Source organism: Myodes glareolus, chromosome 18, assembly GCF_982192425.1.
Source record: "Myodes glareolus chromosome 18, mMyoGla1.1, whole genome shotgun sequence".
Lineage (NCBI taxonomy): Eukaryota > Metazoa > Chordata > Mammalia > Rodentia > Cricetidae > Myodes > Myodes glareolus.
In genome coordinates, this window is record NC_142043.1 from 20,152,824 (window position 1) to 20,224,027 (window position 71,204).

At 42.4% G+C, this 71,204-nt stretch overlaps 1 protein-coding gene, 1 long non-coding RNA gene and 1 pseudogene across 2 annotated transcripts; 2 read left to right on the forward strand and 1 right to left on the reverse strand.

Annotated features, from left to right (window-relative positions):
• Positions 1–12,550: 12,550 nt before the first annotated feature.
• On the reverse strand, positions 12,551–27,010 carry LOC146890733 (uncharacterized). The gene is made up of 4 exons (XR_015735438.1): positions 26,895–27,010; positions 22,103–22,168; positions 19,974–20,079; positions 12,551–17,862 (listed from the first exon to the last, which is right to left on the reverse strand). It is a non-coding gene; the product is annotated as an uncharacterized LOC146890733 (long non-coding RNA).
• Positions 27,011–29,842: 2,832 nt separating this feature from the next.
• Positions 29,843–30,805, forward strand: LOC148119096 (protein tyrosine phosphatase type IVA 2 pseudogene; annotated as a pseudogene).
• Positions 30,806–36,809: 6,004 nt separating this feature from the next.
• Positions 36,810–58,905, forward strand: LOC146890735 (glutathione S-transferase alpha-3-like). Its single transcript, XM_087898022.1, has 7 exons — positions 36,810–36,951; positions 40,666–40,772; positions 45,551–45,602; positions 47,029–47,161; positions 48,645–48,786; positions 56,654–56,785; positions 58,572–58,905. Exons 2-7 carry the CDS (start codon positions 40,686–40,688, stop codon positions 58,689–58,691), a joined length of 666 nt encoding a protein of 221 aa, XP_087754148.1. The 5' UTR covers positions 36,810–36,951; positions 40,666–40,685; the 3' UTR covers positions 58,692–58,905.
• The last annotated feature ends 12,299 nt before the right edge of the window (positions 58,906–71,204 follow it).

Consider the following 71,204-nt stretch of genomic DNA (forward strand, 5'->3'; position numbering starts at 1 on the left):
GTCCCTTGATGTGCAGTTCTTCTCCTTCTTTGATCCCTATTATTCTTAGATTTGGTTTTTTATTGTGTCCCAGATTTCTTGAATGTTTTGTTATGAGAATTTATTGGATTTGCTGTTTTCTTTGATCAGAGCATTTATTTTCTCTATGGTATCTTCAGACTCTGAGATTCGTTCTTCCATCTCTTGTATCATATTGGTTATGCTTGATTCTGTAGTCTCTGTTCGTTTACCTAGATTTTCCATATCCAGCCGGCCTTCGTTTTGTGTTTTCTTCATTGACTCCATTTCAGTTTTCAATTCTTGAACTGTTTCCATTACCTGTTTGATTGTTTTCTCTTGGTTTCCCAGTGTATCATTCATGGATTTACTCATTTCTTCGAACTTTTTGTTATATTTCTCATCCATTTCTTTACTCATTTCTTCAATCTTCTTGTTGTACTTCTCATCCAGTTCTTTAAGGGAGTTATTCATATCCTGTTTAAGGGACTCTATTGCTTTCATAATGGCATTTTTTCCGCTTCTTCTGAATTAAGAGGTTCAAGACCTTCTATTATAGGGTCATTGGTATCTGGTGTTTTCATGTTGTTTTTTAGATTGTTGGAGGAGTTCTTGCCTTGGCGTCTGCCCATCTCTTCCTTCAAATGCTCTCTATTGAATCTTCTGGTACCAGGTCAGGTTCCCTTGTTGGGCAGGGACTTCACTGACAGAATGTCTACCTTTCCTCGGGCAGCCTATTGAAACACAGGCACTCCCTCCTGCCGGGTTGCACTCACAGCCCAGGCCCAGCGTGCAAGGGAGCTGCTCTGGGGAGATCTTGTGGCCCCAGAGGGAAGGGGGGAAGAGAGGAAGGTGTGCCTGGATAAAGACTGGGACAGGATTCGGGAGAGCTCTGCAGGGAGGAGCCTCCTCTGCCTGGTGACCAGAAAGTTGAGGGGGGTGGGGAAAGTCTTAATTCCTCCTAGCCAAAGCCCTCGGGCCAGTAGCAAACTCACCCCTCCTCCAATGGATGACTGCTAGAAGATCACTCTCTCTTGCTGGCCAGGAGTGTGGCTGAGCTGAGACAGAGCTTACCTGTCCTCAGGCAGGCTCTCAAAGCAAAGGAACTGCCCCTGCCAGCCTGAGCCCACAGCCTAGGCCCAGCATGCAAGGGAGCAGCTCTGGGGAGATCTTGTGGCCCCAGAGGGGAGGGGGAAGAGAGGAAGGTGTACCTGGATAAAGGCTGGGACAGGATTCGGGAGAGCTCTGCAGGGAGGACCCGCCTCTGCCTGGTGACCAGAAAGTCAAGGGGGGCGGGGAAAGTCTGAATTCCTCCTAGCCAAAGCCCTCGGGACAGGAGAAAACTCACCCCTCCTCCAATGGATGACTGCTAGAAGATCACTCTCTCTTGCTGGCCAGGAGTGTGGCTGAGCTGAGACAGAGCTTACCTGTCCTCAGGCAGGCTCTCAAAGCAAAGGAACTGCCCCTGCCAGCCTGAGCCCACAGCCTAGGCCCAGCATGCAAGGGAGCAGCTCTGGGGAGATCTTGTGGCCCCAGAGGGGAGGGGGAAGAGAGGAAGGTGTACCTGGATAAAGGCTGGGACAGGATTCGGGAGAGCTCTGCAGGGAGGACCCGCCTCTGCCTGGTGACCAGAAAGTCAAGGGGGGCGGGGAAAGTCTGAATTCCTCCTAGCCAAAGCCCTCGGGACAGGAGCAAACTCACCCCTCCTCCAATGGATGTCTGCTAGAAGATCACTGTCTCTTGCTGGCCAGGAGTGTGGCTGAGCTGAGACAGAGCTTGCCTGTCCTCAGGCAGGCTCTCAAAGCACCGGAGCTGCCCCTGCCGGCCTGAGCCCACAGTCCAAGTCCAGCGTGCAAGGGAGCAGCTCTGGGGAGATCTTGTGGCCCTAGAGGGGAGGGGGGAAGAGCTCATGGCATTATTTTTAAAAAGAACAAAATTTGGTGCCGCGGACTTGAGAGATTCACCCGCCAAGGGCCGGTCCCGGCTTCACATATAGTCCGGGACTCTGAGCTCCAACTTTCGGGACTGAATCGGAACCGGAACCGAGGTCTCAACACCGATCCACCTGTTACAAACAACGCTGCCTTCAATCGGTGAGTCGCTCCTCGTTCTGCTACAGATGTTTGCTTTCCTTTGCTGGAATCGTGTTTGGACGACCCCGGGGGATGGTCCGCCTGCGTTAGCACTACATCCCGTGCTGTGCATTCGACATTCATCTGGGGACCGGGTCCTCAGTTTCTTTATCTTTTTTTTCATTTTCACTTCTTTTCTTTACTTTTTCTCTCCTCTCGTCGTACCGCTGCTTCTGAGTGACCCTGGCCTCTGGTTTATCCAGCTAGGCCCATAACTCCCCACCCGTGACTTGAGGATGCTCATTCTCATGGTCCTAGGCACTCGTTCATTGTGCGGGTTTTCACGATTCAGACTCTGGATAGTAATTGTCCATGGCAGACAGTCGCTGGCTTTTCCATCCCAGCCGTGACCTGGTGCAGTTTTTTTTTTCGGTTCCAGAGTTTTGCTCCACACTTTTGCTCCACTCTGCGACTTATGGTTCGGCATGGCAGCTCAACAACAAACTGTAACTTTTCCCTTTCAACATGTGGCCGCCGCCATGTTCATTGGGGTCAGATGACTTTATCGCTAGATTCACTGAGAGCCAGATCACGCGATCAGGCCCTCCCACTGTTATGTATGTCCCGCTTTTCCCTCCCCCTCCTCAGTGTTCACTGAAATCCTCTCCTTAGCTGTGATTACAGGTGTTTTGCATACTGACATGCTTTCTGATAGGGCCCATCAGAGAGCATGCATTCTGCCTAATTCCTGTTCAATCTTTCTCTGTGTATAATGATTGTTCATTTCATCTCGTTTCAGACTACAAAATCATAAACTGGTATGTACTTTTAAGCTGTTTTCTACCATTGTCAGTTCTGCCACTAATCTTAATGTTACAAACAGTTTTTTTTCTTTCTGTCTGTCTTTTTACAAATATGGATCTTACCTGTTAAGACTCAATACAGTCAAACTCAAACCCAATCTTCCAAACAAATTCTATACTGCAGCTATACCTAATAATCAGCCCTCAACTGCTCAGAGATCTGGGGAATGCGATATTTAAATGTTTAATTATTTAAAAAAACTTTTCATAACAAAAAGAGACAGGTTGGCTTCTAGCAAGCACTCTGTTTCCTCCGAGAAGACAGATGACCAACGTCCATCTGCAGTTTGCTTCGATTGCCAAGCACTGACCATTGGGCAAAAAAAAAAAAAACTGCCTATCACCTAAACTGGAGACCTCCAAACATGGACAAAATCACAGAAATCTACAGTCTAGCTGCCCAGGGTCAAGGTAGGCCTGTCTTCCTAAAGATTTCCTAGTCCACAGGGTCTTCAAAAGCCTGGCAGGCTCTACATTAAACAACAAAGGTCAAATGCAACCTTCAGTGACCAGGGAGGACCAAAGAGTAGCTCTAGATGCCTACCAAGTAAGTTCTCTGTCATTTTTTTTATCAGTAACTCAAGTAAAATCTTATCCTTCTCAAAGATCTCTGACAGTCTGATAGCTAAGAGGTTTTGCCAGATTGTCTCACCAAATAAAAATACTTTTCATTATAATTTCTGTTTTTTACAAACCCAAGGAGTTCTTAATAAACTTCTGTTTTTCTTATAAGTTGCAGGGAGCCAAATTAAAGAACCCATCATAAACAGGTCAGATACAAACCCCTCAATTCCCTGGTCCTAAAATTTTTTTTCTCAATTTAACTTTGTCCTCTGTTCTGCCAATACCCTAACCAGGTCCAAGGGACACCAGACATTTCCATGCCACAGACACCTGTCAGGAACAGAGACCAGCTATGCCAGGATGTGACCAGCACCCAGCTTCTCTCGGATCTCCCTCACCCCCACACCCCCCAAAGATGACGCCCACAAATCAGCCAGAAGCAGTCTTGAGAATTCGCCGCCCCAATTCCTTCAACCTGTAATGTCTAACCTTCTACTTTTTATTATAAAAAGGATCCGGGAATGTTAGTCTCCTGCTGTCACTTTAAGAACTAACCACGCCCACCCCAGCCACTTTGGACCTCCCCCGCAGCCATCTTCTCTCTCGTGTGTGTGTGTGTGTGTGTGTGTGTGTGTGTGTATATGTATATATATATATGTTTGTATGTCTTTGTTCTCTCTATGTTTGTCTATGTTTCCCTTTCTCTAAGTAATAAATGTCTAGCTTTATGTATAGTCTTATGTCCATTTACTCTGCCGTCCACAGCATCCAGTCGCCTAACTCTGCCGCTCGCCCGGGGACCCTGACTCCCCCAGCCGCATGGCGCTGCCACCCTGGAGATCTTGTGGGGATCCACAGCTACTAGCAGCTGCTCCGCGAGCTGCCCGGGACATCCCATCATCATGGTATTATTTTTAAAAAAGAACAATAGTGGCGATGTAAGGAAAAGGGACTCCAGACCCGAGGTCATGAGCAGTGACCAGGTGGATGGGACTTTGCAGCCTTCCATGTCTTTGCTAATGTCCTCTGAGTGAGTGAGTGAGTGAGTGAGTGAGTGAGTGAGTGATGGGTGTGCCAGTGAAGACAGAGTGTTCACCTGAATGCTTCCCAGGACCCAAGAACACTGGGGATGACAGGAGTCTTATGGTCACTGTCACTATTTGAAGCAATGGAAGCTCTCCCATTCTCCCTGGGATCAGAGAAATCACTAACCACGGATAAGACACTAACTGGTGTCTCTGCGCCCTCCCTAAAAGCCAGACCCCTGTCTGAGCTCTTGGTCATCCTACACCTGTGATCCTCACGGTGCCTTTAGATCCTCATGCCCATCAGCTACAGCTGCAGACTCGGAACCCGAGTGGAGAGACGGACTGCAAGGGGGAAGGCTTGGATTCGAACCCACATAGTCCAGCTCCAGAGTCCAGGCTCATCACAGTGCATACTATAGTCGGTTTTAAAATCATAATTTGCTCATTCTGTGTTGTGTTTCTGGAGATTCTGAGAGAAACATATTCAAATTTACAACCGGCATGATCTGGAAACAGTGGATACTCCCCAGCCCAGGGAATTGGGGGACACTGATATTCCCCAGCCCAGAGGATAGGGGGATGCTGAATAACTCTCCAGCCTGGGGGGATAGGGGGACACTGCACCTTCCCAGGCTGTGGTCTGGGGAGGGGACACTGATAACCTGGTGACAGAAACAGTCGTGAAAGCTTTACCTCCTTCCAGCCTTCACTGTTGGTGTCAGGATGGCGCCCTCCATGTTGATGGTGATCTGATTCTTCCAGGCAGAGAACTACCAGGTCTGATCACCACCAAAGCCTGCCAGAGTCACTGCCGAGGGAGCTGAGGAGCAGAGGGAGAGCCTGTCCTTCCTCCTGCATTGGGCGTCCAGAGCAGATGTGTTGCTCCTGACCCCAGAACAGCTCCAGATGGATAGACCTTTTGGGCCGAGTGCAGAAATGCTCAGAGCCCTAAACCAATCCCCACCTACCTTCACAGGCTTCTGTCTCCAGCTCAAGCTCCCAGCAGGGGAATCAAGCAGACAGGGTTCTCCTGGCCTCATGCTGGGGAGGACTAATGGGTCTCTGCCAAGTCAATATAGAAGTCTTCTACCAAGGCTTGGCAGACCAAGCAGACTCTAAACCTCTCTCTCTTCCCATTTTCTAATCCCTCTAGTGCTGGGATTAGAGGCATGGCTCCCTAGTCCTGGGATTAAAGGTGTAGGCCACCACCACCTGGTTTGTTTCCACATTGATTTTGTGTACTCCAGAGTAGCCTTGAATTTACAGAGATCCATCTGCCTCTGTCTCCCAAATTTTGGGATCAAAGGTGTGTCATCTTACCTGACCTCTAGTGGCTTTAACTTTGCCTCTGGTCTTCAGGAAAGATTTATTTATCAAAATACAAATAATATACCACTCAGCGCTGTGTTAAAGGGAAGTCTGGGGATTGTGTTACCTTTTATTAATATCAAAATTCATGCATAATGATTACAAGATAAAATGAAGATTCTGGGCCATGTCACCAGTTGCTCTACAATCTCGTTTCCAAAAGGTGATGGCTAAGCTCCAAGCCATGGGTAGCTGCCAGCTCAACCACCTTCCAAGAAAGCCTGACCCCTTGCTTCCAGTTCTTAGAGACGACCATGCCCATTGGGCCAAGCTGCCACAATATAATTGGCTATGGAATCAAATTCCCACAACACTGTCTCACAGTTCTGGTAACAACCACAATGTACAGTAGCACTGGAGTTGCCTTTGCCATTCCTTTCTGGTAGCAGAGGACCCAATGCACCGGGAAGCACACAGTGTTGCAGTCTGCAGGGCTTGAAGACAACAAGGGAGGTGCCTTTTGGGAATGAGGTTGCAGAGCAGCAGTGGAGAACTGGGTGTCTGGGTTCTGTCTTCCCCTGTGGGGTGGCCATTCTCTCACTCACGGAGGAGCCTCTGGTTCCCCTCCCACAGTGTTTCCAAGGATCTTAGAGCCATCTCTCTGCCACTGATCACCCCAGTAGGGTATGGGACGTGGTTCCTGGAAGACCAGGTGGGCTAGTATTCGGCGGTGACAAACAGCAACAAACACAGAGGCAGTTTGAATCTGAGTGTATTTTGCAGCTCACAAGCAGGGCTTCTATACAAGAAAAACATGTATTACAATTCTAAAAGATGTGTCCAGTGAAGTAGTCACAAAGAATAATCATCATAATCATCTAGCACAAGAAAACACAAAATCAATCAGGTATTACATTTCATAACTGTTAGTTAAAAAATCAATTATGAATGGAACAGATAACATCATAATCCCTAAACAAAACAATATACAAAAAAATCACTTATAGTTAACGGAAAACTTTTAGAAGTGAGTTTAAAAAATCTTTAAGGGCACTTGATTATAACTCCTAGATCCTGATCAAGTTAATAAATTTCCATGAGTACTCCTTATCTAACATCTAGCTTCTGTCTTATAAAAATCCTCAATGTTCAATTTAAAACTATACTTAAACAATTCTTTCTATACCACAATGTCAGAGCCAAAATCATCTGCACAGCCATACAAATTCATATATTATTGGAGGATATTCTACCAAAGTACTATTTTGTAATTATGTAAATGATTATGAAGCAAAGCATTGAATCTCTCAGTGAAGAGGTCATGGCCAGTGACCCCTTTTCAAAGGGTTTCTTCTTATCCAATTTTTCCACTTAAAATCTTGACCCAGGCTATCAGGAACATCTCGTAAATATAGAAAAGGAATAGAAGATAAAGCAGACAAATGCCATGAGAACTACGGCTCAATATTTTTCTCCAGCTAGAGGGTTCCACAACAAATTCCAGGAGACCTCCTCCCTTTGGAGTCTAAAGGCTCAGTCTGAGGAACGTGTCACACAGACAGACTCTCCTGGGGTTGGTGTGGCATCCCTTCATACCACACAGGCCTCTGTTCTGCTCCCCCTAGAGCTTGTTCTGGGTGCTCACCTGCAGGTGTTGCCCCCTCCAGTCACTGTGGTGTGTATTCTCTGTGCTGTAGATCTAGCTACAGGGACAGGAGACTAGTATCGGTGTGCTGGGTGAATTCTCTCCTTTGCCCTGCTCTCACATCCCACAGCGGTCTCCATTCTTGTGCTCCACACACAGAGAGAGTATCTCTAAATTTTTTATAAGGCTTTTGGGACTCTATTCCTCCTATTGGGTTCCCTTGTCCACTCTTGATATGGGGGCTTTTGCCTTGGTTATTGTTTCTAATTTTGTCCTGTTTGGCTGTCATCTCTTAGAGGCCTGCTCTTTTCTGAAGAAGCAGAGGGAGAGTGGACCTGGGGGAGAAGGGGGGATCTGTGGGGGAGCAAAGAGGAGTGGAGGGAGGGAAAACTGTGGGTGGGATGGATTGTATGAGAGAAGAATCTATTTTCAGTTAAGAGAGAGAGAGAGGTGGATTGTTGAAATAGAACTTCTTGCTTGCTTCCACACCTCTACTAATCAGACACACACACACACACACACACACACACACACACACACACACACATGCACACTGCATGCTGTAGCACTTTGTTCTACAGAAACACCTAAAAGTTGAAACCACTGACCTCTCAGAGAGGCTCCCTGCTAGCATGCTTTCTTCAAAGTAATGTTTAAAACTAGTTCGGAACTAAAGAGGGACCATGATGCTAGGAGAGATCATCTAGGGACAAGGACTCTAGCAATGATGGCCAAGCAGTGGGCGCAATTTCATTCTTCTCAGACAAAGCATGTCTCCATGGAATTCCTGGTTTCTGAGGGAAAGAGAGGTCCTATACCAACAGGAGGCAGGTTTATTTAGTATGATACCTGTGCTACAACTTAGAGGGTAAAACCTGGATTTCAGGCTACTTGAAGGGGTCACTCTTTCTCTGGTGAAACATGATGGAATAGACTGTGACAGCAGTGAGTCTGCATTGGCTTTGGCCAACATGGGCATGGAGGGGATGGGGAGCAACCAGCTCTGCTAAGGTTATGTTTATTGACTACCATTCTGTTGTGATATAAACATGGCATCTTAAGAAAGAGTGGGCATACCTGTCTGTCTTAGTTTGGAGGAATTATCCTCCATGGGGTTGGGTCAGAGGTAAGGAAGCTAGCTAGAATTCTGAAGGCAAATGCAAAAGATTGAGATGTCACAAACTCAAACTCAAGCAGGAAGGAGGAGAAGACACGAAGACTAGAATCTAGGTAATTCTAACTCAGGCAACACGGCGAGCACTAACTCTCATGTATCTCAAGCAGAGGGCATGTATAGTCAGGTCTACAGGTTCATGCCTGTGATCCTTGTCCATTGGGGCTGTGGAGGATTGCTGCAACCCTGAGGTCTACACAGTGAACTTGAGGCCAGCTGAACTACAGAGTAAGACTCTGTCAAGGACAAGAGGGGAGGAGAAGAATTTAAAGAAAGTGGAGGGAGAGGAGAAGTTAGAGAGGGAGAGGAAGCAAAAGAGAAAGACACTACAGGTATGAAAGAGAATCCGCAAAGTGAACAGAAGCAAACACTAAATGCATTGGTCCATAAATGGTTGAGGTAATTGAAGCTGCTGGGCTAAACACTGGGCCTGGCTCCTGGAATCCAGATTAAGATGGGGAAGACTGATTACATGAGCAAAATCGTCAAGATCACTATGGGGAAACACACAGAGACAGCTTACCTGAGCTAGTGGGAACTCTTTGATACTGGACTGACAGATGGGAAAACTGCATAGGACCACACTAGGCCCTCTGAAAATGGGTGACAGTTCTGTGACTTGAGCACAGTGGGACCAGGATTTATCCCCATTGCATGAACTTGCTTTTTGGAGCCCATTTCTTATAGAGGAAACCTTTCCCAATCTCAGTACAGGGGAGGCTTTGTCCTGCCTCAACTTGAAATGCCAGGCTTTGTTCATTCCCCATGGCAGGCCTGACCATTTTGAGGAGTGGATGGGGGGCTGAATGAAGAAATGGTGGGGGGTTGCAGGAGGAACTGCGGTTGTTATGTAAAATGGAAAAACCTTTTGACATAAAAATTTGTATTTAAATGAAATTGAGAGAGAACACAACCACAAAACACCGTGGTTTTGTCCAGGCATGATTGGCCCAGGGAAAGTGACATCACAGGGAGTCATTGTGAGGTCAGCTAGAGACCAGTCATGTAAGGTGCTACATGGCGCTGGGTTTTGTCCTTGTAGCTCAGAGGAGGAGCTGGTTGCTGGATGAAGGTTTGGACTCAGTTATTTCTCATAGACTTGGACATTCCAAGGTGAGTGGATCCTAAACAAGGGAGTTTCCCTTGTTCTCTGTTTGCCTTTCAATGTTTGACACTTATTTATTAATTCTGTTTGATAAAATTGTATTTTGTTTTAAAATGTGGCTACTATTTCTATCCTTTCAATCACTGAGATTTTCTTTTTTTATCCAATATTATTTGTCATTCTAAGATGTGCTCTGTTTTTTTTTCTTTTTTTTAAAAAAGAAATCTGTGCCTGTTTGTAGGCACACAGTGAGGAATTTACTGAACTGTGCTATAAGATTCTCCAGCCATGAGTCACCTCCCTGCCCATGCCATGTGACCTGTGTTTGTATTAACAAGAAAGAGTGAGCACATTTGTCTCCCTTAGTTTTGGAGGGATAAGAGCCTTTTGGCGTACGTCAGAGTCATGGAATCTCGCTGGATTCCTGAAAGCAAATGCAGTAGATTGAGATAAGACCAACTGAAACTCAAGCAAGAAGCAGGAGAGGACATAAAGTCTGTCCTGAGTCATCAAGGATAGTCCCACTAATGGAGTTTTGTCACTAAGGATCCAGCATATAAAAGTTCCAAACTGGATCATCAACTGACTTGTGTGTCCATGTGTTCAACTGCTGCATTTGTATGAGACATTTCTAATTCAAATGACCACAGTGAGATTGTAAAATGTATGTTAGACGTGCTGAGAACTGGGGTTCTAGTTTGGGAATCTGTGGAACACATAGATGTGTGGAGCTGGAGGAACTGTGGACTTTGGTATAGACATCTTCTATTGAGTGTCAGCAGCCACCTAGTACCAGTTCTATTGGAAACAAGATGCTCCCCAACCATGGTTCAGCATATCTTGAAAGCACAGACACAGGCACACACACACACACACACACACACACACACACACACACACACACACACACGCAAACCCTTCCTATCTGGAGTTGATTTGGTGCCAGCCATTAGAAAAATACTCAGGGCACTGGTTGTGGTACAGAACCTGGTCTAACCACTGTCCGTAATGATAAGCCATGATTGGGCGAGTCCTTGGGGTGACATCACAAGAAGGCATTATGAAGTGTGCTAACAACTACTCTGTTTCAGGTACTGCCTGCATTAGGCTCCTGTCCTTGTATCTCAGAGTGGCTGTCAGTAGTCTACAGAACAGTGTACTCAATATTGGCTCTGACAGACTATGAATCTCTGATCTACTGGACTCTGCTACAGTGAGTTCCTTTCCAGTTCATTGGCTTTAGTTCAAGGGTTCAGTTTTGTCTTTCATGTTTATATTTATGCTATTAGTTTACATCCTAGGTTTAATTTGTGAATGTCTTATCTATTTCTTCAATATTACCTAACTTCCTATTTGAAAAAATTCATTTAGCCTTCATTCATCTACTATGGTTTCAATTTTTTTCAGGTAGAACACGTGTTGCTGTAAACTACCCATAGCAACTTCATTATAACATTCTATCCATGCCTAGCCAGCATTTTGGTCAAACTCTCCTACTTTATTCATTGCTCCACTCCATCTCTGTGACTAATACTCTTTCTTTCTTAAAGGCTCAGCTCTCTTCTTCCTCAAATTCACAGCAGAAGAAAATACCATGTTTCTCTTTGCAGAATTTGTTTCTCTTAGATGAGAGTTTCTCTACTTGCAGCTACTTCCACAGAGCAGAACAGTTTAGTGGCCACTGTGTCTGAGTATGGGCTCCTCCTGTGAATCTCAAGAGATGCTTTTACACTCTTGTTCAGTGTCTTTATGTAAATTATCCTCTGAATGATTCATGTATATCTTGGGTTATAAAGGCATCCTTAAGTTGTTTGGGATATCTCAGAAATTGTGACAGACAATTCATACCTAAAAATTTCCATCCTAAAACTCTATCGTTTTTTTCCTCTAGCTTCGTGTGTCCCTAAATTTCCAAGGAAATACAGAGAATGTAAGGTGAACATCATGGCCAGTCACCGGGAAGAGGACATCCTCGAGAAGGATTTTAAAATCCTAACATCTGTAGGTTGTGGTTCATTTAAGGAGGTGATGCTTGCCAAACACCTTCCCACATATACACAGGTGGCTATCAAGGCATTTCAGAAAGCACATCATACTGTGGCAGACATCAGATCTGAAGTAACCATCCATAAATCTTTTCAACACTAACATCATTCAGTTCTTCCATACCAATAACACACTTAATAGCACGTATGTGGTTATGGAATACCTTGAAGGAGACATGGAGAAGTTCATCAGGGAGAAGGCTGTTTAAAGGAGGACAAGGCTAAGCTGATATTCAGTCATTTGTCATCTGCTGTGCACTTCCTGCACCAAAGAAGGATCACACACTGTGACATCAAGTTAGAGAATATCCTGCTGGATGAACTTGGCCAAGTCAAACTTTACGATTTTGGGTTTGACACTCAGCTTTTGGAGGGCCAGATGCTGCAGAATCTCTGGAGCTCCTTGCCATATTGGGCCCCAGAGATCCTAACAAGGAAATCATACGACGGTATGGCAGATGACATGTGGAGCTTGGGCGTTGTTCTCTATACCATGGTGACCGGACACTTCCCCTATGAAAAATCCACCACTGAAATTATGTTCTGTCTTATCACCACCACCGTGTGCCCCATTCCAAATCATCTTACTAAACCTTGTTATTTCATCTTGGCAAGATTGCTCACGGTTTATATCTGGTTCAGGCTTCCATCATGAAGGCTTGTCAAATGACCATGGCTCGGCCATATTGAGGAACACATAACACCTGAAAAGGAAATCCTCCCCAAGGTCGTGAAGGTGATGTGTAACATTGGCTACACCTGCAAACAGGTTGTAGCATCCCTAAAACATCAGCAGTCAAAACTTAACACCAACCGTAAACATCATAAAGTTCAAACTGAGCTCTGGGGAGAGCAGTCTGCAAAATATCATCCCTGCAGATGCTAGTAGCCTCCCTGACACCATGAAGAGGAGACATAGCGGTTTGGCTCTGCTGATCATATGCAGAAGCAATGCAAGGCTTCAAATATACAGCTGCCCAGAGGCGATGCACTACTCAGGTAACAGGGTTCCAGGAAGAGTGTCATTGACTGTCAACACCATCAACCCTGCTACAGGGGACAATGCATTCTAAGTGAATTCAGTGGATAGCCAGTCTGGAAACAAAGTTCCAGAGGAAGATTCAATGATCACCAACAGCATCAAGCCTACTACAGGGGACAACACATTCAACATGAATTCACTGGATAGACTCTCTGCTAAAAAAATTTCAGAAGATTCATTGGCCTCCAACACCATCAACCACGCTACAGGGTACAATGCATTCAATGTGAATTCAGTGGATAGCCTGTCTGATAACAAAGTCCAAGAAGATTCATTGACGTCCAACACCATCAACCCACTACAGGGAACAATGCATTCAACGTGAATTCAGTGGATAGCCTCTCTGATAATTTCTTCACCCCTGAGCCACCTCTGAATGGGAAATGCATAGAGTTTGTGAACTCAGCCTTCACTGAAGAGGAAAAATGCACAGATTAAGACATGCCCAAGGAGCAGCCCCAGGTTGTACCCACAGCCTCTGGAACCAGGCCATATGGGGCTGGAAGCTGATGAAGAAGTGAATTTCCTGTGCACTCAGAGCATTGTGCTGCTGCCTGCCCACCCCACGTGGGCAAACGGAAGTGGCCTAGGAGAATTCCAGCCCTGGTAATGAGTGCCTGCTGCACGAGGGAGCCAGGACAGAAGCTCAGATGGCTGTGGCCCTGCAACCCAGGGCAACAGGTCCCTGTGTCCATACTCCAGCTCCAGGTTCTGAGTGCCGGTCCATTTCTCCCTTAGCTTACTGCTTCCCAGGCACTACTTGCCAGATCCAGAGCTGGACAGAAGGCACATCTGTCCACTGAGCCTCTAGCTCCCCATCTTTGGTTGTGCTGTTAGGACCAGTACCTACAGTGCCTGAAACACATTCCTAGACAACCTGCAATGACAAGAATGCATAACTCATGCCTCATCATCTTGGCCACTCCATCCTCTCCAACTTAATTTGAGACTGTCTTCTGGACAGAACTGCAAGAATGCTTTTAATCCATCCATGTTGTCAGTGTTCCGGCAATTTCAATCCAACCTCCTTGGATTATTTTGCCCAGTCACAAAAGGATTCACAAATTTCATCTGACTGTATTTAACATTGTTCTACTCTAGTGTGGCAAGAGCACCTTCCATATAGGGTTCAGCTTTCTTAGTCATAGAAGTCTCCCCATAGAAAAGAATTCCAGGTGCCCACTCTGTGTTCACTCTGGACCTGATAAGAACCTACTCACAATGTGTGGGGAACATGCATCCCTTTATATTTGTCTGCAAAAGAAAAATGTCTGAGACACTAAGAACAGCACTCCCTGTGCCACATGTCCCCATGAAGAATGTGGACATTCCTTCTGAGCATTGGAAAGGAGTTCCACGTCCTTGGATCTCATTGAATGTGAACAAAGTGTGCAGTTTAGTTTTTATTTATCTCTAAGAAACTGTTTTCATTAGTATACCTTAGAAATACTCAAGTGAGTTCAATGTAAATAGAGAAAGTAGAGCATATATGATTTCCCCCTCTGTTGATAATTTTTCATTTAATTATTAGACACTCATTTGTAGCTTTGAAAGCTTTACACAGACAAATTTAATGAATATCTCAAAAAGAGAGAAGCTCCTGGTTCAGACCTGCAAGAGAAACTTCGGCCAGCCTCCCCAAGCCTCAGTTACCCTGCCAAAATGAACCAACATGAGCATGCATGGCAGGAACTTCCCCCTGAGCCAACCTAAGGGCTGCTGCTATATCCAGAGACTTCTGACAGAGAGAAACCTGACCAGAGATGCCAATGAATGAAGGAAAGTACAACAGAGTTGGCCACCTGAGTCAATGGAACCCTTTGATGGGATATGAGAGCCCTGGCCATACCCTTAGTAAAGGAGTTGGCCTTTGGTAGTCACCTGACGTCCAGAGTCTATGTGCCTGACCCCAGGCCTTCTTGCTCCCTCCCACAAGAGGTGTCCCTGCAGGGTCACCACCAACACAGGTTGATCGTGGCTCAATTTTCCTTCAAATTTTCTCCCTCCTTCTTTTCCCCTTCCTCTATATTTTCTTTTGTGACCTCTGTTCACAGGAGGCTCTCAGGAGCTCACCATCTCAGACATGTCCTGGTTCAGTAAGAGCCCAGGAAACATCAGCTCAATGTGTCCTCCCAGACCACCTATGAGAAGAGGATATTTAGTCCCAGTCAACCTTACAATAAGTCTTATTACTGAGTATCTTCAGCTCCAATTATCCAGATTAGTTACGTGGCTACTGTTGAGCCAATCACTGTATTCTAGGTAATGTGATGCTCTGAATGGCCTGGCTTGAGTCATATGACCATGCAGGCTGAAGATGAAATTAATTTCTTTAGAACCAGAGACATTGAGAGTTAAGGCAAAGCAATGGACAGGAAAAGAAGGGCAGTTAACAGATGTGGGTGTAGGCCAGCCTCCTACTTAAGATGGAAGCATTCACAGGACACCAGTCACAGGGACAGAGGGCCAATTAAATTGGCATGCTGTTCACACCAACTCCACTGGGAGACTGACCCAAACCTTTCTGCCCAGAGAACACTTAAAATTTCTTTCTTCTTTTTTAGGATTTTAATTTCACATGTATGGAGTTCACAGAATAAATAATCGTCAATTCTCTCCTGCCATGTGTGACCCAGGCCTTAACTTTGGCAGCAACAATACATACTTGAGGAGACTAGAGGCTCTGCCATGTGCTTGTAGCTCTGCCATGAGCAGGAGAGTTTCAATTTAGGCCACAGTTATCTCAGTTTTCTTTTCTAGCTACCCGAGAGGTGTCCTTTGTGACCACACATGGTTTAAGAACTACCCGTACTTTTCATTTGATAAAATCTCTGGTAGAAATTGGAGGTTTATGAAATCAGAACTGTGATGAAAATAAAAGGAATAAATTTCAATGGGCCAGGATGACTATGCTAAAACACACAACATCAATGAAGATACACTTAATGAACTCATCTCCCAAGAAAAGGAAAAAAATGGCATCAGCCATTCCTGAGCTCAGTTGAGGATGGAATAAAAAGCAATCCAGATAAATCAAACCATTAGGCAATCAAACATGAAAGACATCTTTGTTCAACCATGGCCTAAATTTTAGTCTCTAATTGTGAGGCTCCTGGGGGCAGCAGAATAATATAGTCTTCATCTTCGGGTGGCAGAATGGATGGACACCACAACACTGCTGATCCGGGACTCTGTGAAACAGGTTCTACTGCCTTTGAGACTGGATCTACAGCTAAAGGTGTCTCGAGTGTCTGCAGTATTTCACCAGTAAGAGTATTGGGGATGTGACTACCAGATATCTGACTTTATTGGTTGAAAGAAGGGGGTGTGGAGGAATTGTTTTTCTTCATAACAAAATTCTAAAAGAAACACCTGATATCCGTAATCTGCAGCTCATAATTTTGTCTCTTTCTTCTAAGTTTATAAGATGGCTACTTCAATAGCAGATTCTATCACCAACTTGCTTTCTGCTTCTATGAAAGCTTGTAGACCTGCGTGCAAGTCCCCAAAATGAACGAAATGTCAGAATCTTTGGTTTGCGCATCTCTGATCCCAGGACTCCTACAGCAAGATGGGAGGTAGAAACAGGACAGTCACAGCAGATCACAGACCACTAGCCTGTATATACAGTGGCCATGCAACCCTGTCTCCAACAGGTGGAGGAACAACACACAAAGGGGTCCTCTGATTTCCACATGTGTGCTGTGACACACATAGCTCTGCCTGTACTCACATATATTCTACACACGCACCTTCTCTCTATATTTGTCTCTCTCTGTGTCTCTGTCTCTGTTTTTCTTTCATACATGTACAGACATACACAGACATACACAAACATACACAGGCACACACGCAAACACCACTAAGAAGGTAGAAGTAGAGACAAGAAGAGGAAACATGTAATCAGGAAACTTCATTCTGCCAATGTGAGCTTATATTTTGCTTGTTGCCTCCATATGCAATGCGACTCAGGGGAAGGTGTGAGAATGTGGTTTGCCATTTCTACCCAGTTTCTGCATCATCTCCAATACCCATCTATGAACAAGATGTGGACAAGTTTTTTTCGTAGCTAATGCATCCCAGGAATATCTAGACAGCCTCTATCAATTTCAGTTTTCCAAGCCAATTAACCATTCACAGTTGGTCCTCGTACTTGTCAGTGTTCTCCAGAAGAAGAGTTGTGCATGGAAGGAGATTTACTTATCTTTCTTGCTATTTATATTTAAGAAAATAGTTTAATTCTTATTAGTATTTTGCTATTGTGTGAATGTACGTTCTGGAGATCAAACCCAGAACATCAGGATTGATGACAAGCATCTTTACCTGGTAATCCATCTCACTGGCCCTGAACATTTATTGGACAGGGAAAAGGTTAACAGAAGGGCTTGCATAGCCCAGCATTGACAACAGACATGGCCAGTGTGGAAGCTGGATGCCTCAACAGTTCTACTCCGTTGGATACATAGAATCTCCCTTGAAGTGAGTTCCCATTGAAAGAAAAAGGAGTTGGGATGATGTCCTTTCATGATTGCTACAACACTGGGAAAGTTCCTTAAAGAAGGGGTTTACACACCCAAGTCTTCCTCTTCCCCTCATCTCCTCTCTGGGCTTCCAGCCCTATGGATGTCACCATTAACAATCAGGGTATGTTGACTCCAGTCACTGTACGACATGCCAACCCTCTGGAAATTCCCCTACAAAAGCACAAGTGTATGCTACCCATCCTAGACACACATCCAGCCAGGTTGAGAACCAATACTTCCCAGTTCTGCCTATTAGCTTGAGAAATCATTACCCACAAAATCATGGTGGCACTGATTACCCCAGGAAAGATCCATCCACGGGACTGGAGACATGTCCTGAAGTCCTAGTAATCTGAAAATTCTCCAGAAAGTTGGGCAGTCTGGGCAGGCCAATCAGCATCCCTCCACAACGCTTCTAACTCAGAGAAAGAGACAGTTCTCCCCATTTTCGGTAGTAGATACAGAAGCAGGATCTTCTGGTAGAGAAACTGAATCCCTAGAAGGAAAAATTGAGGGAGGGATGTTAAATAAATGCCTACGGTAGAGAGTAGCCCGTGACAGACCAAAGACAGGCTCCACCCAGGTCAGAGTGGTGAAACAGGAGATTCCTGGGGTTATTTATGAGAGCGAGGAGGATGCACAGGCAGCTACAGTAAGTTTCGCCAGGTGCCATGAAGGCAGTTACACCTCTGAAGATGTCCCACTCTGAAACCCCAGCAGCTGTTCGCCATATATATGACCTCAGAGAAAGAGGGCTTTGTGGGTCTCTCCTTCCTCCTCAAGAGAAAGTGAAAAATGCATGGTCTTGTGAGAATTTTCTTTTTCGGTCAGAACAACTTCTGTGTCTCCAGATGGCAGCATTCATGTCCACGCCAGAGAAAATAACCACAGTACCAAAGCTCCCATCTTATAGACTTGAGAATCTGGGAGAATCATTGAGAAAGTAGAAAGAGTAACCTTGAATCTGATTGTGAATGGACCCTTGCAGGCCCAAAGACCCCACTTTTGACCAGCTGGTATTAAATTTCTACCCACTGTGGGTAAGAGTCATTATTGTGTCAGAACTTGTATAAATGCTATGAATGTAAGTGCATCTGATGTGGAAATGAGGGGACAGGTTGTCACAGGACGGCAGGGGATGCAGGATGCATTTATGGTTCTCAGTGCAGTTGGTGCAGGTTTAATCGTGCATGCAACATGCAACTGCAGCCTTGGTTATGCTTTGAGAATTGCCTTGCCTTTCCCCAAGGTTGTTAAGGATCCCTGGGACGGCCTGCACATACAGTATACCCTCCTGTAGTAATTGTGTACATATTAGACTACATTATTGTAAGGACTTCATACAACATCTTGGTCCAGTGCCTGGAAGAGAGCCAGGAAGTATCTCTCATCTCTGTGGTGTTCTGTGAGCACTGTGTGGGTGTGTTTTGAGTTTCTGCTCCTCTGGGCTACAGCTCTTCATCTCCTCTTTTGGCTGTGGGGTTCCTAATAGCATCAGGACCCTCACCCTGTACAACTGAGCACTTGGGACCAACTGTGACTTATCCATGAGGCTAGGGGTAGTATGAGGTAGGACAGTCTAGACACAGTCTCCAGGGAACGCCTCCTGACTGTCTTATAGATGTCCGTGTCTGCACCAGAAAGGGGTTCCTCTACTAGATTGTTGGGTCTTCCCAAGTGTGGTTGCTGAATCTGTTTCCCATCAAGAAAAATGTTACCAATGGCTACACCAGTCCCTACACAGACAACTTTTCTGTATCCACAGAGACACCCAGGGCAACCCAAGAGGACAATTGCAGTCTCCTTGACACAGAGGCATGGAGAGAAGAGTATGTATTCTGTAGTTTCACTGGGAAGTAACATAGGAAAAAAATGTGATATTCATATCCAAGTTGCAACAGGAAGGGACACACAATATGCCAATGTGAGAGGGTGATTAGAGAAGAGATGATGGACTCCTCCTTCATTCCTCACACCAATGAGTTCAATGCGGTGAGGAAGCCGTGGAGCAGAGTGAGTCTGGCCACTTCTTCCCCATGGCTATGGCCAGAGAAATCCACTGTGCTCCAGTGCACATGGCCAATAGTAACAGGTAGAGTTCTCAGTGTTCCCACAAGTTAAGGAACTTGGGGTGTCTCTGTCTAAAGATGCAACCTATAGATGTCCTTAACAAGGTTCTGCAGGTTTCTGAGTGCATGGGCCTCTCATTCAGTGTAAGGCAGCAGCGTAGTGAGCTGTTACCTGAAAAGAGATCGAGCACATGAGCTGTCTGTGTATCTGTGCAGCTGCATATGCACTGTGGCTGCGTTCTGCGTCCAGGGCTGTGGTCAGAGTGGCACAGTGAAGGCTGGGACGGGTGGGACCCACTGTGTCCTTCTAGACAAACACACATTCCTGTATTCTAACCACAGATGTCAAAGCCTCATCTTCTCAATACCTGCCTCTATCAACCTGTCTGTGATGAAGCAACACAGGGTTCTGTGTGTGTATGTGTGTGTGTGTGTGTGTGTGTGTGTGTGTGTGTGTTTGTGCATGTGTGTGTGTGTGTCTTCAAATCTCTAATTGCAATCCTTTCTGTAGTTAACCTTTTGACTACCCCTCACTTACCCTCAATATCCCCATTAGAATGATTTCCAGGGACTCTGAAGGTTTAGCCTCTGCTTAGTAGGTGTGCTGGATACTTTTATGTCAACGTGATATAAGCTAGAGTTACCTGAAAAGAGGAAATCTCTGTAAGATTTAAGGTATTTTTAAATTAAATTTCATAGGAGGCTATTAGCCGGTTGTGGGTGATACCGCCCTGGGCTGGTGGTTCTGGGTTCCATGATAAAGCAAACTGAGCATGCTATAAGGAGCAAACCAGTAAGCTGCCCCCTTCTATGCCTCTGCATCAGTTCCTGCCCAGATACTGCCCTGCCTGAATCCCTGTTCTGACTTTCTTCAGTGATGAATCACAAGGTGGAAGTGTAAATCAAACAAATCCTTACCTCTCATAGTTACTGTGATCATGGTGTTCCATCAGAGCAATAGAAATGCTAACCAAGACTGTACGTCATCTGAAACTGAAGTGTATTTTGAAGATGTGGCTCAGTGAATAGGAACTCTTGCAGGATAACCATGAGGCCCAAAATTCTACCCCAGCATCCTTGTAAATCCCAGGCGTGGAGGTGTGCATCTGTAACCCCGACACTAGGAGTGGAAACAGGTAACTCCCTGCAGCTCACCAGCCAGCAAGTTTAGACAAATCAACGAAATCCAGGCTTAATGAAAACCCTGTCTCAAAAATAAGGTGGCAAGGGAATGAGAAATAAGCAAGGCTGTTCCTTGACCTCCCTGGTTTATCTTCTTTAGAATCACTGAGTAGACAAGCCTCTGGGTGTGCTTGTGAGGGAGTTCTATATTGGGTTGATTGACAGGTAAAACCCACTGTTAATGTCTGTGGCAGCAGTCCATGAGCTGGAGACCTGAACTGAGTCTAAAGGAGAGGAGATTGGAGGACCTGCATCCATGTCTCTGACTCTAACAACAGATGCAATGTGACCATCTGACTGAAGCTCTTGTCTGCTGTGGAATAAGCCTTTCGTACATTGTAAATATTTGTCACTCAAATAGATTTAACTGCAGCCTTGAACTGTGAGCTGAACCAAACTTCCTTCCTCAGGTTTCTCCCTCTGGCATTTTGTCACAGCAAGGAGAAAGGTAACAAGTGCCCCTGCCGTGTGTGCAGGCACACACACACACATATATACACACACAGATGCAGGTGCGTATGCACGCACACACACAAACACACACACACATGCAGGTACACACACATACACACATGTAGGTACACACACACACATGCAGGCACACATACCCTTCAAACTTGACAAAAAATAGTGTCAGAATATGAGAGTATAAAGACTTCCAAGGTACTTTTCCAAACTGGAGTGATTCAGAGGGCGGTATCATTTAGGAGCATTGAGCCCTGGTGCATGATGGGGTTTGCAGGAATGCTCTGGGTGCTGGCACAATTGTCTACTGCTTATTTGGCTTCAGTCAATGGGTCAGTTCCTACAAACTGAGGAACACTGGCTCTTTGAGACCTGAGATCCTGTTGTAGAATATTATTTTAAGATGGGTTACTTTTGTTTATGTTGAGGAACATTTGTTTAATGATGCAAAGATGTGCTTCATTCATTTATTTTGCATTTGTTTAACTCCGTGAAGTTGTGTTACTTTGCCTGTCTAAATCACCTGATTGATCTAATAAAGAGCTGAATGGCCCATAGCTGTGCAGAAGAAGGGACAGGTGGCGCTGGTGGTCAGGCAGAACAGATAGGGGAAATGTGGGGAGATAGATCAAGAAGTATGGAAAAGAGAAGGAGAGGAGGCCAGCAGGGGCTATGACTTCCTGGATGTGCCTGAAGGTGAAGTTGGAATTTCTCTCCAGTCCAGTATGGCTAGTGCAGGTGTTTGTTCCCCTCCCCCACTGCTGCTCAGAAGTTAACAAGAAAATACAGAAGCTTCTGGGTCCTCCTTCAGTTGTCCTGCTTCAATTCCAGCTGTCTAACTTCTCTTCCAGCTGACTCTTTCCTGCCCCATCCCTCAGCCTGTGGCCTTCTAAGGCTGTTGTGAAGACTGCTGGGAATAAACCCCGAGTCCCCCCTCCTTGCCCTCCCTATGATCAAGTGGGAACAACGGGAGCTCTAAGCGATTGCCCAGAGCTATTTTACTCATTTATTTCTGCTCACCTGTCTCCAGGTTCTGTGTTTCAGCATTGTTCTTCTGTCTTTCTCTGGTTTCTGTTGAGTCTAAAACTGCAAAAGAGAGAATAAATATTTTGAGATACAAATTCCTGGGCACTCTTTATTAGAAAGCTGACTTGTGAATTCAGTTATGTAGTGACACATATTAGAAATGAATGCAAGCTGTACACCTATTGATAAGTTATTTTTATGAATCTAATTAAATGCTAGTTTTACCACTTGAGATATAGCTCCGAGGTTAACAGTACTTGCTGCTCTTCTAAAGGTCCTGAGTTCAATTTCCAGCACCCATGTGGTTGCTCACAACTGTTTAATACCCTGTCCTAGTGTGCAGATGTATATACATAAAAAGCATCCATATACATAAAATACATTAGTAAGTAAATCTTTTTTAAAAACCTAAATAAATAAATGCTAGTGTTTTTACGAATACAGCTCTTTGACCTTGGATTTAGTATTGACAGTTCTTGGCTCAACCTTTGCTGAGCCATTCCCAGAAATGAGTATTGTGAACTTCAGAAGTAGAGGATGTGTGTGCAGGTATGAACAAACCAACATGGGATATGAGATCCAACCTGGGCTCCTCTGGAAGAGAAGCTAGTGTCCTTATCATCTGAGTCATCTCTCCAGACCCCTTGTGTATATGCACATGTATGCATATGTTCATGTATATAGTTGTGTGTGTGTGTTTGTGTATATGTTCAGGTTCACATGTGCCATTGTGTGTGTAAGCCAAAAGACAACCTCAGCTGGTAAGCCTTTGGTGCCATCAACTGAGTGTGTGTGTGTGTGTGTGTGTGTGCTCATAGGAAAAGGCATGTGCATGGAGGGAAGGGGTCCAAGTGTGCCACAGTGCTCACGAGAAGGTCAGAGGGCTCCTTCAGTCACTCACTTTCCACATTGCTTAATCAAAGGTCTTTTTGTTGTGTGCTTCTGTAAATTAGCTGACCCTCAAGTTTCTGAGGAGTTTCCTGTCTCCATTTCTCTCTTTCTCACAATAGGAGCCCTGAAATTATAGGCAAACCCTACTGTGTCCAGTTTTATATGAGTTAGAGTGATTTGAACTCATGTCCTCCAATTTCTTGCAAGGCAAATGCTTTACCTGCAGAGTTATCTGTCAGTCTGGAAAATGCTGTACTTGCCTTAACATAAAGGAACCTATATCTTATGAACCTCACTGAGACTCCCTAGAATCTTGTATGTGTGGACAAACTCTAAGGTGTATGAATCATGTACAAATACTGTGAATTTGGTGGCAAGAGAGATGGAACAATGTACTGGTTGTAATTGGGAAGTTGGGTTCAGTTCCCAGCACCCACATGTTGATTCACCAATTCCAGGACCTCCAACATCCTTTCTGACCTCTTCAGGCACTTCACACAAGTGGTACACAGACATGAATGAATGAATGAATGAAATTTATGCCCTGGCAAGGCTATCTATGGCTGTTCTGTTAACCTTGTCCATATTGGGTTTAACGCTCTGTGTTGATGAGGACCTCTGACTAGGTCTCTTCCACAATAGGGCATCAGATCTCATTACAGATGGTTGTGAGCCACCATGTGGTTGCTGGAAATTGAACTCAGGACCTTTGGAAGAGCAGGAAGTGCTCTTAACCAATGAGCCATCTCTCCAGACATACATGCAGGAAAACACTCATAAATAAAACATAAAATACACAGACTTTTAAAAGAAAAAAATAGTCTGATTTTGTCTACAATTTTGCATAGAAATTTGCCTTTGTTTTTATGACAGTCATGTGCACATAGACTGAAAATACTCTGCTCTCCACCTATGTCACCCTCAGCTTCTATCTGCTTTCCAGCCAATGACACTAGCCTTTTGTCACATGCCAAACTAGAGCTGCAGGCTCCAAACCCAGCCACGAGAATTCTGACTTGAATCCATGAGCACTTTTGCAAGAGAAATAGAGCTACTCTAGAGAATCTAAGATAATCCCCTCTACAATGCCATTACCAGAGGCAACGCACCTATTGGTGGTAAACAGGTGAAAGAGTGACAGGAAAAAGACTGAGTTGAAAAGCTAAGCAATGGATGGCTCTTTGGGTATCTTGGTGCAGTGTTCTGATTTAGTAACAGGAGGTAATGACTGCAGATCCTAGCAACTACCTGAGATTTTCTTGAAATCATATTCATAAAATGATATAGAAAGATATCATAAAAAGATACATAGAAAGCTGCAAGGACCATCTGGACTTAGTGTGTCCTTTCCCCGGTTTATACTAATGGTCACCTCTTCCAAGCCTATAAAACAGCTTGAAATCTAGAAAATACATGGGCACATGACATCAAGAACTTTATAGCACTTATCACAAGTATAGATCTGGGGGAAAGTTAGTCAGGACTCAAGTAATTTCATCCCCGAGAAGTTCACACTCCTCCTTCCAACCAGCATTACCACATGCCTTGTCCCTGGCAAACACTAATTTCCTCTGTGCCTCTATAATTTTGTCGTTTTGGAAATGAAATCACATAACGTGACCTTTTGAGGTTGGCTTTTTATGGATCTCAATTCTATTTGCTAAAAATTTATTAAGAATTTTTATATTGCTCATTTCTCAGAAAATTAGGAAACAACCTTCCTCAAGACCCAGTAACACCACTTTTAGGTATATATCCATAGGATGCTCAATCGTACCACAAGAATATGTGCTCAACTATGTTCATTGGAACGTTGTTTGATATAGCCAGAACCTGGAAACAACCTAAAAGCCCCTCAGCTGATGAATGAACAAGGAAAACGAGGTACATTTGCATAACGGAGTACTACATAGCAGAAAAAAATAATGAGATCTTGAATTTTGCAGGAAAATGGATGGAGGTAGAAAAAATTATTTTGAGTGAGGTAACCCAGAGACAGAAAGACAATTATCACATGGACTCACTCATAGGTGGTTTTTAAACATAAAGCAAAAATAAACCATCCTACAAAACACAATCCCAGAGAACTTAGACAACAATGAGGACACTAAGAGACTTATACAAATCTAACCTAAATGGGAAGTAGAAAAAGATAGATCTCTTGAGTAAATTGGGAACATGGGGACTTTGGGGGAAGATTGAAGGGTGAAAGGGAGAGACAGGGAGGACAGCAGAGAAAAATGTAAATAAAAATCAATTAAAAAAGAATTTTTATATTGCTCACCCCTCATTCCATCAGTCTCTAACTCCCAAAGGCATTCCCTGAGAACCCTTTTGCCACAAAAACTGGTTGAAGAGCTTCAGATCTATAGTCTCCCTCCTGTCCTCCAAATTAAATCCCACAGTCTCATCCCCAGATCTTTAGTATCTTCTCTTTCCTCTCTGTTACCATTCCCAGGAGACTCAGCAGATCCTGGTGGAATGCCCTGTTTTCCACCCTTCTGTGGACATGATCAGACTTCCCTTCTAGCCCACTTCAATTCCTCAGTGTCAGTTTCTCAATATTTAGAAAAACATTCTGCTTGGAACTGCCAGTGGCCATACCTGGCACAATCTTAGAAGAATTCCCTACCAGGCAACCCAGAGCCTTCATAATATTTTAAATATCAAAAGAGCAACAGAAATCAAGGAACACAGCCCTTGCCCAGCAAAGACATGGCCAGATATCAGAACAGATATCTAAACAGATGCCTTAACAGCAGCATAAAACTAGTTGCAGCTAGGACAATATGTCTCCACTAAAGACCAACAACCTTACTAAATCAGACTGTAAGAAATGCAATACAGCTGAAGCATAAGACAAGGACTTCACAAAAGGCTTTATGAATGTGTTAGAGGGCTTGAAAAAGAAATGGAAGACTTAACATTGCCAGTACCTCTCAGAGTCAGACATGACTTACCAAGAGTTTTAGCTACTTAGCCTGTTATTATTTCTGAAAAATCAGCAAATAGTAAATACTCAAATGGATATATAGAATGTAAATAGGACCCTATATGTATGAAAGATCTAAAAGATATTAACCAATCAGTGGTATCTTATGGCATGTATTCACCATATGTGAGGCAGTTGAAAAGACATGGGCTTCAAGAAATAAGCTACTCCAATAGACAGGCTTCAGTGAGTGTCAGCTTTACTAGATCATAGTTCATACCTGTGGAAGAAGAGTTACTAGAGGGAGGAAGCCTAGTACCTTGAACATCAAGGTAGAATCAGAGGTTTTGAGATCTCCCAAGATCAAATTCTTGGTGAGGGCTATTATGCAGATCCAGATAGTCAAGCTCTATACACTGAACACAATTTGTCCCTATTCCATATAGCAGCCTTGAATGCCTGGGACAGGAGACAGGAACCAGGAAAAAGAACTGAATATATACTAAGGTTACACAAGTTCCAAAAAGACAATTCACTGTCTTTTTGCAAATAGTAACTAAAGCTGTACAAACAGGGGTAGCAGATCCAGAATCCAGATAAGTACTCATTGAATTTCTGGCTTAGAAAATGATAGTTTAGAATGTAAAAAGATAATTGGGCCCTCAAAGGTCAGATCAGTACCAATGGAGTAATGGATCCTACACATAGTCAACATTGAGTTCTTTGGCTCTAACATTGAGGGTAGGAGAGGCAATTTGAAAATGTATTAAGAGACTTCAAAATAGCAACTGTTTTAATTGTGGTAGAATGGGCTATCTGAGAAGGAATTGTAGTCAAGGCATTCCTAGAAATGCTTCTTCTGGAAATGGCCCAACCTTCTGGGTTATGCAGAAGATGCTAAAAATGCCAACAATGAACCAAGGAATGTAGATCCAAAAAGATATAAACAAGGCAACCCATTACCATTGGAAGACTCCTTGGGGAAACTCTCACCGGCCCCCAGATCAATAGTGGTCCAGTCATTCTCAGTCACTGTGGAGGACACACCTCCCCAGGATAATTAGAAAATCCAGTGCCTGTTGTAAAAAAGACAACCCTACTGTCAATGATAGTATAACCATAGATGATGACTCAAAAATTCCAAAGGAAAATAGAATACATATATTTGGGCGGACTTCTATAAATGATCAAAGGACAAAAGTGAGAGTAAAAATATAGAATATTTTAATTAAATGATTATTGGAGACAGGTTCAGATGTGGCTTTTATTACCCCAGAATCTTGGCGCACAAATTGGCCTCTTCAAGAGGTAAATGTTCACCTCCTAGGAATTGGAACCCTACCTCAGGTAAAACAAAACAAGAAATGAGTTGAATGCATAGGGTAAAAAGAACAAAGAGGAATGCTGAGACCATATATGGCTAATATAGAAAAGTGAATCTATGGGGTCATGATCTGTTACAATAACAGAATACCTACATTAACATTCCTGCAGTCACAGAAGTGGACAATAAACCGACTCATATGTCTGAAAAGGATGTTATAAGCTATCATAAAAAACAGTCACTGACTATTTAGGCTGTACAAAAACACAGAACAGCGACAGACAAACTCTCACAAGTGTCAAAGGCTTTACCTTTAAAATGGTTAACTAAGAAGCATGAAGTAATGGCCTGTAACAAAAGGGAAACTGCAGGCTTTAGAATAACTGGTACAGGTGCAACTAGATACTGAGCATATTTAACTCTTTACCATCCCTTTGATTTTTTCTGTATTTGTTTTAAAAAGAAATGTGGAAAATGAAGAATGGTAAGAGACCTAATAGCTCTTAATAAGGTGATTCAGCCAATGGGCTCTCTATAATTTGGAATTCCATTGCCTTCCCTATTGCCTAAAGGATGGCCAATTATAGTTATTGATTTAAAAGATTTTTTTTTCACTATACCTTTACAGACAGAGAAAAATTTGCCTTCACCATGTCTACTGATAATAATTCTAAACCTGCTAAAAGATATCAATTCAAGAGAAATTATAGGAGGAACATGTGGATCATGTGGTTATTATTCTTTATTCTATTTTTGATAAAGGGAGTCTCTGTAGTTTTGGAGCCTGTCCTGGAACTAGCTCTTGTAGACTAGGCTGGCCTCAAACTCACAGATATCTACCTGCTTCTGCTTCCTGAGTGCGGGGATTAAAGACACGTGCCACCACCATCTAGCATGGATCTGAGTCTTAACTGCATTCTGGCAATATTACCCTGCAAAATTTACCCTACAGAAGTTTTAAAACAGAAGGAAGATATTATCTTAGAATGAATCTTTTTGCCACATAAACTGAATAAAAATTTAAAAAACTTATGTGGAAAAGGTCTCTGGATTAATTAGGAAAGAAAAATTGAGACTCCATCAATTTTCAGCAATAGACCCATCAGAGATTGTAATATCATTTGATAATGAAGAAATTAACAAATTATGGGAAGAAAGTGAACCCTGGCTATGAGCTTGTAGTAATTTTTTTGGGAGAGATTAACAACAGCTATTCCAAACATGACTGAATTTGACTTTTAAAGAGAACTGACTGGATCCTTCCTCACATTGTATGGGACACACCAATAACTGGAGCCCCTGCATTCTATGTTAATGCAAATGACTCAGAAAAGGCAGGTAAAAAATAAAAAAATTCAAGTTAACCTCCAATATCTGTCTCTGGGTTTTTAAATAATCATGTTACAGAAAGAAATAGTAGTATTATGGTAGAAAAAAATTGGCTGAACATACTGCATTCATACTGAGATATCTTGGGGTGGAGTGGGAGTGGGAACACAGAGGCAGGGATCAGCAACTGCGAAAATAAAATCGCCAATCTCAGGACCAGTGACTTCAGCAAGGTTCCATCTCTCAAAAGATCCATAACCTCCCAAACAGAGCCACAAGCTGGGAACTAAGTGTTCACACACAGTCACCTGGAGCTGCTTCACATGGACTCAGATGAGCGCTGGAAACCCGAAGGCAGAGGTCTGAGAAGAGCATCTCCCACATGAACCTGGGATCCACATCATCATCTGCTCTTCTCAGTCTCCCATAACCTGCAACAGAGCAGGAACATCAGAGGTGCACTGAGTGGTTCATGGGGCAGAGGGATGCTAGGAGGAGTGGTGACCACCAGGTAGGTGCTTATAATCCCAGCACCCAAAATAGTGCGCTGTTCGTTTGCTACACTCTGTCCAGTTCTCGGGCTCCCCGTTTGCACTGCAACAGAACACAAGCTGCAGCTTTTCCTTCCCCACTGTCCACACCTCCTGTGGATTAACACCAGCAAGCATCCCCCCACACCTGCCCCTTTAACACACAAGTCAAGCAGATCAGTAAAACAGACAACACACACCCACCACACTCAGAAAATATATTGAGGAAAGAGAAACCAAGGAACAAAACACCCATGGAACCCAGACAAACTCAGAAATCGTCCCAAAACCTGATACCTAGTTGGCAGCATAAGAACAGAATCAAGGGTGGTGGCGGTGCGATCGTCCGTGTGGTAACGGTTTTCATCTAGGAGCGGCTGGAGCGGCAGTGGCTGCTGGGAAGGGCGCGAGGCGATGCCAACTGGCAATGGCCTTATTGGGATGCAGAGGCAGTAGAGCAGCAAGGTGGACTCGTGGACATGCACTGCTGCAGTGCCGCTATGGTGACTGAGAGAGAGGGGCCTCGGCGCTCCAGCCTCCTTCGGCCTTCTATGCCCAGTCCCCACCTTGCCAGCGTTTTTTGTTGAAATATATTTTGTACATTCATGGTAATTCCGAGTATTACGACAGACTTCTCTCAGGCTCAGCACAGCATTTTTGCTGACAAGTGAGCTCGGCAGATAGATGTGTCATAGCTAACATTTCTTTGAAGACTTTGGACTCTGAGAATGGCCTCAGAAGTGGTAGGTTTTTTTTTTTTTAACTAGCAAGCAAAATTTTTTAATGACTCCAGTAAAATTAAGAATCAAGTAAACAAAAGTTTAACTCTTTTAATTTATCTCACTAGGAGCTAAATGTAGTTTAAAGGCTGCTTAAATTTTGTATGTTGTTTGATATTTTTTTGATGCTAAAACTATCCATCTGCAGACATTAAGACCCAAGTTGATTTTGGATTGAAGTTAAGACCCAAGTTGATTTTGGATTGAAGTAGATTCTGAATACTTCTGCCTGTGAGAAGAGAGAAGCTTTGTAAGGAGTAAACAAGTTGATAGAGAACATATTGATCAATAATAGGTATTTTATGGTCGTTTTAAAAGTTTCCTGCTGAGAAACATTTCAAGATTTATTGAAGCCCCCCCCCACTCCATTTTCCCTACTACACTCACACACGCGCTCACACTTTTTATTTGCCCCAATGAACGTCCAGCCTCTGTGGAGATCTCTTACGAGAACACGTGCTTTCTGATAACTCCCAACCCCACCAATCCTACTCTCAACGAGTTCACAGGAACTTCAGAAGTACGGAGTGACAACTTTGGTTCGAGTTTGTGGTGCTACCTATGATAAAGCTGCAGGTGAAAAGGAGGAATCCATGCTCTAGATTGACCATTTGATGATGGTGCTCTGCCAGTTAATCAAACAGTAGATGACGGGCTAAACCTGATAAAGCCAAGTTTGGTGAAGAGTCAGGTTCCTGTGCTGCAGTGCTTTGTGTGGCAGGGTTGGGAAGGGCCCTGTGCTACTGGCGCTTGCATTGATGTGGGATGCAGTGTGGAGATGCCATTCAGTTTATAAGACAAAGAAGAAGGGGAACATTCAATTCCAAAGAGCCGCTTTACTTGGAGAAATACTAATCTAATGTGTGATTATTCTTCAGAGATCAATGGGCATTGCTGTGTTCAGTAGAAGTAGAGGAAGGCTGTCTGGATCGTGGCATTAGAGAGAACTCTTGGTAAGTGGAAATGTGAATCTGGAATCTATCTGTGTTAACAAAGCAGTGATGGATTCAGTTCTCAGTTTCTAATGATTGAAAAGAAAACAAATGGTAAAGAAATCTCTCTACAACACAAATAAAACGTTTAAGAAAAGAAAAAACAAAGAAAAGGAAAAGAGATTAATTTAGTGAAAGATGATTTTGTTCCTAGTTTTGGAGTTTGATTTATGCCAGGATTGAATGATTTCAAAATCCTTTTTGTTTTTTTATTTTTTTTTTCAAAACAGATGTCTGAGAAAAACCAGAAAGAAAAAAAACTCACAATCAATAACAGACAAGGCAATATGTCTCCACTAGAGCCCAGCTATCCTACCACAGCAGCCCTGAATATTCCAACATAGGTGAAGCACAGAAAAATGCCTTAAAACCACGTTTAGGAAGATGATTGAAGTCCTTGAAGATGAAATGAATAAACAGCTTCAAGAAAGCCACTACATGGCCTGGGTCACATAGTAAATTCCAGGACAGCCTTGGCTACATAGTAGATTCCAGGCTAGCCTGGTCTACACAGTGAATTCCAGGCCAGTTTGCATTACAAAATGAGATTCTGTCTCAAAAAATATGTCTCAGCCATTGTGCTGAGAAATCTTGTCATCCTGTCACTGGGTTGTCTACTCCACTCATCCCTGGTCACTCAGGGACCATTGACAGACTTTTCTGGTACCCACCTTGGTCACTCTCTTGTGCTTTTTCTTGTTCAGAGGAATGTATAGTATTTCTGGGTGCAAAGGCCAAACAAGTGTCCGCCACTATTAGCTGACTCAGATGACAGCATATGGTTTCAGAGTAACCTCCTTGAGTCCCTGACTATGTCCTCTGGAGAAAGTTGCTAATGCTGAGACCTATGATGTCTCACTGTAAACCAGGAATGCAGTGTCCCCTGAGAAGATGCAACATTTCTTAAATGGAGACAGCCCTGCACACAGCTGTCCTGCTCATGACAGCTCTCAGTGTCCTGAAGCCAGAGGCCCACTGCCATCTTCTTTCCTGCCTTCTTCAGAAGAGACTAGCTTGCAATAGTATGAGTGTCTGAGCCACCATGCTAGTTTTGCTGGGGGCAGAGATGCCATTGGATGTGTTGGAGGTATAGAGGTTTATGCATGTAAACTTGCATGCATGTTTGGGATTGTGTGTAGAATGCGGATGTCTCTGGGGCAGGCGTCATGTGTATGTATGTGGTTGGTCATCTGATCTGTCTCCTAAAAGAAGATAGGAGTTCTCCCAAGTTTGCCATCTTTTGATGAGCTTCACATAATTCTTGGGGTCAGGGATGTGGATTGGCAGCTTCCCACAACCTTGATGCAGTGGTGCAGGTTGGGTCCTTAGAGCTCCAGGGACAAGTGCTGTAAGACTTACTACACAAATGTCTTCCCTTGATGTCAAATGCAGACTGCCCCTCCCAGGTAGGTTGATTCTTAGAAATGAAATCTCGGGCTATGATCAGGTTACATATGAACAAAGAGAACCAGACGCTTGCCCCTTTGTACTGTCACCTCTGTTTCAGCCAAATGGAGGAAGAAGTTCCTGCAGGCTTTGAAGAAGTCAGCAGTAATGTGAGAGAGGACCAGGAAGGCCTTAGGAGCCAAGGGTGAACATCAGTTGCAACCAGGGAGGATGTGAGGATTTTGACTCCAAAACTCATGCCTATGAGACAAACACACTCCCAAAGCCTCCATTTTCTGTCTTACCATGAGCCCAGACTACAGGCTGGAATATCTGAAAGTGGGAGCCAAGTTAGATCTATGAACCAGTCAAAACATGAAATAAATTCCTACTGACTACATTGCTGCAGAGTTCTACTTTCTTGGCCCTTCACCCAGTCCTCCCTGGCTGCAAACAGGGCAAGGAAGGAACACAGGGGTCCATCCCCCATAATTGTAAGGGAAGAGAGTAATGTTTGCTCTCTTTAAATATTTAAATTTATTGAAAGGCTTAATGGCTCCTCATTGGCCAAAAGAATGGAAATCCAGCACTATCACACGTTGTTAGTACAAGTACAAATTGGACCAATCATGCAGAGTACAATTCAGCAAAATCCCACCTACGTTTCAGAAGTACACTCTGTGTTGGTCACACAATAAAGAACAGGCGTATTTCTCAGCATTTGTCTTGACCTTTAGTGATGCCTGCCTACAGTTCATGAGACCTTTACTTAGACTGTGAGAAATACAGTAAGTCATAAAGAATACCACTGGGGTGGGATCACTAAGCATTTTTAAATAAATATTGCCTCTTCTGTTCTTTCTCATTATATTAACCCCCATACATTTGTTTTTCCAGCCATCTCTCACCTGAGAACCTGCCAAAGACAATCATATTTCATCCTAGAGATACACAAGACTATTTGACAAAATCTCAGAGGAGCTGCTAATACATTTGTACCAGGAAGACACTGCAGAAATTCCTCTGAACCTACCATAAAGAAGATAAACATGGCTGGGCAGTAGTGGTTCGGGCCTTTAATCCCAGCACTCGGGGAGGAAGAGGCAGGTGGATCTCTGTGAGTTCAAGGCCAGCCTTGTCTACAGAGCAAGTTCCAGGCTGTTACACAGAGAAATGTTTTGAAAAGGAAAATAAACAAAGCTACACAGTGCTTCAGTAGAGTTCCTACTGTTTAACCATGTTTCATGTCATGCACGTATGCTATCCTGGTTTGGTTCACTGGTGTATGTATTTACGCATGTGCAAGCAAACTGAGGGACTGTTGAAACGCCAGGGCAGAAAGAAGGGCATCTGCTCACACTGGGCTGTCCCTGTGTTAGAGATCAATTCTGACTGGGACAGTTTAAGTTCGTCCTTAATGTGACTCTGTCTAGCACTTTTACTGTATCAATGGGAAGCCAACATTGCTGCAAGCTATTTCTAGAGTTATGCCTTAAATAAAATTTCTCAGTTTTGAAGATACACATAAATATACTTAACCTTATGATTGTATTTCTACACACCAAAGAATGTATACATTAAAACAACATTAGGAGACTTATCACAATTTGAGATTCTTATTTAAATGCGATTTAAGCAAAGCATAAAGCAATTTACACATATAATTCTTTCGGAGTGAGAACTGGCCATGACAGCTGCAGTTAGATTTATCATTTCTATCTTCATTTTGATGTTTTCATTTTATTTTGGATTTTAGTTTAACAACTCACTTGGGTTTGAAGGAGAGAGCGACATTCAACTCCAAACTCAGTTTTAATTTTGAATTGGACTGGGACTACAAAAAGACCTTTTGCATTATATATCTGTAGAGCACAGCAGAAACAAGCATTTGGGAAGATTTATAAAATTTTATCCCATTGAAAACATGATATATCAGTAGGTCAATTTACTCTTTTTTTAGGGGGGGGGACATTTATTCTGAATGATTTGTCCTTTTTTTCAGATGTCTTATTTGTCCATAAATCTTTAGATTCCTTAGCTGGATACCTTTATTCTTCTGAAAAGACAGAAACAGAACCCGTCTCCAACTCTAATTTTGGGGAGATTTTCTCTTGGCAGGTTATATCTGATCAAATGAAAAGCATTTGTTAGTTTTATACGCTAGTTTAGATTAATTGTCCATGCTGTTTGATGAACTATTATCTCTTCTAATTAAGAGATATCTCTTGTTCAAATCAAATTTTTATCAATTTTGATGATATCCATAGCTTTTCTTCTCCTGTGGACACAAAATAAAAATCCTGTGTCCAACTTAACACATATCCTGGTTTCCATTCTGAGGTTAGTGCATCTTTAAAGTTTATCAGCTGATTTAATCCTATCGTTTACCCTGCTATCCAATGTTTCCCCATGGTTGTTGTTCCATTCTCATTAACATTTAGAAAATAAAAAGTTATTGAAGAATTATAAAATCCATTTCTGGGGGCATTTATCATACCTTTCTGTTTATATAACATATCCTTTAGAGTTCGATTTGATATTTCTATTACTACCTGCCCTGTAGTATTGTGTGGTATGCCTGTGATATGATTTATAATAAACAAAAAACTGTTTCATTTTCTTAGTTACATATGCTGGACAAGTATCTGTCTTTATTTGTGCAGGTATACAAATGATGGCCATAATTTCTAATAAATATGTGTTGCTGAATCTGTTTTTTTCTGAACTCAAAGCGGCTTCCCATAGAAAACTTAAATAGATGTCAATAGTGTGGTGTACATATTTTAATTTTCCACCTTCTATAAATGGAACACTTCCACCTTACCAGATTTCACTTCTTTGAGTGCCCTTTGGGTTACTTCCTTTATCCCTTGTTGACCTACATTCGTTCGTCCCATGCCTGTCTTTGTCACACCTTCTGCATAATTCATGAAGGAAGAGTGTTCTGAAATGTTTACAAAAACATTATTTCTAGGAACATTCTATCTACAATCCACTTTAAGGTGGTCTTGTTTGCCACAATTGAAACACATGACATTTCAATTTTTCTTTAAGCCTCTGGAAATCACTCCTCCTATCTAAGTATCATTATGATCATGAGATTCAATATTAATTGTCTTTTAAATACATTTTTCCAAAGGTGCTGACATTACCAATTTAATAGTCAATTATTCTTTTGCATTGAGAATTAGCAATTTCAAAATCTAGAGATTCAATTATTATTTGTCTAGCTTTTGATTTTGGTATCATTCTACTTACTGCTGATGTCAATCTTTGTAAGAAATCCGTGAAGGTTTCTTTTGGGCCCTGTATGTCTTTAGCAAATGATTCAACCTTGGTTCCTATTTCTTCATTCTGTCCCAAGCATTCAAATCTGATGCACAGCTGATAGTTAGGATGTGACCATGATATAGGGATTGTGTTCGCAACCATCTAAACTCCATTCAAGAGGGTTCTGATGATCTCTTCTTGGCCATGTGGGTACCAAGGATACAGGTGGTGTACAGAAATACCTGCGGACAAAATGCCCATGTGCATTAAATGAATTGGAGAAAGACGTCTGCAGAAATGTCACTAAGCTGTTATCTCTACCAGTTCACCTTTTCCATGTTTGTTTTTCCTTCTGTGGAGGCACCTGCCACTAGATTAAAGGTGTGATGTGGTTTGTTAAAGATGGCTGTATCTTAAGTTCCACAAATTAAGTACATCGGTAAAGAATGTTTTCCCAATTCAATTCATAGCTATAAGATCCTGGAATTGGTCTTGGCCCTATCTTTTGAGGGGGGGGGCATGCTATTAACTTACTCTTCAGTATAGTTCACAGAAGGAGGCAATTTCTGAATGTGAATGATAGATGATTTGGGGTTGGCTGTACTACTTTACTTTCATAGTTGTTAGAAATTATTTACCGAGTTGGTACGATGATCATAATTTTGTGCCCATTTACAGGTACTTGACACTTGCAAAAGCCCATGAGAGAAGCACATTCCACATATAATGTGAAATAACCCGAGACAGCATAACTGAGGAAGCGCAGCAGCTGAAGGCAGAAGAGTCTGGTCCAGCACAGAGAACATCTACAGGACTTTCGGTGAGAAGGCAAAATCCAGGACACGGTGTCAATGTGATTTCCAAAGAAAGCATCTTTTCAGTCTGAGCACGTTCCCACCATCTTTGGGACATACTTATATTAGTAATCACTATTTGTCTAGAATGCAGCTGTTTGTCCTATTCCTTAACTGGGAGCCCGGTCAACAGGAACACTCCCCAATGCCATCAGATTCTTCACAGCATCTCCCAGCTTACGTAGAGATTTCCACCTGCTTTAGCCCTTGCCTGCCAGGCACCAAAACCTCACAGGGAGTTTCTTGTGAAGTCTATCCTCACTGACACACAGAGACTTAAATCTGTCTGAATTCCATTCTTCAAGGTCTCCACTAACAGCATTGAAGAGGTAACACATTAACCAAAAGTTTAGCAATGCAGGCATGACTTTGCACTTTTCTTCTAATCTCTCATAAAAACTTCTGGCCTTTGGACAATGTGGGTGCAGCTTTTTCTCTTATTGGTTTGTCTCCCTTTAACTGGGAAGGGCTTATTCAAATTAAGAAATAGCTTATAAAACAACAGGAACTCTTTTTTTGCTGTGGAGTTCCTTAGAGTGAACAGCTTTTTCACAAGGTAAGTACTGCATCAAATCAATTTTCCTAATACACACACACATGCACACACACATGCACACACACATGTACACACACAAACAGACACACAGGGACACACATAGACACACACACAAACATACTCACACATACAGACACACACACAGATATCAAAGTAACCAGGTCTAACAATTCACAGGTAATAATTCTCGGGGAAACGATATTGAATATATGCTATAGAATATCAGACTGGCAAGATGCTGCATAGTAATGCTTGTATGAGTTGTGGTCCTGATTTGAACGGAGAAAGAATCATCTCAGATCTTCAAATCAACTCTTTCTAGCACATCGCAACCCAATCCCAGTCAAAGGGATAGTGTTCCCCATTCTCTTAGCTGACTTGCCCTCTCCTGTGCGTCACTTGCTTAGCTTCTGAATCAGAATCTGTAGGTGGAGGGTCCTAGAAACAGGAACATGAATTTACTTTTGGCCACATTCTACTCTGCTGGTTTGCACGAAGCATATGAATACCTGTAAAATCTCACAGGGAAAGGGCCAAATCAGACAATGTTCATTCTCTAATGCATTGCAATTGCTCTACATGGGGTTACTGATGTGTTGAAACACATGCTCGTCTCCCCGGACCTAGGGCAATGACGGTATGCTTGTACTATGCTTTTATTATGAGTGTGTTATATATATATATATATATATATATATATATATATATATATATATATTCATATATTGTATTTGCTATTGGTCCCTGAAGGTAAGCAGGTGTAACTGTCTCTATAGTCAGAAGAGAAACTGAGATTCTGATTCAGTAATCTACAGAGTCAACATGTCTCTAAATGGATGGGCTTATCTTTAAGACTCCCTTCTATATTTAAGCATTGAACACTCTTAACAAGATTTTGGGATTTACCAGAGATGTGAATTTACTTTACTACTGGACTCATTATTGATTTGTTCTTTTAAAAAAGAATCTTGTTTATTTATCAAAATTTTTCTTCTTCACATTCAGTTAAATTGTATTTTGTTTTGTTGGATTTTATTTTTTTGAGACAAGATCTAATATATATATATAATATATATATTATATATATATATATATCAACTTGGCCGCACACACTTTATCCTTCTGCTTCAACATCCCAAGTACTGGGGTTACAGTCATGTGCCAACACACACAGAAGCCAGTTGTCTTAATGGAATAAACAGAGTTCTGTTAGTTCTATGATGGGTATGATGACTGAGTTCCTTAAGCCTTCAAAGGAAAGTACTGAAAATCTTTACCAATCTTTCTTTCCCTGAAGTTCCCAAAAAGCTGTTCACGGAAAGGCATTCATGAACTACAGGCTTTATTTTTCCTTCTTCAATCTTGACACGGCTGAAGGACTCTGGGAAAATAGGCAGTAGGCCCTCAGGAAAGCAGCATGGGGCTCAGGGAGGGCTCCAGGGTGGACCTGAGAAGTCTTGACCTGTAGCAGGAGAAAGTTGATGATCAAATGTTCTGAGAGTGGGAGTGTATTGTTTCTCTCTGAACCTGCAGAAACCCTCTGTAAGTGGAGCACCAGGGACCATTCTCACGGTGGTTGCAGACAGGGTAGTTAGTCCTCAGAATTGACTGTGACTGAGCATCATGTTGAGACCCCATCATTCAGTCTCTCTCGTTCTCATTCTGTTGACTTTGTGAGGCTGAGCGGTAAGCTTCATTCTGGCCATGAATTGACCTTTGGAAGGCCTTTGTTTGGAAATGGACAGTGTTAGCGTAGAGAGCATTATGATGAAATACTATGGAACATGATCCTCTATAAATGGCAATGGGATTAGTGAGCAGATTTGAATCACTTGGCTCTGTGTCCCCAAAAATCAAATACCTGTAGATAAGTGACCTCCTCTCTCCCTTTCATCCTGTTAATTATCCCCTAAAAGAACATGAAATATTCACATTATGCACTGTAAGAATGATGGAATGATTTCATTGTCAATGTTTTTATAACATAAAGGTTGGAGCTTAGGATTTCTCTATATAAGTTATGTTATTTATAGTAGTTTTCTATTTTAAATCCAAGTGCACATACTTTAAAAATTATACCTGCTGGTAAGGACAAGTATATTGTTTCAAGCTGCACAACACCAAAACTTTCCAAGAAGAGATGTTAAGGTTTTCTCACATTCTTTTGGTCTGTATGGGGAAAGGGAGTTTCCCCCAAGCCCAGCACCAGAGCCTCTGGTCTCAGTGACTCCTGGGTGTTTAGTTTACTCTCCTGACCTCTTTGGCTCCATCTATCCCACGATCCACCGCTCTTTTTCTCTGATTCTTTGCTGTGCTCTACCTTCAATCCATCTGAAATGGGAGCATGGAATTCCCTTGACGGACTCAGCAGGATCCCTTATCCATGCATAATGACCACATGAGCATAGACATATCCGTGTATCCACACACACAGTGCATACACAGCTAACTAAAAACACATCCGCTTGCTTAACCCTGCACTCTCACACTTCCTATCCTCTTCTACTTCTTTAAAAAGTGGATTTCATAACACACCTAATGATTTCCACCATATTTTGAAAACCAATATCATAATTAATAAAATCTTTGGTTTTGAAGAGAAGTGTGCCTACAAGAAAAAGCACTATATTTTGGGCAGGCTCACTTAGAAATCTGTTTCTACAATCTTACACTGCAACTCACTCTCACAAGTTCCATTAGGTGTTTTTTAATAGGATAAAATGAAGATGAACTGATGAGGGTACCCAGTGGGACACACATGGGCAACCCTGAACTTGATAGTGTATTCTGTAAAATGAACTCAGAAAGACCTCTTTTTCTTGCCTTCACATAGAAATGTAGACACAAAAAGAAAACCACATTCCAAAGAAACAAGCAAGTTATGTCTCTGGGCAGAATGTGGCAGTTTTAGAGGACAGCTGAGTTATCCTTAGCATACACTCTCCATGTGGTAAACACATTTTTGAAGCCTAATCTCTGCTTCTGATCAATTGCGGTCTAACAGCCAAATGGCTGAACAGTGCCTACTGCCCTGGTCATTGATGCTATCCATGTTCTAGGATTTTTGTGTGCTCAGTTATGAGCCTTCTTGCATGAGGATACAAATTTTTCTTGGTTTTAATCCTCTCTGTGAGTTTTCGTGTTTACCATGGTTTGCTGTGATTGTGAACAATGCATTGAAGTTATCTGATATTCAGTTTCCTTAACTGAATAATGAGAAATAACCAGTTCATGTGGTCATGTGATTATTAAAGACGGTGTGTCAGAAGGGATCTGAGTTGGGCATGTAGCTCAGGAATATAGAGTTTGTCTAGTATATGCAAAGCCTTGGTTAGACCTTCACCAAGACGTGGAGGAGGAGAAAGGGAAGACAAAAAAGAAGATTGGGATGGAATGGGTGGGACCATTAGAGGGCAACAATGAACTGTAGTTTACTGGTACTCTGTTTGCCTCTCGGATCCCACACATTATTATCCTCCTATCTGACAAATAAACCAGTTTTTAGAAAGTCACATTTTAACCAATGGAGACACTAAACTGGTTTGGCACAATCAGAGGGTGGTTCTGGATGAATAATGATTTTGATCAAGGAACATAATCCTGGAATATCTCCAACCCAGCCATGAGGAAGGCAGATGTCTCTTCAGTGTAGGTGCTGTCCAAACACCCTGATAGGACACACTTAAGAATAAGCTGGGTTTCTTTCCTCTTTAGGAAAACCAACAATTGCTGCCATGTCAGGGAAACCAGTCCTTTACTACTTTGATGGCCGGGGTAGAATGGAGTCTATCCGGTGGCTCTTGGCTGCAGCTGGAGTGGAGGTAGGTTCTGACCTGAGTAATTTTAAGTTGAACCTGCAATTGATTTTTACCATTTTCCTCATATAAACCATCAAATTGTCTTGCTGAATGACCTAAATTAAAGCCTGCCAACTATTAAGTGATCCATATATTTAGTCTAATAAATTAATTGTTTTCATTAGCAATGAACTTCTCAGCAGTTAAGAGCATTTATTAGCCTACAGAATGGGAAAAGATCTTCATCATTCCCACATCGGACAGTGGGTTGACCTCCAAAATATACAAAGAACTCAAGAAATTGGTCATCAAAAGAACAAATAATCCAATAAAAAATAGGGTACGTACTTAGACAGAGAACTCTCAATAGATGGATCTAAAATGGCTGAAAGACACTTAAGGAAATGCTACCAGAGAAATACAAATCAAAACAACTCTGAAGTACCATCTTAAACCCGTGAGACTGGCCAAGATCAAAAACACTGATGACAACTTATGATGAAGAGGATGTGGGGTAAAGGGAACACTCCTACATTGCTGCTGGGAGTGCCAGCTGGTACAGTCGCTTTGGATATCAGTATGGTGATTTCTCAGAAAATTAGGAAGCAATCTTCCTCAGGACGAAGTAATACCACTTTTGGGTATATATCCAAAGGATGCTCAATCGTGCCACAAGGACATGTGCTCAACTATGTTCATAGTAGCATTATTTGTCATAGCTAGAACTTGGAAACAACCTAAATGCCCTTCAACCGAAGAATAGATAAGGAGAATGTGGTACATATACACAACAGAGTACTACACAGCAGAAAAAAATAACGGCATTTTGAAATTTGCGGGCAAATGGATGGATCTTGAAAACATCACATTGAGTGAGAAATGCAAATATAATATGTACTTACTCGTAAGTTGCTGTTAGGCATAAACAAAGAAAAACCAGTCTAAATTCACAATCCCAGAGAACCTAGACAACAAAAATGATCCTAAGAGAGACATACATAGATCTAATCTATGTGAGAAGTAGTAAAAGAAAAGATATCCTGAGTAAATTGGGAACATGGGAGAACAGTAGAAGGGGAGGAGAGAAAAAGGGGGGAGCAGAGAAAAATAGCTCAATCAAAACAATTTTTTAAAAATGGAAAAAAGAGCACTTGCGACTCTTCCAGAGTACCTGAGTTCAATTTCGTACACTTACTTCACCCCTGTAACTCCAAGTCCAAATCTGTGAGTTCTCCCAGCCTCTATGTAAACATACAAACACACACACACACACATACACACACACACACACACATACTCCCCAGAAATGAGAGAGGGAATAAAAATGTATCTTCAAAAACACAAAAGAAGTCTAAGTAATTTATCAGTGCTTGTACACACACATTAGCCTCAGTCTGATGGAGGCCTGGGTCATTGGTGTCACCATCCTCCTCCTCCATATCTTGTCCTGCTGGAAAGTCCTGGGGCAGTGGCATGCATGAATTGTCCTTTATGAAGACGATGCCTTCTCCTAATCTAGAACAGCTGCTGAGGCTCATCTGAGGCGATGTCTCTCTGGCATGAGTTCTCTTGACATTCCTAAAAGCCGCTATGGGAACATGGTCTTCCTCTCTGCAAATGAAAGACCTTTCCATGTTGAGCTCCACGGTTTCAACTTCAAATGACTGTTCCTGTGAAGGTTCCTAAATGTCCCACTACACTTCTACTTTTGTAATCGGTGGCATTCACCATGCAGTGATGATTCTGAAATTCTGCTATAACCTATGGAACTACCATTGCACAGCTTATGGTCAACCCAAACAGTGTTGTACAGGGCTTCAGAGTACATGAAATCTGAGATTTCCTTCAAGAGATTACAAAAGAAGAGGTGTATATGAAACTCTGTAACTTGAGCAGACAATTGTTGAATGTAAGTGAGGGGTACAATGAGGAACATAATAATTTTCTGTTATTTGTATCCATATCCAACATGACAATAATTAAAGGAGTGAGGCATACACTCTTTGGAACTGAATGTAATTACAATGCAAATACACACTCTGGAAGAGGAATGGGCAGGAGACAAAGTACAAACTTTCGGTTAATCATTAAATAGGTTCATTCATATTATCCAGAAAAGTCAGGTTGTCTGCTGGGTCCTGCGGATTCAGGGCATGAAAGAACAGCTGCAGTGCTGACTTTGGAAGCACACTGTCAGCATAAGAACCACGGCTCTCATCGTAAAGGGAATCAGAGACAGTTTATTCTGGAGTCATTCCAGTGAACTTTGCCAGGGAACACAGATTTAGGCTACTCTAAACTCCATGTTCTAAGATTGTCTTAGGGTTTCTATTACTGGGAAATGACACCATGACCACAGCAACTCTAATCATTAGGGCTGACTTACAGTTTCAGAATTAATTCTATTATCACCATGGTGGGACATGGAGGCATAGAGGCAGACATGGTGCTGGAGAAGGAGCTGAGAGTTCTTCATCTTGAACTGGAGACAACAGGACGTGAACTGTGTGTCACACTGGATGTACCTTGAGCATATGAGACTTCTACAGTGACACACATACTCCAACAAGGTCATACCTACTCCAATATTAGGTCATACCTCCTAATAGTGCCACTCCCTATGGGCCAAGCTGTCAAATACATAAGTCCATTGGGGCCATACCTATCCATACCACCACAAAGATGAAAATGACGAAAGATGACCACCACAAAAAAGCAGTTTCACTGAGTTTTATAGTTTTACAGAACAGAAAAGATTGTAAATCAAGGGAAGTTTGAAAAGCATTGATGGGCACACCATAGAGGCAGGGACAAAGTGATGAGGGGAGCTATTCTAGAGGCCTATCAGAGTCTCTAATGACATTCTTCGCTCTCAGCTTAGTGCCCTGATAAGTTAATACCTACAAGGACATTTTTATCTATTACCACGAGATATTAATCCAAGTTAATAGCTTCTAAAAGGTTTTATATATTATCACAGGGGGTTAGTTCAAATATAAGGTGGGGCAAAGGTTGTCTGTTTCACAAAGTTAAAGGTAGTCCTAGATAAAGTAATTAAACTCTGAACTTAATATAACTCCAATCTCTTCCCAATATTGAAATTCCAGTCTGCCTATCAGTCTCCACAGACATAGATTCCTTACAGGACTTTTTGTTCACAGCCAGATACAGCTTTGTTTGCTGAATTTTCGTTCATGGTATATAGGTGACTTGGAATCAAGATATTTGTAGGGTTAAAAGGCAGTGTTTCCAACTGTTTGAGTAGAAATCCAGTGGGGATCTCTATAATTCAGCTGATCACTGCTTCCTAGAGTTGTTGCAAGGGAAAGCCTTCTCAGTGCAGCCCAGAGGGACCCCACAACTGGGTAAGAGGTTTTCTGAGAAGGAAGTCAGAAACTACCAAGACATCTTGTCTGTGGGATGTAGTGGTCAGAAAGGCAGGGCTACAATACGGGCCACATGTTTCATTTGGGTTTCTGCTGCCTCCTAAGCATCTAGCAAAGTGTTTACCAGAGGCTCAGATTAGCAGCCTTGCACAACCACTTTGTGAATATATTGTCTGTGTGGCCTAATCCTGTTCCAAAGCAATGAAGAAACAGAAGAAAATGGTAGCGCCGTCACAGACTGTTTTCTTTATACAAACCGTCAATCGTTTTCCCAAGTAACCAAAGGGCAGCCTTGTGTTTCAAGTTTCCAAGCCTCTGGGCAGAGTGAACTCAGTACAGGAAGAGCAAGTGGCAGTGATGGCAGCTTCCCCTCCTGCCTCTCAGCGTGACTGAAGAGCCTGCTGAGAACAGGTCGCCCAGATCCTCTGGCAGTGATCTACTGTGCACACATGATGTCACTATAGCCCTACCCATCAGCAGCAACCTCACCATCAACATCATACTCCAGCCCCATCGCACCTTGCCCACCCTCATGGGGTCCTGAGTGTGATACCATGTGATCATATAGATCCACAAGAAACTGATCCATGGAGCATGCTCAATAACACCAATGTCCTGACATCTTACAACCAGAAACTACAGAAAAGTCAAAAAGTCACTGAAAACAACACTATTGTATTATGTAACAATACTTGTTTTCTGTGGAGCAAGGGAGGTACTGAGTGTTTTGAAAACATCCCACTATTCGTCTTTCTTTATTGTTTTTACTGAGCCATACATTTTTCTCTGCCCCCTCCCTTCCTCCCTCTCCCCTGTCCCACGATCCCCAAGTTTCTAATTTGTTCAGGAGATCCTGTCTTTCTCTATTTCCTTTGTAGATTAGATCCATGTATGTCTCTCCTAGTGACCTCTTTGTTGTCTAGGTTCTCTGGGATTCCCACTAGTCTTCTAAAGAAGAATACACTTCCTCTAATTTACAAATGATCAAAGGAAGTCTTTCCTGTGTTGTTATACCGTCTCACTGTGAGCATGAGACATGACCACAAGTGAAAGAGAACATGTCAGCAAGAGTCTCACGCCATAATTACTCTTTCTGTGGACGTTTGGCTGCACTGTGCAATATTTTGCTTCCTCTGGCATTCTTATCCCCTATGCTTTAATCAGCTACATAGGTAGAGTTCTGGGAGAGACGGTGTTGACTAGAAGAAGGAGAAGTGATGTGTTGTGACCACAACTCCTTCTTAAAAGATCTGCTCTTAATTCCCACAAGCCTTGATTAGTGCCCCTGTGTCCTTGACAGATTAAAAAATATTTTCCTTCTCTCACATCATCTAAGGATCAGAGCCATTAAAGCGAAAAGCCTGGAATGTAATAAAATTAATTAATTAAGATGTGTTTATTCTTTCTGTATTCTAGTTTGAAGAAAAGTTTCTGAAAACTCGGGATGATCTGGAAAAGTTAAGAAATGGTAAGAACAAAGATTTGAATGTTCCTGAGAGGATTTCTGGTGTAAACTTTAATCACTAGACATTACCTATCTTAGTGTAGAAAATTATCAGATAAGAATTGATGGAAGGATGGTAAATTGTATGTCATGGATCTCTATGAGCATTTGTATCTGGAGGCTTTTAGGTGAATCACCCAGTCCTGCTGTTGCTTTTAAAATAACCACTTTGAGGCTTAATGTCAATTACAGACTGTTTGACCTCTTAGCTCAGGCTTACTATAACTAGCTCTTATATCTAAATCGACCCATTTCTATTAATATGTATACTGTAATGAGGCCTGTGGCTTACCAGTGGTACTCTGGCATATTGTTTCTTGGGTGGCTGGATGGCAACTCTCTCCATCCCACCTTCTTTCTCCCTGTATTCAGTTTGGCTTTCCTGTCTAGCTATATTCTGCCCTGTCATAGGCCCAAACAGTTTTATTCATGAACCAATAAAAGCATACAGAAGGTCATCCCACATCACAGATCTGGTAAATATCTCAGTTAAAAGGGCTGAAACTCTCTCTGTGTTTATTGAAACCACCCCTAAAGCCATATGAATGACCTGTCTCTGTTCTTCCATGCTTGCTGCAGTTCGCTTGGGTTCCCACACAGCCTTCCATCCACATTAAATTCACTAGATGCCAAAAGCAAATATGTCAGCCACTTATCCTGAGTTCTAATGGGTTTTACAAATGAATTCCCTAGTAATACTGCTTTATAGGATTAACAGAAAGATTATGCTGATTATGTGGAATACTGTGAGGGAGGATGCAAGAGAACAGGAAGAAGATCAACACAGGTGTGTGAGGGTTTTGGTCACACAAGGTCAGCACATCCTGACCCTTGGTGTCGGTGAAAACACATAGGAAACCTACACAGAAGCAGCTTTATGACCTTTTCTTGATGTCATGAAATGTCAGAGACTCTGAGGCCCTCTTTTTATTTTCAGGGTACCAGCTAATGGTACAGTTATACCTCCTTCAACTTCATCCCAAAATACACATGAACATGAGTTAAATAGAGCACCACATCCTGTGCAACAAATACAGAAGTACTGTCAATATGAAATAAAAACATCAATAAGATAAGATGCTAGAACCTAGACACTAAAGACACAGAAAATAAAAAAATGTAAATGCTATTCCATTGAAAAGTTAATTATCAAGTAATTAGTTTTAAAATTTTCTGTTCTTTCATCAGATACCTTTTGTTTTGAACTTTTAAATATGTCTGACCATGGATTAACGTGTGTGTGTGTGTGTGTGTGTGTGTGTGTGTGTGTGTCTGTCTCTGTTTGTCAGTCTGTCTGTCAGTCAGTCTGTCTGTCTGTGTGTTTATGTATACATGTATATAATATGCCCATAAACATCTTATACTTCTTTCTCTATGATTCATCTGATAGATGGGAGTTTGATGTTCCAACAAGCACCCATGGTAGAGATCGATGGAATGAAGCTGGTGCAGACCAGAGCCATTCTCAACTACATCGCCACCAAATACAACCTCTCTGGGAAGGACATGAAGGAGAGAGCTATGTATGATGCATTTACTCTAGAAAATATTTATGTTCTGTCTTGAATGAACAGAACCATGGCAAAGGAATCATGACACAATGCCTGGGTGTTTGGACATACACACACTGACATCACTTAAGAAGAAAGCTATGGAATTGAGGGAAGAATATGAGAGGAGATGAGGGAAGAATAGGAGGGGAGATGAGGGAAGAATAGGAGGGGTTGTGTGTGTCATGTGGGATAGGAGATGGTGGAGTCCGGTTTCCCTTTGTTTAGTCTTCAGAAGCAACATTCTAGCCAATAGTTTTACACAAAGAAAAATTCTTTGTGTAGTGGTGTAGTATTTGTGTTTTAATAAATAAATCTTGCCTGAAGACCAGAGGCAAAATTAAATCTCCCAGAGATCAGGTAATGGGGATGTACACCTTTAATCACAGGAGTTGTGAGACAGAGGCAGATGAATCTCTGTGAGTTCACGGCCACCCTGGACTACACAGGATCAATGCAGAAACAAATCTAGGTGGTGGTGGCCTACACCTTTAATCCACTACTAGAGGTAATAAAAAATGTGAGTAGAAAGAGAGAGAGAGGCTTAGGCTGCTTAGTTTCCAGCCACCCAGCCTTGGTAGAGGTAAGACTTCCCCAGTGATTTGACTGCTTTACTTTTCTTGTTTTTGCATTGAAACCCAATATCTGACTCTGGATCTTTCTTATTCATGCTATGTCTTTGAGTAGAAGTAAAGAGAAGGATCCAAAGAGCTGATTTTCCAGTTATGACAATTACAGTCATGATCCTGGGTTATCATGTGAATCTACATACGCTCAGGCTGATTGTGGCTCATAGAGTCTGGTACAGGGACACCATGGTTGCATGAAGCTTTTTCTGGTATGGCTGTTCTGAGCTGTCAAGACTGATGGAGAGGGCTCCTCTTTCTTGTGTTAGAATCACACCATTTACACCAAATCTTCTGTGGAACTGTGGGTTTTTCTCTAAAAGTGAAGCATCAAGTCCCCAATAATTCAGAAGTTTCATTAGCAGATAAACACACAAGAGCAATAAAAACACATCCTTTGAAGTGATTGTTCATAGATGTGTTATTTTTGTTCAAGAAGTACAATGTTCAAAAAGTAGAAAATGAGTCAAATTTTAACAGAAGAATCAATGACGAGAAGAGCATTGCTTACTAGCCCTTGAGGTCATTCAGAATGGAAAGTTACTGGAGGTGGTGCAATTGGCTTTATCTCAGCACTCAGTGTCAAAGGCAGGAGAATTCTGTGTGTTTAAGGTCAGTCTGTCCACATAGTCTACAGGCCAGTCAAGCAGCATAAAGAGATCCTGTCTCCAAACAACGTTCTAAAACAGTAGATAATCAGCAATAAAAATCTATTATTATGGGCTCCATATCCCCATTAGAGGAGAGCTATTTTACCATTGCCTCTTATGTTTTTCAAGTATAAGAGCTGAGGCAAGAGGGATGTGGAAGGACATATGTCTGTTTTTCAGCATTGATATGTATACTGAAGGTGTGATGGATCTGGATGAAATGGTTCTCTGTCATCCTTACATTCCCAAAGAGGAGAAGGAGGGAAACCTTGCCAAGATCAAGGATAAGGCAAGAAACCGCTACTTCCCTGCCTATGAGAAGGTGAGTGCAAGTTGTTTGACCTTTAGAGCATTCAGAGGGTCTATTCGTCCTCAGGGGACATCTGAGCAGCAAACATAGCTGCAGCAAAAATGCCTGCTTTCTGTCTGTGTGTTCAACGGCAGGTGGGGATGCGAACTCTCCGATGTCTCCCTTGTTAGGAGAAATAATGCTATTCATGAACCCTTAACCTGGAGGATCTATTCTCCCCTCAATGTCCTAATTACTAACGGCATCATTCTGTTGGCTAGAGTTCTTACCATCTTGATTTTGGGGAGAAACAGATCTGCAGTAACAAAGGAGAAAAGATGAAAAGAGTCTGTGTGTCCTTGGGTTGCTGGTCTTCACTCCCAAAATGCACTTCATTGTTGTCAATTCAGCACCCAAGCACTCCAGGCATTGTGTAAAGGAGGAATATAAAGAGCTATTGACATAGTTAGAGCAAATAGCAGGCTTCATGTTCCCACAAATTGCTACTTTGCTGTGACTCACCATAGAATTTTTCTAACAGATTTCACAGTCACATTTAGAACTTGGACTATGTAAGCATCTGAGCCACACTAGTGGATGGACCTGACTGAACAGAACTCTGGAATTTTGACTCAGGAGCATCAAACTGAGAGTAACACATCAGAAAATATTCTTCTACCCCAAGTATAGGGAGACCTGAAATAGGTTTCCATTAGGAGACTATCGTACTGCTTCAGGATGGATGCAGAGAGGCTACACAATCTTGACAAAGCCACGGATGAGAAGAGACAGAGAGGAAATGTGAAGAAAAACTGATTGCCAGAATTAGCAACATATCTCTCGGATTTGTTAAGAGAAAGTTGCATAAGAATAAGGGAATTAAGGGAATTAAGTTCTATTTTCATATCCATGTGTACGTGTGTTTGTTGTATGTGTGCCAGTTCCAGATGAAGAGGCCATGTCTCAGAAACATACTATGTCAGGCCAAACCAAACAAGGAGAAATGTCTAAACATGTCAGTGTGGCTGGAGCCTTGCAGACCGAAGAAGCACTTGGCTTCAGAAGGTCATTTACCTCTACCTCACTGCCCACGGCATTTCTCCTTCATTTCTCCTTTATTCTGCAGGTTTCAGCAATGCTGAGATTTCAGCAAATAGCTCATATTGTACTCATTTGTTCTGTAATAGCTTACTTAGCAATAGATTATTCTTCCTTTGTTCATTCAACAAATCTGAATTCATTGATGTGTATTGGATCCAGGGAGCAGATAATAATATAGATGCCCATTTCCTCAGTTTCTCCCTCTTGGCCCTTAGAATCTGACAGATTAGGATTTATCTTGTGAAGAGAAGCTCTCTGTTCATTATAGCTTGTCCCCTATACTGTGAAAACAAACCCCTTGAATATCAATAAGACATGTAAATTACAGTATCATTTGGTTCTTTTACCAAGAAGTCATTCAAATTTCTATAGGTATATATTATATGATATGTATTTGATAACATTATTTTAATTGGTAGTGCTATGGTGAACTTTCTATTCTTTATTATTTTTAATTAATTAATTTATTTATTAAAAATTTCCACCTCCTCCCTGCCTCCCTTTTCCCTCCCCATATCCATTTCTCCCTCCCTCTCTAGTTCTAAGAGCAGTCAGGGTTCCCTGCCCCGTGGGAAGTCCAAGGACCTCCCACCTCCATCCAGGTCTACAAAGATGAGCATCCAAACAAACCAGGCTCCCACAAAGTAAGTCCATGCAGTAGAATCAAAAGCCAGGGCCTTTGTCCTTGGCTTCTCAGTCAGCCTTCATTGTCAGCCACATTCAGAGTGCCCAATTTGATCACATGCTCCATCACTCCCAGTCCAGCTGGCCTTGGTGAGCTCCCATTAGATCAGTCCCACTGTCTTAGTGGGTGGACACACCACTCATAGTTCTGACTTCCTTGCTCATGCTCTCCCTCCTTCTGCTTCTCATTTGGACCTTGGGAGCTCAGTCCAGTGCTCCAATGTGGGTCTCTGTCTCTATCTCCATCCATTGCCAGATGAAGGTTCTATGGTAATATGCAAAATATTCATCAGTGTGGCTATGGGACAAGGCCAGTTCAGACACCCTCTCCTCTGCTGCCAAAGGAACAATCTGGGGATCTCTCCTTGGACCTGGGAACCCCTCTAGAATCAAGTCTCTTGCAAACCCTAAAATGGCTCCCTTAATTAAGATATTTATTTCCCTGCTCTCATATCCACCCTTCCTCCATCTCACCCATCCCATTCCCCTGAACTTTCCTGAACCCTTGCCTTCTCCCTTCTCTCTACCCATCTCCCCTTACGTCCACCCCCTCATACCCTCATGCACCCAAGTTTTGCCTGGCAAACTTGTCTACTTCCAAAATCCAGGAGGATAACTATATGATTTTCTTTATGTTCACCTTCTTATATAGGTTCTCTAGGATCACAAATTATAGGCTCAATGACCTTTAATTATGGCTAGAATCCACTTATGAGTGAGTACATACCATATTCCTCTTTTTGGGTCTGGGTTACCTCACTCAGTAAACCGTTTTCTATTTCCATCCATTTGCATGCAAAATTCAAGACGTCATTGTTTTTTACCACTGAGTAAAACTCCAATGTGTATATGTTCCACACCTTCTTTAACCATTCTTCTATTGAGGGGCACCTAGGTTGTTTCCAGGTTCTGGCTATTACAATTAGTGTTCCTATGAACATAGTTGAATAAATGCTGTTGCAGTATGATAGGGCATCTCTTGGGGACATTCCCAAGAGTGGAATTGTTGGGTCCTGGGGAGGTTGACTCCCAGTTTCCTGAGAAACCGCCACACTGATTTCCAAAGTGACTGCCCAATTTGCATTCTCACCACCAACTCTACCTTGGTTACAGTTACCCCAAGATATTTTATCCTATTTGTGGCTATCATGAAAGGTGATGCTTCTCTGATTTCCCTCTCTTCTTCTTTATACTTTGTGTATAAGAGGGTGACTGATTTTTTGGAGTTGATCTTGTATCCTGCCACATTACCAAAGGTGTTTATCATCTGTAGGAGTTCTTTGGTAGAGTTTTTGGGGTCGCTAATGTACACTATCAGATCATTTGCTAATAATGAACTTTTAACTTCTTCCTTTCCAATTCGAATCCCCTTGATCCCCTTATGTTGTCTTATTGCTATTGCTAGAACTTCAAGCACTATATTGAAGAAGTATGGAGAGAGTGGACAGCCTTGTCGTGTTCCTGATTTTAGTGGAATTGTTTTGAGTTTCTCTCCATTTAATTTGATGCTAACTGTCGGCTTGCTGTAAATAGCTTTTATTTTATTTAGGTATGAACCTTGTATCCCTAATCTCTCCAACACCTTTATCATAGAGGGGTGTTGAATTTTGTCAAATGCTTTTTCAGCATCCAATGAAATGATCATATGGTTTTTTTCTTTCAGTTTATTTATATGATAGATTACATTGATATACTTGCATATGTTGGACCAGCCCTGCATCTCTGGGATGAAACCTACTTGATCATAACGGATAATTTTTCTAATGTGTTCTTGGATTCGGTTTGCCAGTATTTTGTTGAGAATTTTTGCGTCGATGTTCATGAGTGAGATTGGCCTGCAATTATCTTTCTTGGTTGTGTCTTTGTGTAGTTTTGGTATCAGTGTAACTGTAGCTTCATCAAAAGAATTTGGCAATGACTCTTTTGTTTCTATATTGTGAAATACATTAAGGAGTATAGGTATTGACTCTTCTTGGAATTTCTGATAGAACTCTGCTTGAAACCATCTGATCCAGGGATTTTTTGGTAGGGAGGTGTCTGACAACAGCTTCTATTTCCTCATGGCTAACAGGTCTATTTAGATTGTTCACCTGGTCTTGGTTCAACTTTAGTATATGGTACTTATCTAAAAAAATGTCCATTTCTTTTATATTTTCCAATTTTGTGGCATACGGGCTTTTGTAGTAAGATCTAATGATTCTCTGAATTTCCTCTGTGTCTGTGGTTATGTCCCCCTTTTCATTTCTGATCTTATTAATTTGCGTGTTCTTTCTCTGCCATTTGATTAGTTTGGCTAGGGGTTTGTCAATCTTGTTGCTTTTCTCCAAGAACCATCTTTTTGTTTCATTGATTCTTTGGATTGTTTTCTGTGTTTCTATTTTGTTGATTTCAGCCCTCAGTTTGATTATTTCCAGTCTTCTACTCCTCCTGGGTGAGTCTGCTTCTTTTTTTTCCAGAGCTTTCAGGTGTGCTGTTCAGTCTCCAATGTGTATTTTCTCCATTGTCTTTAATTGGGCACTTAGTGCTATGAACTTTCCTCTTAGCACTGCTTTCATAGTGTCCCATAGGTTTGAGTAGGTTGTGTCTTTATTTTCATTAAATTCAAGGAAGACTTTAATTTCTTTCTTTATTTCTTCCTTGACCCAGGGGTGATTCAGTAGTTGACTGTTCAGCTTCCAAGAGTTTGTAGGCTTTCTGGGGGTAGCATTGTTGTTGAATTCTAACCTTAATCCATGGTGATCCGACAAGACACAGGTGTTTACTAATTTTTTTTCTTATCTGTAGAAGTTTGCTTTGTTACCGAGTATGTGGTCAGTTTTCGAGAAGGTTCCATGAGCTGCAGCGAAGAAGGTGTATTCTTTCCTATTTGGGTGGAATGTTCTATAGATGTCTGTTATGTCCATTTGATTCATTACCTCTATTAATTCTCTTATTTCTCTGTTAGGTTTCTGTCTGATTGACCTGTCCATTGGTGAGAGAGGTGTGTTGAAGTCTCCTACTATTAGTATGTGTGGTTTGATGGCTGCCTTGAGTCCTAGAAGTGTTTCTTTTACATAAGTGGGTGCTTTTATATTAGGGGCATAGATATTCAGGATTGAGACTTCCTCCTGATGAATTGTTCCTGTTATGAATATAAAATGTTCATCTCTATCTCTTGTGATTGGTTTTACTTCGAAGTCAATTTTGTTAGAAATTAGAATGGCCACACCCGCTTGTTTCTTAGGTCCTTTTGCTTGAAAAACCTTTTCCCAACCCTTTACTCTGAGTAGATGTCTGTCTTTGTGGTTGAGATGTGTTTCTTGTAACCAGCAGAATGTTGGATCCTGTTTTTGTATCTAATCTTTTAGTCTGTGCCTTTTTATAGGTGAATTGATTCCATTGATATTAAGTGATATTAATGACCAGTGGTTGTTGATTCCGTTTTTTTTTTTTGTATTTTTTTGTGTGTAGTAGAGTTTGTGTGTTTCCCTTCTTTGAGTTGTGCTTGCGAAGGGTCGCTAGATGTCTGAATTATTGTAGGCAGTGTTGGCAATGTTAGATCCCTTGGATTGTGATTTTCCTTCTATTACTTTCTGTAAGGCTGGATTTGTTGCTATGTATTGTTTAAATTTGTTTTTATCCTGAAATATTTTGTTTTCTACATTGATAGTGAATGAGAGCTTGACTGGGTATAGTAGTCTGGGCTTGCATCCATGGTCTCTTAGTTTCTGCCGTACCTCTATCCAGGACCTGGCTTTCATGGTTTCTGTAGAGAAGTCCTTTGTAAGTCTGATAGGTTTACCTTTAGAAGTTTCTTGATCTTTTTCCTTTGCAGCTCTTAATATTGTTTCTTTAATCTGTATGTTTTGTGTTTTGAATATTATATTGCAAGCGGATTTTTTTTTGATCCAGTCTATTCTGTGTTCTGTATGCTTCTTGAAACTTCATAGGAATATCGTTCTTTATGTTGGGAAAGTTTTCTTCTATAATTTTGTTGAATATATTTTCTGGGCCTTTGATCTGCAACTCTTCTCCTTCTTCTATCCCTATTATTCTTAGGTTTGGACTTTTTATTTTGTCCCAGATTTCTTGAATGTTTTGTGGTGAGTATTTGTTGGATTTGCTGTTTTCTTTGAGTAGAGTGTTTATTTTCTCTATGGCGTCTTCAGAATCTGAGATTTGTTCTTCTATATCTTGTATTCTATTGGTTATGCTTGTTTCTGTAGTCTCTGTTTGTTTACCTAGATTTTCCATATCCAGCCAGCCCTTGGTTTGTGTTTTCTTCATTGTCTCCATTTCAGTTTTCAATTCTTGAACTGTTTCAAGAATAACTGTTCATTACCTGTTTAATTGTTTTTTCTTGGTTTCCCAGGGTACCATTTACGGATTTACTCATTTCTTCAAACTTTTTGTTATACTTCTCTTCCATTTCCTTAAGGGAATTATTCATATCCTGTTTAAGGGATTCTATCACTTTTATAATGTCACTTTTTTCCACTTCTTCTGGAATAGAGTGTTCAAGTCCTTCTGCTGTAAGATCATTGGGTTCTTGTGTTTTCATGTTGTATTTCAGATTGTTGGAGGAAATCTTGCCTTGATGCCTACCCATCTCTTCCTTTAAATGCTCTCCAATGAATCCTCTGGTACAGCATCAGGTTAACTTGTTGGCCAGGGACCTTGCTGGCAAAAGGCATACCTTGCTGCAGGCAGGCTATTGAAACAAAGGAACTCCCCCTGCCTGGTTGCTCTTACCACCCAGTCCCAGCACCCAAACAGGCTGAGCTGGGGGATTTTATTGCCCCAAGGAAGGGAGGAAGAAGGGAAGGCGTTCCTGGGTGAAAGCTGGGGTGGGATAGGAGGAGAGAGGGCATAACAGGGTGGAGCAGCCCCTGCAGAATGACCAGGGAGTTAAGGGGATCGGGGAGTGTCTATGCTCAGTTTCCAGGCTTCTGCCGTGGGTCAGGAACACATTTACCTTTCTGATGGATCTTCCGCTACAGAGTCAGTGCCCCTTGCTGGCTAGGGATCTCGCTGACAAAAGGCCTACCTTGCTGCCAGCAGGCCTTCTGATGGATCTTTTGCTACAGGATCAGTGCCCCTTGTAGGCCAGGGATCACGCTGACAAAAGCTCTATTCTTTATTCATTGTAACTTTAACATTGAAGGATTATTTTATGAAATATTGCATGTTACTCAAATAATTTTTATAAAGACTTTCATTCATCTATAAATGTAGAGATAGGCAAGGTGATGAAAGCCTGTAAGCCAAGATCAAGACGTAGAAGATGGAGGATCAGTTCAAGACTAGGTTAAGAACAAAGTGAGTTTGAGGCCAGCCTGGGCTACAGGAAACCCTATCTTCAAAATAGGAAAAGAGGAAGGAAGGAAGGATGGAAGGAAGGAAGGAAGGAAGGAAGGAAGGAAGACTAGTTAGTTAGATTAAAGAAAACACGAATACATGGATATCATCTACATGATGCTGAATTCAGCATCCTGTGGTGCTGGTTTTCTTGTATGTGTTCATTCTTTTCCTATCCCACCCACACACTCTTTTTTCCACCGTAGTATTTTTTCCCTAGCATTCTCAAATTAATTGGCAACACACACGCAGTGGACTCTTTGTTGCTTCAGCACTGCAGAAGGAGGATGCCTAGTATAAAGAACCTGAGCTAGTGTTGCGGAGGAGAAAAGGATCAAACTTACTCTTGATGTAAGGATACTGGGAGAGCAGAACAAAAAGGAATGTAGTCACTGAAGCAGTCGGCTCAGGTGTGAAGGGCGTATTCACACAGGTGACACCACTTCCCACTAAGAGACTGCAGAGTACAGTTAGGGGACACCCTCAAATGTCAGAGCTTCACCCCTTTAAAGGGGAGGCAGGAAGAAATAGTGAGGCTGGAACAGAAAGTTTCAAACATGTATGAAAAGCAGTGACGGCCAGAAGGCAAAATAATGGGTGAAGCTCTGCTTCTTGAATTTGTTCGTGAGTCAGAACTGACAGAAAAGTGTGGGGTTCCATACACACATAAAAAGGCTGGAGAAGGGAATTTGGTTTGAAATCCTCAGAAGAAGCCATAGAGGCCCCATTCTGATGGCTGTTAGTCTTCAAGATCTAACGAACATCTTGAATCCCACAGGTGTTAAAGAGTCATGGACAAGATTATCTCGTTGGCAACAAGCTGAGCAGTGTGGATGTTTACCTGGTTAAACTTCTCTACCATGTGGAAGAGCTGGACCCCAGTGCTTTGGCCAACTTCCCTCTGCTGAAGGTGCTCTATTTGAAATACTCTGAGGGGCAGCCCAGACCTTACCTCGTGGGATACAAAAGTTTGACCCAACTTCTAGTATCCTCATGCCTTCACAGCTACCCCTTGCCCCCAGTTATACCTACAAAATGAGATTTTAGACCCTAGGTATCTCAGAAAGGACACTTTGTCTTGCATGATGAAAAGAGCTTAAGGCTTCGCGCTCTCTCCTCATAACCTAGTCCAGCTTGGTTTTGACCCTGGTTTCAACAATATTCTCTTCATCATTGCTGTAGCCTTGTCCTTCCACACTAAGCCTATCTGGGGAGGTCTTTTCAAACTTCTATGTTATCAAATCTTGCATTTCGTTCTACAGTGGCCTCCCTCACTGACATATTTCCACAATCCAAAAACTTTCCCTCTGTGTGTGTGTGCGCGCATGTGTGCGCATGAGTTGTATGCATGTGTTCATCTGGTGTGTATGAATGTTCTTATGCATATGGAAGACAGGGGAATACATAGCCTTCTTGGAACACTCTCCATCATGTCTTTTGTGGGAGCCCATGTGGGACCCAGCTTCTAGCTGGAGTCATTACTGACTTAAAGAAGTCATTTGAGTTCAAGTTTGCTCACCTGCCTGTATCATTCAGAGCTGTGAGAAAGTTCTGATTAAGCCCATAAATAACAGCATTTTAGTCTAGATAAAAGGACATATTATCTATTAAGAGAACACATTATCTATTAAGATTTGGGCTATGTATGCCAGTTGGAAGCACTCCTTCTTAGAGATTAGAATGTACTTAGCTGAATGAGATAATGCACCTACTTGAGCTTCCTCTCAAGGACAGTGCGGGGAGGTGGGTAGCTGACTGGACTGCCCTTTGTTCTGCCCTTTGCCCGTTACTAGTAATTTGTTAGCTGAGAAATAATCTTGGTGCTGCTTGGCATTTACCTTCAATTCTCCCAGTCTATCCTATGTTTCTATCTTTATTTCTCTTAATCTGCCATTTCCTGTAACCTCGCACCCGCTCTCAGGTACCCATTGCTGATCCCTGACAGAAGGGGCTCTGACAATATTTTGAGCAGTTGGCCACTGAGCCAGGAGATCATCTATTCAGCTAGGCTGGCTGATCAATGAATTTCAGAGCTGTCTTCTCCACCCTCTGCACTACAGCCCTGGGGCAAAGACACACACAATTGTCCTTTCTTCATGTGGGTTCTGGGCATCCAAAATCACATCCTTATGCTTGCATAGCAGGACTTTGCCCCCTGAGCCATCCTGCAGCTCCCTTACTGGTTTTATTTGACTTTGTTTTGTGTGGTGCTAGTGATTAACCCTTGCGTCCACCAGACAAGGGCTGTACCAGTGGGCTCTCCTGCCAGCCCCCAACAATCCCACTTCTCTTCCTCAATGCGACAGCTGGTTGTGACTGGACTCAGGTTTTCCGTTCTATTTTCTGCCACTGTTCCGGACCCTATTGACCCAGATCTTTGTTTTATTTATTTGGGTCTGTCTAGGTATCAACAACATCTGGGAAATAAACTGTTCATTCTTAAATTGTAGAGAAGTGTCGATTCTACAGATTAAAGTCCAAAGATGAGAGCGCTGGGAGCAGAATAAGTCTTTAAGATGTATGGAGGACAGCTCCATTTTTCCCTCTCAACTTCATCCTGAGTATTGCCTCCGACCTCCACCTGCTGCTGATGGAGGGAATCAGTTGGTCTTTAGACTGGCAGGGGTGCAGGACTGCACATGTAATAATAGCTTTTTCTTCAGCTTCTCTCTGAGGCTCTGATTTGTTTCTTACAGGCACTGAGAACCAGAGTCAGCAACCTCCCTAATGTGAAGAAGTTTCTTCAGCCTGGCAGCCCGAGGAAGCCTTTGGAGGATGAGAAATGCGTAGAAACAGCAATGAAGATTTTCCATTAAATCAGGCAAACACGATGTGTAACAGCCCCAAGGCCAACCTTCTAAAGCTTTGCAACAATGAAGTGTTTTGATTAAATGTTGATCCTGCTTATTGTGAGGCCAGCAAGTTTTCTGAGATTTGTGCATTTTGCTATTTGGTTGTAATCAAAATTGAAATCATGATCACTTCCTGGAATATTTCTTTGAATTTCAATAAAATAGAACAAACTTCTTAGACTCTGGAGTATTCAAATATCACCATGAAATAGTTGTCATATCTTTGTCAAGCACAAGTAAGTAGAAACCTTCATGTCAAACCTTGACTCATACAGATATAATCTTTCCTGATGATTAGTGTCCTTTCTGTCCAAATACACGCCTGCATGCACATCCTCACATGGTGAAGGACTGTTTCCTTCAAATATTAGCCTTTTTCTTATTCATGTTCTCAAATAGTATATTTATGTTCAATATAGAGCATTCATTTTTCCTCGGTCTTCATGAATAATGGATAGAGCAAATATAATTATGTCCCTAGCCCCAGAAGATCAAATTATTGTAGTAATTGTAATAAATGTTGTAACGAAAAAATCATTCAAGCTTCTGTTTCAGAAACCAAAAACCTTTCCCTTTCCCTGTGTGTTAGTTTATTGCTGCTGTGAAGACACTCCAGAGGGACAAGTCAATAGGAGGAAAGATTGACTTTTGTTCCCAGTCAAGGTCTTCACTGTATGGTCAGCTGGGATTTGTCTTTCTGTGCTTAAAACAGCTGATGTGTATTGTATGCTCAGTGTGTGCCAGGGACTATTCTGGAGCTTGAATTCATTTTTTTAAGTAGCCAGAAGAGCGAGACATTTATAGTTTCCTTTTGTGAAAATGGAAAGATGGGATTACAGAGCAATTGAGGATGCACCTGAGTTTACCCAGCCTGTAAGCAATGGGATCAACTTGATGACCAGGTATGTGGTCCAGTGTGGCTCATCCCTACATAGTGCTAGGGAGGACTCAGTGTGCATGGGGCAGAAAAGTGTGAGTCACCAGGTGGATGATGCACTGTGCTCACAGGTGTGGGGCCATTCAGGAGATGAATTCATGATGAAGAACTCTGAAGCACATCTCTTCCTCTGCCTGTTCACCTTGTTCAGCCCAATGACTCAGTTCTCAGGGATGCTATGACATAGTTTCCAACAATAAGACGTCCCTGGCTTTGAAATCTTTGCTCTGTGTGGTTTGGACTTTGCTTGCCCTCTCTGTGTCTGTTTCCTCACTTGGAACATACATGGTAGCACTTCCCTCCCAAGTTCACACAGTGATTGACTGGGATGGTGTGGAATCAAATGCTAGTCACTCAGAATTGTATTTCCCACTGCCCTTTTAAATGTTTCTTTTCAATTTTTTCCATTTGTTTATTTGCTTAATTTTTAAAAGTTTAATTAGTTCTATATCCCCCACCCCCACAGAAGGGTTCATGCAGCACTGGATGGCCTAGAACTCATGGTGTAGTTCAGGCTGGCTTCAAACTCACATAGATCCTGACTGAAATTTAAGGCATATGCCACTATGCCCCAGCCAGGGCCTTCAACACACACACACAGTGTGTGTGTGTGTGTTTGTGCGTTTGTGTGTGTGTCTCTCTGTGTGTGTATCTGTGTTTGTGTGTGTATGTGTCTGTGTGTCTCTGTTTGTGTGATTGTGTATCTCTGTGTGTGTGTGTGAATGTGTCTGTGTGTGTGCTTACACATTTCTTGTTTTTATTTTTTTTCCACATCACAATTCTTCTCTACTTTTCTGGGGGTTTTTGTTTGTTTGTTTGTTTGTTTTTTAATCTTTTGGGGATATTTTGTCTGTATGTCTGGACACCAAGGGAATTCCTGGGTCCCATGGAGACAAGAAGAGCCTTCCCTGGAACTAGAGTTACAGATAGTTATGAGCTGTCCTGTAGGTGCTGGGAATTGAACCTCAGCATTATGGAAGAGTAGGCTGTACTCTTAAACCCTGAGCTGTCTCCAGGCCCTGCTCTTATTTCTTCATCTCTTTTTCAGGCATCAACTGTTTTTGAATTCAGGTCCTTCCTACATGTTTTAGACCTTGGGGTAAAGATGACATGTACTGGATTAGTTCTTCATGTCACTGTGAGAGTTCTCTCCATGTTGCCTCCTTCTCTCTCTCTCTCTCTCTCTCTCTCTCTCTCTCTCTCTCTCTCTCTCTCTCTGTGTGTGTTTGTTTGTTTTTGAGGCAAACTCTCATGCTGTAGCCTGACTGGCCAGGAACCCACTGTGTAGTGAGGTTGATCTTGAACTCCTGGAAATCCTCCTGCCCCAGTCTCCTATATACTGACATTGCAGGCATGAGCTACCACATTTGGTTTACAGAACAGTTTAAGTGACTCTGAGATGAATTTTGCAACTAACCTATTCTGAGTCAGTCTCATTAAACTGGTTAATCTAAAGGGGAGCAGTGAGAAAATTAAAGGACCACACAGATGAGCCAGGGATACAACTCCATAGTGTAGTAGTATGGGAAGACCTGGATTAGCTTCCCCATTAGAACACACATGTTCTTACATATGCCCTAACATATAAATGCACAGACAACCTCAAACACTATTACCATTTTTATATTTATTAACATAAGTGTTTTTCCTATGGACAAATAGATATAAAATGGTAAAAATATAAAAATGTAAAGATCCCGTGGCTGGATAAGTCCTAGGTCCTAGGGAGAGCCTCTTGCTATCACTCTGCTGAATGGAAACTGTATGGCAATGACTCCTCTTAGCCTATTGCTGAACCCATACATTAGTGCGGTTTTCAGTCCTCATCAGAGAAACTCCCTGCAGTGGTCAGAGACTTCCAGTTGGTCACCATCCTGAAGATATGTGACCTGTGCTAAGCACTGAATAGGATGCCTGTCGTACCCCTCCCTGCAGGCTCAGGAGTCATCCAGGAGTAAGGGACGGAGAGACTACAAGAGCAAGAGGTTGTAGATGCTGACAGTATTCTCTAGACACAGTAGGGTGCATGTGAACTCACACCAATTCTCACAGGGTGCACAAGGCCAAAGCAGGCATGTGTGAACTCACAGAATTCTCACAGCGTACACAAGGCCGGTGCAAGCTCCAGCCTGACAAATCCCAGGATGGAGATGGGGAGATGGACTTAAAGACCCGCCCTTACCTGAGGAGCTCTTAGCATCTGGTTGTTGTGTTAAAGGGAAGGTCAGTTTTCTAAGTATATGACCCCTAGCAGGTCTGCCACTGTCCAAGTCTCACACCCAAGAGCATTTTCGCAACACAAATTGGACTTTGTGGGAGAGAGAGAAGACAGAAAGAGAGAGACATCGAGAGCTTAAAGTCGTGTGGTTAGGGAAGTGGGGGTGGATCTGGGGAGATTTGGGGGAGGTGAAAATATGTTAGAAATACATTATATAGAATTCTTAAGGTATTAATAAAAATATTATTTAAAAATCAATAGTCAATGTAGACTTCAAGCAGCTGAAGAACTATACATCATCTACATCCCTCACTTTGGGGACATGGGGAGTTGAAGGGGCCTTACCTATGGATCCACGACCACCTAGAACAGTGGTTCCCACCTTCCCAACGCAGTGACCTTTAGCACAGTTCATCATTTTGTGCGGACCCCAACCCTTTCATTGCTATTCCACAACTGTGATTTTGCTACTGTTGTGAATCTTAATGTAAAGATCTGACATGCAGATGGTCTTAGATGACCCTGTCAAAGAGTCATCTGCCCCCAAATAGTGTAATGACCCACAGGTTGGGAACAGCTGAGCTAGAGGCTGATTCCTTATCCCCTGGGGCTATCTCTCTTCTGTTGCATCTTGGGAGATTGAGGGCAGGGTTTCACTGGAACTTCTCCCCATCACTGAGGGTGCTGTACGGGTCCCATGATTCACAGGACAATAAATTCATTCTGGGGAAGGGGAGTTATAATGCTCAGTGATTTAGTACTGGCTACAAGTGGATGTCTTGCCCACTGGGATGTTGGTAACAAAGCCCATGGTCAGAGTGAACCCTCCTTTAGAGGAGGGAGAAGTCACCACTGCAGAGCCCTCTACAGACAAAATCCAGAGTCGGTGAAGAAGCAATTGAGAATGGAGGCCGGGGAGAAGGTGCGGAGGATGGTGGGCACAGGGGCTGGCTGTGTCTCATTGGGCGAGGGGGTGGGGAGAAGGTGCGGAGGACGGTGGGCACAGGTGCTGGCTGTGTCTCATAGGGCGAGGGGAAAAGGCCTTGCAGGCCTGGAGTCGAGGATTAGTGGTGATGTCTAGACTTCTGACCGGAGAGGATGTCTATTTAGAAATGAAACAGCAGAGGGTATGGCAGGTCTTGAAGAGAGCATCACAGAATAAGTTGAGGGGTGCCCACTGCACATGCGTGTTTGGAGTGATGAGATGGGGGAGAGGAGCTGGGTGGTACAAGAGAGAAGATAGAGCTTCCTTTCTGTGGTGGGCCAGAGAAATCCCACAGCAATGTGGGATACCTATCATGTGTACACACATTTCTTCTCCAGAATGCTATATCATGTGTCCCTCTCCCTTTCCTTAGACTTGAATCCCCACCAATGGACCTGGTTAGTTGTGGTTATGCAGCCCTGTGACAATTGGAAGTATTTGGGATATAAGTGAAGAGATAAGCCAAAACTTTCCTGCTTTCCCACCCTCCCTCTCTCCCTCTTTTCCTCCCCGTCCCCGCCCCCCCCAGCTCATTTCCCAACAGTGTCTCATGTAGCACAGGCTGGCTTCAAACTCACTGATCTGCCAAGTGCTGGTATTGTAGGTAGGTACCACCATGCCCTGCACAAATTCAACAAAGGAACTTAATGGGGGATTTGGTGACTGTAGTGGGGATTCGTTGGCTATTGTGGGGAGTTGGTGTCTGTAGTTTGGGTGGTAGCTCTAGTGGGGAGTAGTGACTGTAGTGAAGAGCTGGTTGCTGTGCTGGGATCTTCTGAAGATATGTGAGCAGGACAATAAGCTGTAGATGTCTTTGTGCTGACTGAGAACTACATGCCTTGGGAGAGATTTATGGAAAGGAGGGAGTTATTTGGGACCAAGCATGGTAGATCCTTCTGGACTTCTGTCTTTCACAAAACTAATTTTACCAGCGATTATGAACTACAGAATGAATTAACCTTCTTCAAGGCAACTTATTCCTCCCACTTACATAAAAAGAAAAGATTTATTTAAGGATATTTAATTAAAAAGAAAGAGTTTGAGGAAGTTAGATCTTGCCTGAGAATGTTCTATTCCACAATGTAGGGATTAGTTATATTATTGTTTTTGTAATAATTTATTATATACTTACTTATGCAAGAAAATATAAATAGATCACTCAGTTTTTGAGGGACAAATCATAATTTTCCAACCCCATCAAAAATAACAAGGATATAAAGTACTTAGCTAATTAGGTTTTATGGTTATAAATATTTAGGCTTTTCTGAACTTCATAGTCAAACTTCTATTGTTTGTAGATAAAGTCTTATTTTATTTTTAAATTTTTTATTGATTTTATTGTGCTAGACATTTTTCTCTGCTCCTCTCCCTGCTTCTCCCCCTCCTTCAACCCTCTCTCATGGTCCCCATGCTCCAAATTTACTCAGGAGATTTTGTCTTTTTGTACTTCCCATGTAGATTAGATCCATGTACATCTGTCTTAGGGTCCTCCTTGTTTTCTAGGTTCTCTGGGCTTGTGATTTGTATGCTTTTTTTTTTGCACTATGTCTAAAAGCCACTTGTGAGTGAGTACATATGCTATTTATCTTTCTGGGTCTGCGTTACCTCACCCAACATGATGTTTTCTAGCTCCATCCATCTGCCTGAAAATTTCAAGATGTCATTATTTTTCTCTGCTATGTAATACTCCATTGTGTAAATGTACCACATTTTCCTTATTCATTTTTTAGTCAAGGGCATTTAGGTTGTTTCCAGGTTCTGACTATGACAAACAATGCTGCTATGAACACATATGAACACATGTCCTTGTGGTATAATTCAGTATCCTTTGGGTATATACCCAAAAGGAGTATTGCTGGGTCTTGAGGAAGGTTGTTTCCTACTTTTCTGTTCCAGTGGTAGGACTGGTTACCTTCGATTGAGTTATTGTCCATTAATGTCCCCAAACAACCTAGGCTGATTCTAGGACTCAGGTCATCCTCTGAAAGCTTACAATGTGGCTCCATTGCCAGGGACAACTTCCATACAGCTCACTGAATGCAGTTATGTTGAGCTGGTGAGGATTTGGAGCTTTCATCCCAAGGTTCTTTCATCTTTGGCATCAAAAGGTACTCTGTAGGCTATGAAAAGAGAAACCTGGACACCAACTGAGTCATAAAAGTCTGAGCATACAGCCTGTCCTGCCGGCAAGATATGCTGGAGCAATGGAGGCACATAACTTGTGAGAGTGGCCAACCAATTACAGGTGTATCTTGAGGACCACACCACAAGAGGGAGCACCTCTAGGGAAACTCCTGAATGGCCAGAAGCCAGAGACTGAACAACCCAGGGACCTACGATACAAACAAACACAACTGGCAAAAAAATGATATGATTCCTAATTCCTAATATTGTGCTATACCCATAGATCAGTATCTTGTCCAGTTGTTATCAAAGAGGATTCCTCCTGCAGTCAATGACAGTGAATAGAGTGACACACAGTTAGACATTATTCAAAGAGAGAGTCTAAACTGGAGATCTCCATCTGGTTCAACCTTTTAGTGATTAGGAAACACCAAAGAAGAGAGGGAGTAAGACTTTCAGAGTCAGAGGGCATGGAGGACACCAAGAGAACATACAGCCCACTGAATCAACTAAGCAGAGCTCACATGGGCTCCCAGAGACTGAAATGGCAAACATGGGACCTGCAATGGTCTGAACCAGGTCGTCTGTGTATGTTATGGCTGTTAGTTTGGTGGGTTTTTTTCTGGGACTCCTAATAGTTGGAGAGGGAATATCTCTGATTTTTCATAATGCTTTTGGTACTCTTTTCCTCCTATTGGGTTCCCTTGTCCACTCCTGATATGGGGGCTTTTGTCTTGCTCATTGTTTCTTATTTTGTCCTTTTTGGCTGTAGTCTCTTAGAGGCCTGCTCTTTTCTGAAGAAGAAACGGAGAGTGGATCTGGGGGAGAAGGGAGGATCTACGGGGGAGGTAGAAGGAGTGGAGGGAGGGAAAACTGTGGTTGGGATGGATTGTATGAGAGAAGAATCTATTTTCAGTTAAAAGAGAGAGAGAAAGGTGATTGTTCAAATAGAACTTCTTGCTTACTTGCATTCTTGCTTACTTGCATATCTTCACTAATCACACACACACACACTGCATACTGTATGTTGTAGTACTTTGTTCTACAGGAACACATAAGTCTCCCAGCTAGCATGCTTTCTTCAAAGTAATGTTGAAAACTTGAATTCCAGAGACAATGCCTCTTTTTCTGCCACTCGACTTGCCCCCATCATAAACCAAAATAAGACAAAGACATCTATCTGATGCTGTTTGTGTGGCCAGATACCCTCTGTGTAAGTGTTCCCACAAAACTCATTCTGAAATAAATTTCCATTCTGAGCTACTTAAGAGGGTACAACTGCAATCTGACTATGGTTTTGTGGAAGTCAGACTTTTTTGGAATAATAATTATTAAATAAGACCATGAGTTGGGACCCTTGTCCCAAGAGGCTGGTGGCTTTACAAGAGACCTAAGCTAGAATGAAATGAAGAGAGAGTGAGTGAGAGAGAGAGAGAGAGAGAGAGAGAGAGAGAGAGAGAGAGAGAGAAACTTGGCCTGTTGAGCATTTGAAACCCCAAAGACCACCTCCAGTGACACACTTACTCTAACAAGGTCATATCTCCTCATCCCTGTCAAGTAGCACCACCCCTAAAGACCAAACATTCAAATCTATGAGTCTATGGGTCCATCCCTATTTAAACACAAGGGGAGTCAGACAGGAACACGGAATGTAATCAAGGCTCAGCATAGTTCTCTTCACTCATGGTTCAGATGTTATCACTGAATAACAGGACACTCCAACTGTAGGGTCCTTCAAGTGGATTCCAACAGTTAGCAGCTATGATTGTGAGACTACCACACCTGGGACTGAAGAATTCTATCTATCCTGTCTTCTCTCCATCCATCCACTCACCCACCCACCTACCCATCCACCCAATCACTGACCCATCCATCCATCCATCCACCCACCCAGATTAGTTACATCTGTGTCTCTATAACCTGGCACTACCATGGGGAGGAGGGATTTGTCTTGGCTCTTAGTCTCAGAAGGACCATGCACTCAGAACATGACAACAGAAAGAAATTGTGGTGAAGGAACTTATCATTTTTTCATAGACACAGAGCTGGGAAATGGAGAAATTGGGAGCTAAACATAATCACATGTTCCAATGGGGTGTGCTTCTCCAGGGATTTCTCATGTACACAGGTCTCCACAGTTTTCCCATATAGCCCTGCCAACCAGCAACTAGAGACTATGGGAAACATTTTATTTTTTTTACTTCTTCTCTTTTTTCTTTTTTATTACTTTAAAAATAATACCAATCAAAATTCCTACTTCTCTACCTCCTCCCACATCCCTCCTGCTCCACACACATACCCTCTCCCCAACCCCCTCCAGTCCTAGGAGAGGGCAAGTCCCTGCCCTGTGGGAAGTGCAAGGCCCCCCGCACTACATCTGGGCCAAGCAGGGTATGCACCCAAAGAAAATAGAATCCCAAAAGCCAGTACATGCAGTAGAGACAACTCCCAATGCCATTGTCATTGGCCCCTCAGTCTGTCCCAACTGTCAACCACATTCAGTGCTACCAGTTTGATCCCATGCTCTTTCATTTCCAGTCCAGCTGGAGTTGGTGAGATCCCATTTGCTTAGGCACACTGTCTCAGTTCGTGAACCAACCCTCGTTGTTCTGACTTCCTTGCTCATGTTCTCTCTCCTTCTGCTCTTCAACTGGACCTTGGAAGCTCAGTTCAGCGCTCCGATGTGGGTCTCTGTCTCCATTGTCGCCTGATGAAGGTTCTATGGTGATATTCAAGATAGTCATCAGTCTGACTACAGGACAAGGCCAATTCAAGCACCTCTACTCCACTGCCCAGGGTCCTATCTGGGGACATCCTGGTAGACTTCTGGGAAACCCTCTAGATCCAAGCCTCTTGCCAACTCCAAATTGGCTCTCTCAATTAAGAGATCTCCTTCCTTGCTCCTATACCTATCCTTCTCCATTTCAACCATCCCATTTCCCAAACTCTCCCTAAAACTCTCTTTCTCCCCTCCCCCTCTCCCTTCCTCTCTACCCCTACTCCTATGCTCCACCTTTTACCAGGAAATCTTGTGTGTTTTCAATTTCCGGGTATATATATATATATATATATATATATATATATATATATATATATATATATGTTTTTCTTTAGGTTCACCTTATTACTTAGCTTCTCTAGGATCATGAACTATAGGCTCAGTGTCCTTTGCTTATTACTAGAATCCACTAATGGGTGAGTATATACCATATTCATAATTTTGGGTCTGAATTATCTCACTCAGGATAGTGTTTTCTACTTCCATTCATTTGCATGCAAAATTCAAGATGTCATTGCAGTACTATAATGTGTAGATGTGCCACACTTTCTTTATCTATTCTTCCATTGAAGGACATCTAGGTTGTTACTATGTTTTGGCTATTACAAATAGTGCTGCTATGAACATAGTTGAACAAATGCTTTTGTATTATGATTGGGAATCATTTGGGTATATCCCAGAGAGTGGTATTGCTGGATCCTGAGGTAGGTTGACCCTCATTTTTCTGAGAAACCGCCACACTGATTTTCAAAGCCCACTGTGCTGCAGGAGCGCCTTCTGCTCCTTCAGCCAATAGCCGCTGAAATACCAGCCCACTGGGGCGTGGTCTGTTTCTCTTTTTTTAAAAAAAAAAGAGCGGCAAGCCTCAGCTAGCCCTCTTGGTTCCTGCACTTGGTTCCAGCTCCTGCTCCAACGACTAGACTCCTTTCCTGACAGTTGCTGTTTTGTAAGTTTTACCCCTAAAATAAGGACCCCTTTAAATCCTAACTGGTGTGGGATTGTTTCATGCATTACTTTACCCAGTTTGTGCTATTCTATTACCCAGCAGGACACAGACTCAGCTGGTCCTCGCATGCCAAGGATGCTGTGTGAGAGGATGGAATTGGGCTGGTGGAAGAACTCTGTGCCGAGAAAGCGATGCATAGGAAAAAAGTGAGAAGTTCTCGTCCTGAATCTTCCTGGAGGGGGTTTTAGCCCTGAATGAAGACTGGAGACACAGGGTCTGCCTGGAACTCCTTGGCTGAGGACCAGTCTCCTGAGCCCAGATGATCCAAGAACCAGACTGCTTGGCTTTCTGGAAGGACTAAACGGTCTCCAAACAGGAAGAGCTCTTTCCTAGAGCACACCCAGACCACAAAGGCATTGCCCCCAATTGTGTTAACAATAAAATAATGACATTTCTGATAGCAAAATGCTTTCTTTCATACCTGAGGGTGAAAGATTTATTGGAAATTTATTAAACTATATAAAATAAATTAAAAAGATGGAATCTTCTGGCAAATGGAGGGGTCACCACCTCACCTGTGGATGTCTTGGCTTTGTACTAAGAAAGTGTCACAAGTCATTTGGGTCAGAGAATGTAGCTATAGACCACCAAATGCTTATTAATTAACCTCATATTGGATTGGTTCTGCCTGATAGTTTCATTAGGGAAAATAAATGAAAATGTGGAAAACGGTAAAAAAATTATTATTATTAGTAGTAGTAGTAGTAGAAGAAGAAGAAGGAGAAGGAGAAGGAGAAAGCATCACTGAAAAAGACTAGAGAGGAGGAAGATCACGCTGTCCTCTGAGCTGGTGTGTGTGTTCAGGCATGCAGGCAATAATAGGGTCCCTGACCATAAAGATCAGTGGTGATACTATAGTTTTATTTGTCAACTTGACAGGGTCTAGATTCACCTGAAAAGGACTCTCAGTGAGAGACTGTCTAGGTTAGGTTACCCTGTGGGCAAGACTTGGGTAGGGGTGGGGTATCTTGATTGTGTTATTGTGGGAAGACCCACCATCTGTGGGCAGCAACATTCCCTAGGTAAGGGATTCTAAATTGCATACATGAAGAAGTAATCTGGTCACAGCACACAGGCATCCTTTGCTCTCTGTCCTGATAATAGATGTGATGTAACTAACTCTGCAAGCTCCAGCTGCTATGCCAACCTGGCTGGGATAGACTGGAACCTCAATCCTGATAGAAAACAAATTATCCTTCTTTGTATTATTTATTTTTCTGTTGCTTTGATAGAATAGCATGATCAAAAGCAACTTACAAAAGAAGGCTTTTATGCACTTATGGTTCCAGAGGAATGGGTTTATCATGCTAGGGGGAAACGGGAGCAAGCAGCAGAAGCCAGAAGCTGAGAGCTCACATCTTCAGATGCAACCGTGAACCAGAGATAGCACACTGAAGAGGGGTAAGACTGGAAAACATACAGCCATCCCCAGTAACACACTTCTGAAGGTTCTATAACCTCCCCAAACAGTGCCACCAACTGGGAACCAAATATGACAATTCTCAATTAAATTTTACAATGTTGACAGAGGTTTCTGTCCCACCAGGTCCCACATCCATTTAGTCCCAAATAAACACACAGAGGCCTGCATAATTATAAACTGATTTACCTATTAGCTCAGGCTTCTTATTAACTTTTATAGCTTATATTAGCCTACATTCTTGTCTGTGTTAGCCACGTGGTTTGGTTCCTTTTTCGGTGAGACAGTCACATCTTGCTTGCTTTGTGTCTGGCTTCCTCTGTGTCTGGGTAACAACTGCTTACTGACCTTTCTTCTTCCCTGAATTCTCTTTATCTCCCCGGCCCATTGATACTTTCTGCCTGGGCTACTGGCCAATCAGTGTTTTATAAATACAATTGACAGGGTACAGACCATTGTAATACAGGGATATTCTCATTCAAACCACAAGACAAACACTTAGCAAAAACTTCCACCCGGATACCATATGATTTTTGAATGTTGTCTTTGGGCTGGGGTGATGGCTCAGAAAGTAACATTTGCTGTGGGAATATGAGGCCCAGAGTTCAAATCCCAGTACCCGTGTAAATTCCCGGTAGCTGTACTACCCCACTTCCAATTTCTCTGTCAGATACCAGACAGAGGATCCTTGGAGCAAGTTGGCAGCTAGACTAGTCAAGTCCTTGAGCTCTGGGTTCTAGTGAGAAACCTTGCCTCAGTATGTAAGGAGGAAAGCAATTGTGGAAGACATGCATCATCAAGCTCTAGCCTCCAAATGCACACACATGTACATGCACTCCCATGCATGTCCACACACTCTCACATGTAAAACACACATGAACATACCCCAAAAAATTGGACTTTATTATGCCCTAGTTCAATAATGTAAGGCTTGATAACTTTTAGGAACTTCTATGGGTGCCTGCCATTTTTTTTATCCTTATGAGTTTTGTGCATTCAAACATTAAA

Coding starts and splice junctions, on each gene's coding strand:
- LOC146890735 (XM_087898022.1), top strand. CDS start 40,686: ATGTCAGGGAAACCAGTCCTTTACTACTTTGATGGCCGGGGTAGAATG. Junction 48,787..56,653: donor ACTTCCCTGCCTATGAGAAG/GTGAGTGCAAGT, acceptor TGAATCCCACAG/GTGTTAAAGAGTCATGGACA. Junction 56,786..58,571: donor CCAACTTCCCTCTGCTGAAG/GTGCTCTATTTG, acceptor TGTTTCTTACAG/GCACTGAGAACCAGAGTCAG.